This window comes from Clarias gariepinus, chromosome 25 (assembly GCF_024256425.1).
Source record: "Clarias gariepinus isolate MV-2021 ecotype Netherlands chromosome 25, CGAR_prim_01v2, whole genome shotgun sequence".
In the NCBI taxonomy this organism is placed as follows: domain Eukaryota; kingdom Metazoa; phylum Chordata; class Actinopteri; order Siluriformes; family Clariidae; genus Clarias; species Clarias gariepinus.
The window spans coordinates 8,358,799-8,430,887 of NC_071124.1; the positions used below are offsets into that span (position 1 = coordinate 8,358,799).

General features: G+C 36.5%; 4 protein-coding genes across 5 annotated transcripts in view; 1 reads left to right on the plus strand and 3 right to left on the minus strand.

The window, feature by feature from the left end:
- Positions 1–3,853: 3,853 nt before the first annotated feature.
- Positions 3,854–26,890, minus strand: tgfb1a (transforming growth factor, beta 1a). The gene is made up of 8 exons (XM_053486364.1): positions 26,350–26,890; positions 24,794–25,946; positions 11,559–11,834; positions 10,410–10,487; positions 9,660–9,804; positions 9,350–9,500; positions 6,264–6,374; positions 3,854–6,170 (listed from the first exon to the last, which is right to left on the minus strand). The coding sequence occupies exons 2-8, from the start codon at positions 25,122–25,124 to the stop codon at positions 6,123–6,125; spliced, it is 1,140 nt and encodes a 379-aa protein (XP_053342339.1). The 5' UTR covers positions 25,125–25,946; positions 26,350–26,890; the 3' UTR covers positions 3,854–6,122.
- Positions 26,891–32,308: 5,418 nt separating this feature from the next.
- Positions 32,309–43,752, plus strand: LOC128512880 (cyclin-dependent kinase-like 1). 2 transcript variants are annotated; one of them, XM_053486365.1, is made up of 11 exons: positions 32,309–32,371; positions 32,473–32,569; positions 34,785–34,983; positions 35,794–35,915; positions 37,079–37,151; positions 39,034–39,124; positions 39,520–39,720; positions 41,670–41,752; positions 41,855–41,911; positions 42,007–42,159; positions 42,707–43,752. In XM_053486365.1, exons 3-11 carry the CDS (start codon positions 34,816–34,818, stop codon positions 42,806–42,808), a joined length of 1,050 nt encoding a protein of 349 aa, XP_053342340.1. In that variant the 5' UTR covers positions 32,309–32,371; positions 32,473–32,569; positions 34,785–34,815; the 3' UTR covers positions 42,809–43,752. The 2 variants fall into 2 exon arrangements, with proteins under 2 accessions (XP_053342340.1, XP_053342341.1); XM_053486366.1 differs by lacking the exons at positions 32,309–32,371; positions 41,855–41,911 and having other exon boundaries at positions 32,413–32,569.
- A 2,146-nt stretch (positions 43,753–45,898) lies between these two features.
- LOC128512739 (cytochrome P450 2C20-like) lies at positions 45,899–56,028 on the minus strand. Its single transcript, XM_053486138.1, has 9 exons — positions 55,786–56,028; positions 55,294–55,456; positions 53,369–53,518; positions 52,130–52,290; positions 51,765–51,941; positions 51,369–51,510; positions 49,217–49,404; positions 47,563–47,704; positions 45,899–46,288 (listed from the first exon to the last, which is right to left on the minus strand). The coding sequence occupies exons 1-9, from the start codon at positions 55,951–55,953 to the stop codon at positions 46,107–46,109; spliced, it is 1,473 nt and encodes a 490-aa protein (XP_053342113.1). The 5' UTR covers positions 55,954–56,028; the 3' UTR covers positions 45,899–46,106.
- A 10,983-nt stretch (positions 56,029–67,011) lies between these two features.
- Positions 67,012–72,089, minus strand: part of LOC128512738 (cytochrome P450 2C20-like) — a 13,348-nt gene continuing 8,270 nt past the window's right edge. The window contains exons 6-9 of the mRNA XM_053486137.1: positions 71,805–71,946; positions 70,999–71,186; positions 70,180–70,321; positions 67,012–68,768 (exon numbers count right to left, since the gene is read on the minus strand). Of these exons, the coding sequence (XP_053342112.1) occupies positions 68,587–68,768; positions 70,180–70,321; positions 70,999–71,186; positions 71,805–71,946 (654 nt within the window). The 3' untranslated portion in view covers positions 67,012–68,586. The remainder of the gene's footprint in view (positions 68,769–70,179; positions 70,322–70,998; positions 71,187–71,804; positions 71,947–72,089) is intronic.

Genomic DNA, 72,089 nt, shown 5'->3' on the forward strand with positions numbered 1-72,089 from the left:
GTGAAAGATTAATGTGACAGTTAACCATAGTGTCGCTTCATGCTGTCATTAGTGGCCTGGTAAAACAGGTGCAGCTGCTGGGAAGTCATTTGCTCCTTCACACTCCTTGTCTCCCTTTGTTTCTCTTCTCTGCTCCGCCTGGATGAAAACCACATCAAAAGACATGCCAACACGCTAGCTTGCGCCAAGCCAAAGCGTGCTGTGTTTTGTAGTCAGAAAGAGGTTCTGGCTAACACTTACCTTTTAAATGATGAAGTGTTGAATTACACTGTGCTCAGTTTCAGAGAAGCTATCAGAGCTGACATGTTCCAGAGGTCCCAGTGGGGTCTGGACAGTATAAATGTTCAATCTTTGCACACTGTGGTGTGTTTACAGTTTTACACGTGTGATGGTCCATGTGTGTTTGTATATATGAGTTCAAGAAGCGCAGGGCTTTTAAACGGGTCTGGGCCTGTTCATGTGGTAGTAGAAAGACACTAATCCCCCTGTCTTGAGAGCAAGAAGAAAGAGGAGAGTGACAGATAACAAAAAATGAAAAAAAAAAAAAGATTTTTTAGAAAATTTTATTCCGTTAGCACAAATTGTGTGGCATGGCATGGAGGCAACCAGAGTGCAGCACTGCTTAGGCGTAAGTGATGACCAAGGCTCGTATTTACTAACCGTCCTAGAGAAGAAAAATACTGACCAAAAGTTATCAGAGTGATGCATTTTGGGTCCTACATTTAGGAGTAGGACCAAGAGCAATTTATCAACATTTTTAAAATAGGAAATCTATTCTATCTCCACCAAAACTTAGGAAAGCTCCGAAGATGTCCTAACTTGTTGAAGGAAATGGCATTCAGACAGAGACATGCGGGGAGGAGAGACATTTTTTGTAACATTGAGTGACAGGGAGATCATAAAATATATATGTTTTATACTTTTTTTGTGACAGATCATGTGCAGTATGCAACTGCTCCATTAACAAATATTTTGTATGTTGTCTCTGCAGATGACTGTTACTTTATGATTTTTAGAAACAGCGAAGATGCAGCTTTGAAACAGTGATGATTTGGGTTGGTCACAGCCGACAATTAGAAATCGAATTTTGCTTCACAAACCGCAGATCATGTGTAGATTCATACATTTCCCCACCATGCAGCGTGAAATCTACAAAAAACAAATTGCATTCATGCACACATATTAAAATAATCGTCTCAAGCACCAAAGAGGAGGCTTATGTGAACCAAAAACATTATCACTGCATCAAAACTTAAGTGGTTATGGATCCAACATAATCATTGGTTTAATATATACATATACTACTATTTTTAAATGATATATTTTATAATTTTTTTAATATATTTATATAAAATTATTTGACAAGGTACAGAACTGTTTTTAAAACAGCACTTCATCATTTTAACATGGCATGCCACCCTTTTTTTAAACTCCTCGGAGTTATGTGCTGCAACAAACATTCACTTTTATATTATAAGAATAGGGCAAAAATTTCCTTTAATTATTTCTTTACATTTTACTACCCTAACCGCAAAAAAGGGTCACTCCTAGGATTTGCGGGAGTTAGTGACGATTAAAATATTCCTACCTCAGAGTAGGACATAAAAGTAATTTATAAAGCTTGCTACTTTTACCTTCATCAAGGAGTAGGACTGTTCCTAGAACAGCGTGTCCCACTGTTTACAACTCAGAGCCAAAGGTAGGCTGCAAATTATAGTGAGGTGTTTTCATTTTTAATGGGTTTTTCTTGTAGTAGTTTTATTCTAGGCAAAATTTAAATGTTAAATCAGCACCACTTGTAAAAAAAACTTTATGCACATAGACAAAACTAGATACGTGATTCTGCTGTAGGACGTTATCCTAATCAGAATGCTCTAATCACAACGTTTCAAGCCCCTATAATAGAGCAGTGTAGGACAGTCAAAATCTAATCAAAATAATTTTAAAAAGAAAGCAAAAGCATGAGACTGTTTTGCTTGTGGACCAGTTGTATACCGCACCAGTATTCCATTTTGATCGAAAAGTACTGTATCTTTCAATGAGTTCTGAGCCATTTAAGGTTACAAAAATGTCTCTGCTCTTTGCATGTCTCTGCCTAAACGCCATTTTCTCACAATTCCTAACCAGTTACAATAGGACAGCTCCGAAGCTCTAGTTTGGTGGAGGTAGGAGAGATTTTCAATTGTCTTAACAGTATTTTTCACCACTTCGGAGCGAATTTAAGCCATTTAGTAAATAAGCTTGTAACCCCCCCCCCCACACCCCCCTACTCTTTGGGGGTACGTGCAGCTAATTAACAGGTGGTTTGTATAATTTCACAAATTGCTCTCTACTCACTTTTTATCTCTAAAGGTAAGAGTAAAGCAGAATTTTGCTTTAATTATTTATTTATATTTTACGACCTCCTCTGCAAGCAAACCATTCTCATCCTCTCTCCAGTTTGGGTTTCATGATCATTTTGATCAGCTTATGACAATCTTACACAGCTCTATTACTGGGTCTTGAAACAGTTTTGATTGAAGCAGTCTGATTAGGATAACGCTATGCAGCTGCGTCAAGCATCTATAAGTTTTGTCTACAGTATGTGCATAAAGCTTTCACACAATTGGTGCTAATTTCACTATTTCACTTTTTTTACTGTTTAAAACTACAAAAACCTATGATGTCAAAACTACAACACCCACTATGATGTGAAGTCTGCAGCTCTCTGTGTTGTAAACCGTGTCGTCACATGCTTTCCTAGCAGCAGTACTAGTCCTTACTGAAAGTAAGTGTAGGAATCTTCATAATTAACCTTTATGTCCTACTCTGAGCTAGAAATACTTTTAGTCCTACATTAACTTTGAATGCAATTCTTAGAAGCAATTCTAAGAACTTTGAACCACCATTTTTATTCTTTATGACACACTGTTGTCTCTGGTTCAGAAGTGGCTTGATACTAGAAACACAAGAGTGGTAGCCCATTTCCTGAAGACAACTATGCATGGTGGCTCTTGATGCACCGACATCAGCCTCACACTCTCCCACTCGCACTCTCTCCCAGGCTCTTGAGTCAGCTTTGCTTGGAAATCTTTTTAAGGCTGCATTCATATATATGTAGTCAGGCCAACTGCCAGGTCAGATAGCAAACAATGTGAAATGTGTTTGAAGACGTGGGGATGTGGAAAAACTAGCCTCTAAATTCAATAATTATTATGCCTACTGCTAAGCATTCCTATGTCACATAGTGTACTGCTGAATCACTTTTACGCATGGAAAGATCTGATTCAAGTTACATGTAATTACTGATTTCAAAAAGGATTTGTATTGTGTCAGTCAGTAATTTATTATTTATTTTGTTTAAAATCCCATTTAGGATTATGCCTAAGTCAGAGAGAATGAAGGAAAAACCCGGAGGGTTAAGTGGATCATGGATGTCTGTAAATGAAATTATTACACAAGAACCTGTCAGCCGTTGATAGATGCATGATGATCATGTGATGAGTCAAAGACAGAGGAGAAATGAAAAGAGCAGGAGGAGGGGTCTGTCTTTCGGGAACTTCGTGCTTTCGTCACTCATATGTGAAGCCCAACTGTGCCTGGCAGGGAAAAGAGACTCCGGGACAAACAGGTGTGCACTGTTTACCAGTGGGCTTTGCACACACGCACACACACACACACACACACACACACACACACGCACACACACATGCACGCAAGCATGTGCACGCCCACACTCACTTGCCACTGTATTTTTCCATAGCTTTATCTTCTACGTTAACGGCTGTCAAACATGATTGACCTTTTTTGTTTTTAATGTCATGTTACTTATTATAAAGAAAAAAGGAAACCACAGTCTTTAGTCTTTAGTCTGTTTTGCTTGCATCCCTCCAGTAAATCTTTGGTTTATTTCAGCGGTGTGTGAAGATAATGGAACAAAGTTGGTGCAAATATAAACCAGTAGATGATATATAATCACTGTGAAGAATATGAATTATGACCACAAGCTTCTAAAAACTGAAATCAAATGATCTAACACAAGAATTACACAAGAAAAACACCTTTCATACATTACAATACAATGAAAAACGACTCTACAATGAAACAACAACAATAATAATAATATTTAAAAAAAACACTCTAAAACATCCTACACAAATATTATATTTCACCTCTATATGAGGTCAAAAAATCTTTCCGTCCCAGAATGTTGGTTTTTGTAGGAAGTATGTGTATTGATGTAGGATGTGTCACACACCGGACTGTGCTCTTAAAGCAACCCCACAAGCGGCTCTTTTCATTTGGGAACGAGAAAGAAAGCAGACTGCCACTATAAATACTCCTGCTATGTTTGCTATACACATCAACGCATCAAGGCCATATTCAGAGAAAAGAGACGCACTCAAAACTCACTCTCTCCACTGGACAAAGAACAGAGACATGCACATTAAACACAGGTGAAGGACCATGCACAGGCCCTGCTCTGCTTGTGCAAAACAAAATGGCTGGTTTGGGGAAAATAGTTGAAGGGCATCGCTAGGGGTTGTATAGACTAATGAAATTATTGCTGCTGTGAATAAATGTGACATTATGTGACACTGTTTTTTTTTCACTCTTTTTATCAAGTTGTATTATTATTATTATTTTTTTACCGTAACATGTTCCATGAAGTAGAAGATTTTTGGATTAAATTATTAAGAGTTTTTTTATGCAATGTATTTCCATTTCTAGAATTCCATTCTGACCATTGTTAGGTGAAAGAGTGTTTTCAGAGCCACAGATTGCAAGATTTAGAGTCAGTCAGCGATGCATGCTAGCAACTGAGACAGATTCACAGTTGGGGTTTTTGGATGCTACGTTTTGGATGTTTTTTTGGAAATACCTCTCGGACACTTCTGTAGACATTAATATAAATTACCTCCATAAATTACTAAACTTTAATGTTGCTTCCTTTTTTTGCTCTCTTTTCCAGGATTAAGGCGAGCCACCATTTTAGTGTATGACACGATACACAGACTTATAACTCGCACATACCAAGTATGTACAAGTAATTGAATTGTATTAATTTGTTAGTCATGTAGCGTTAAAAGATTTGAGATTGGAAGTGTAATATGGTGTATTGGTTTCAACTGAAATTCAGATTGAAGCACACACATACACACACACACAGACACAAACAGACACACACAGACACAAAAGAAATAGTGATGTCCTGTTGCTTTAACTAACAAAAAAAAACTAATCAAATACCATCTGAATCATTGGTCGACTAGTACAAAAAAACTACTAGTTGTGCACCCTCTAGCCTCCATATGTATCCTGATATGGAGGCTAGATACATTTAAGTGCACACTAGCTAAATAAAATTTTGGACTTTACTTTGAGTAAAAATATACATTATAAAAATCAATCACAGGATGGGTGCTTTCCTGAAATAATAATAATAATAATAATAATAATAATAATAACAGCACAATGAACACTTCAGTCAAGGAAGTAAAAGCCCCTTTTGTTGGTAAGGAGATTTCACACATAGCTGTCCAAAATAATGACTGGAGGTTCCTCTGGGCCACACAAAAGCTCATCAACTGGCCTCCATACAATGAGAAGTAGTTTTTTGAAAATTAAGTTCAACAATCCTTGTGGTCCATCATTGCTGTCCCTTAGGAATTCCGAGTCCACAATTTAGTGCAAACATCTTGGTATTTGCTGGTAAGCACATTCATTTATTTATTTTCCTCACACTCTGGACGGACTGTTCTCCGACGTTTCTTGTCCTTGTCTTTTTGAACAGCACCATATGGATATAGAAATCAGCACTGTACTACTATCTGCCATGTAGTTTACGTGACATGATACAAAGCAACTTGACCTTAGCAACAATAAATTAATAATAATTATAATATAATATTGAAATGAATAGTAAGATGAAATAAAGCATTTCTTTTGCTATGGTACAGAGAAGTCTACTAAGTTGTTTTTGGTGACTAGGATTCAGAAGTTCAAAAGGCCCTCCTTTCTGGTGTCTTTTCATTTCTCTTTGGACACAGTGCTCTTGCACTCTCTCTTTCTGTGTGTGTGTGTGTGTGTGTGTGTGTGTGTGTGTGTGGAAGAGAACTTGAGCTGAAGGAACTTCAAAACCTTTAACTGCACTTGCAGTTTTTCACGATCATGTTGGACAGCTGTTCCACCTGAACAAAACAAAAACACGTTGTTTCATAATAATCATAATTTCCTTTTACAGAATCGACAGAAGTAGTTGAATTAGTATGTTAGATATTTACCTTGTATTGTCTGCCCACATAATACATGATTGGAAGAGGTTCCAGGACTTGAGGTACACAGCATGGCTGAGCCGACGCACCGGGGTTATGATGCTTGTAAAGGGCTAAAATCTGTGAAGCGACAAAACAAAACCCCACAGAGGGCAGTTTAGAGCCTGAAAAAGTGTAGAGTCCTGGCAAAACTGTGTATTTATATCACACACTAAGAGATCAGCAGAAGGTGAAGGATCAGGAAGGAAGTAATAAAGCTGCAACAAGAATGTGTTAACATTGAATCGTTTTATAATAATTTCCTATTCTTTTAACATGGTTTGTCTAATTATAACCATAACTGCCTAACCTTTTAGCATGCATTTTATTTGTTATTATTGTTATTGCCTCTTGCAGTGTGTGGTGCCAGGAGGAATTCATGGTTGTTTTTGTTTTCCTTCATATGAATTTTTGTTTACATCGACATTCACAGTGCCCTTTGCAATTCTAGTCCTGTTTCCAAACCTCCATTTCTGATTGTAATAGCCTCAAAGCCTTCTCATAAGGCTCGTTTTGGCATCCACAACAAATTATTCACTGTTACCAAATGTCTTCAACTGGAAACTATTATTAGTCATGTTTAGATAGTCAAATTGTTCTCCAGTGTGTGTACAAATAGAAATGGATGAAAAAAAAACACTGCTTCTTGTCCTATTTCCATCCTTTTCCTGATCAGCCCGTTAGATTTTCCCCTACTGTGATCTCATACGATGATCCCCTCCCCCAGCTCAGCAGTCGGCGATTTAAGTACATAGGCTCTCATATGGATGAGGGGTGAAAAGGCACATATGGATGAGGGGTGAGATAATGGAAGTTTGAGATATGAAAAATGCAGTGGGGGGTATTTTGGTTGGAGCAATAATTGACAAACTTTGGGTGAACTCTGTGACTGGCGTTAAGTTTTTACAGAAAAGGTAAAATATTTTTTACAAAATATTAATTTTAGTATCCAGAGTGTAGATTCATTCCATATTCCATACCTTATCAGTATGTTAAATACATGAAGTGAACTAAGTAAATTATTTAATCTATTATGTTTTTTTTATGTTTAACCCCAAAATGCCTTTAGAAGACAATCTAAACAATTTGTCCAACCAAAGAAAAAAAAATTAGACAAAAAGTCATATGTCTAAACCAGTGTATAGTAAGCATATTTAAGGAACCAGGACATGACCCTGGTAGATGATTAGAGGTCATGAATGCGATATGGAGATCAAATAAAATGGAGAAAAAGAGTCAATAAACAAAAAGTAAACAAAAAGAAAGAAACCCCACAAAAATTTTACTTCAGTCTGTAGACATGCAAAGCATATCAACACAAACCAGGTTTAAACATTGCATGTTGTTTAAGCAATCCATCAGTCTTCTTTTAACCCCTCACTACACCCATACACTGTACTGTACATGTCATGCTTTTAAAAGCTTTAGAATGAATCCCAGGACCTACAGATTTACAGGATAACATTACTCATTTACTGAATATGCCGAGAATGTCTTGTCTTAAGAGTGTCTTAAGACAAATGCAGTGCTCTAACGCTCTTTTCTCTTCTCACCTCAATCCAGGATTAAGGACGGTGAGGTTATTTATAAGCTTTTTCCTAGAGATGGTGGTGAGGATACAATTCCAAACCCTGTTCCACATTTTGGTTTTATAAGAACATATAAATTTTGCCTTTTTTTCCCCATAAGAATGTAGCTGTTAATTAAAAATGTTTATAGGGAATCATTAAGTAAATATACTTTGCTACAAAACGTTAGTATTAATTTGATTTTAAAGTACATAACTTTTAGAGACTAACTTGCCAATTCTAATTAGATCTTCATGTTACTGATAAGGCATGAACTCATCTACACCAATCAGCCGTACAAATAAAACCAGATGGAATAGTTTATCCCATATGTGCTTGATCAGTTTGAGATCTGGGGAGGTTGGAAGCTAGGTTGGGAATCTAAGGATCCTTATCTGCTAAGCCCTGTGCTCAGTAGGTTGTGGTGCAATGCGTGTTCTGGTGCATTTCTATCATTGCCTGCATTTACTTTTCTGTGGGATCGGATCGGACAGGCTGGCCTTTGTTCCCCTCAGGAATAGGTGAGCCTTGGGTGCCCATGATCCTATCACCAGTTTCTGGTGTATAACTGGTGATCAATGTTTTTCAGTTCACCTGCCGATTTTTATAATGTTTTGGAAGACTGGTGTAGTTTGAACAACCTGCTGATATAAGTTTACCCACTTGCTAACATCAACTGGCTGTAGCATTTAACTAAGTTCAAATCATTTTTTCTTTGCTAATGCTAGGTTAGACTAGCTTTGATTATAGTACCTAAAAACCTAGGTTCAGCTATTTATATAGCTATTTATAGACCATTTCCCCCCAGGGAACCTGGCATAATTGATTTTTGAATCAAGTATCATCAATAGTTTTACATAAATAAGAGTTGGGTTTCCCATAAATTTATTTTTTTTTTTTTATAAAAATTTTATGGTTTGTTTCATTTTTAGACAATTTTTAATAATTTTAAAAGTAGTTAACATTATTTAACTTTAGTACATTTTTGGCTTGATAGTTCTGAAAACCTCTTAAATTGTAATCCATCTCTGAGTTGCTCAGATGGTTTTAAAACAGCACACCAACAAACAGTATTTTTTTTCGACTTTTAAACAGTAAACATTAGAACAAGGATTTTTTTCTAGGATGACCTCAATGTAATGTTCAACAGGAAACTACATCAGGAAATGACCAAGGCAGGAAGAAGGAAAATGCTGGAATGTTGTTCTGGGAAATGCTTGCTCATCAGGCAACAGTATGCAGTTATTTAGTTATTTGCTGTGCCAAAAATCAGGGACTGTATGTACTGTAAGTGTCATTAAAAAAAAAAATATCTGTACATATATTAAACTTATGTATGAACTAAATTTATAAACAATGTGCATGTGTACATATTTTAATTTTGTTGCTGTTGTGGATGTTTCTGTATAGCCGGTTTATAAAATCAATGCTTTCATTCACATGAGATCAAATATAGATGTGGACCCTGGACAGAAAATAACGTTTTACCTGTGAGTATTTGTTCTCAGCATTCCAGATGTAGGCACATGAGCCCATGCAGTAGTTGGCAAAGTATCCTTTAGGCTTATGGATCCATTTCCACCCAAGATCCTTCCGGAAATCAATGTAGAGTTTCCGCATGCAGCAGGTCTCTGTTTTTCTAGCAGAAAAACATAGAGAAAAAAATTGTAATGTCAAATAATGCAATGAATGTGTTATTGTCATTTTACAGTTTTTTTCTGCAACTGTTAGTACTACAATATATGAACAAGGAAATTAAAAAAGCAGACTGGTAATAATGAGACATAAAGTGACTTACTCATCACATGTTGGTTCTGCAGCAGGAGATCGTTTTTTGCGTGATGAGTGGCTATGGCCATCAGAAGGAACAGACATGGCCAAAATGTATGGCTTGGGCATAAAACTGGCTAGAGGACCTGTGTCTCCTCTTCGATCATTTATACCTAAGAAAACACACATACAGTTATATAATGCTTTGCGTAATGTCTTTCTAATTCTAAGCATATGAAATATATTTTTAAAAAAGCCACACTCTTGGAAATATGAAGACTTTCCTATGTTTCCTTAATGCAGGTTTCTTTGGATCCTAAAGTGACTGTATGTTTGACTGTACAGTAACAATGTTTTATTGTAATTATTCTCATGGTTTCAAGTACAGCACACAAAATTCTAGAAAAGTTCGTTTAGAATTAGAAAAAAAGGTTCATCCTTAAAAAATTCCAGGTGTGTAGGAAGGCTTTCTATAGTGGGTAAGCTGGAAAGTTTAGTAGCACATACCTATTTATCATTAGTTATGACATTATACCTGAATGACAGTCAAATATTTTTCCAAGTTTATGCTGTCTTTTCATTTCATGTAACAAAAAAACATAAATGATGGTAAAATGCGTTCCTGTTGGGCTTTGTTAAAAGATCCAACATACTGCATTTATTTATTCATTCATTTTTTAGATTTGCCTTTTTTTAGGTTCGATTTTCCATGAGAATGACATAACAGTATGATATAAAAGCAGTGCAAAGATTTGGCTTTCAAAATAAATGATCAAACCTGATACGGTAAATTTGAATTCAGTCGAAGGCATCCCACATGCACAATACAGCCTCAGCTCAAATGCTTGTTCATTTTCTGTCAAAAGAAAAGGTATTATGGTCTAATGGACTTTATTGCACAGGTTTTTAAATAAAATAGTTATTAAAGAGTAATTTTTTTCTCTTTTCCTAAATGTAGTGTGTATTTGAGGTTTAGAATAATTCCCCTGTAAAGAAGCCTACAGATGTACCATCACCTGATCCCTGTCAATTTAGCCACATATATCTATATAAATAAAAGAAAGGTTTTGTCTGTACATTGGTCTGAACTTACTCTTTCAATGATATTTTTATGTTTTATACATTGAAGGACCAGTGTAAGTTCTCGCATCGTGCAAAACTGGTTGGACAGAATTTATTAAAACTTTTGTAATACATACTGTAGATATCTGTCTAAATTTTACCTTGCACAATAATTGAAATCAAAATGTTGAATAAAAGCAATGTCAACAATCAACAGTTATGTGGCCGATTTAATAATCTAAATTTAAATAAGCTACTAATTTAGCTACTTGCTTAATGTAAACAAACACCTAGACCAATAGTTGTTAATTATAAAAGCTAAACAGGATATTTTTACAGAGATTACTTACTAGTTCTTACCGCTGAACTAACAGCACTAAAGTGGTATAAGTTTTAATGGACTGGAGTCATTTTAAACCAAAACTTAATCTTTATCCGATCTACTTTTTCAATTTCTCATCTGTGATTCAATCTCAGATTACCGAACAGGAAGTACAACAGCGTAAACAAGGTGTTGAAAACTGAACCTTACAAAAATTTGTTTCTTCGTATTAACAAGTACAGAAAGACGGGCAGATATGTACATGGACTTCATTCTGAAATAATAATATCACATTAAAGCTGATCATCTTTTTTTTTTAGCTTAAGCTTTATAGCTTAACTATTTCTAAAAACTCTTTTGCCATCACTGACCGGTACTTACGCTAATAATAAATATGTCACAATGACAGAAGGTAAGCTATTTGGACCGGGCATGTTGTTGGTTGTCTGCATGTTTACTTTAAAGAAACTGAATCAATCAGATTCTTATAGTAAGTTTCATTCAGCATGCATGATATAATTCTTGTGGCGCTAAATCACTTACCGGGTAACTGGAGCCACTCTTTGATTGTAGCTGTCACGTTGAAGGATATCCATTTATTATTTAAATCATTAGTGATTTCATGGAAGTCCAGGTATTTTGCTGCATTGCCCACACCCTTATAGATCTCCAGTCTCTGTGGGGACCCATTTTGGATTGAAGTCTCTTTCACACGTAGCCTGAGCATGGCCTGTGACAGCAGCCTGTAGTCCGGGATACTCTGCTTGATTTCACTGATGTTAAAGTACAACTGCTTTTTACCTGTTCCATTACTCTCCCCTATAAAAACAGAAGTTTCTGTAAATGATTAGGTACTGCAATTTTTGATTATAATTTCAATAACATTATTCATAGGTTCTTTATTAAGTATTATTTAATATCATACAACAATGTGTCTTGGTTTGTTGAACGAGTGAACGCACACTCTAGCATGCTACCTTTCTAACTAGTTTTTTAACCCGAGAAGACATAAATTTATGTAGCTGATATTCTGAAAAGGAATTGTTTGGATGGTTTATTCATCTCACATTTTGGCTATATAGTACCAGTAAGAATTTTAAACTACTTTCACCCTCTTAATTACACTAATCGATTGTCAGTCGAAAATAGGTATGTGTCGGCGGCAAGATAACTGGTTAAATCAAGAAACAAACCATAATCTGTCGATAATAAATAGTGTTTATGGAACTGTTATATAAAAGCAGTATCACATTTGAGGTTGTGCTGTTGTGCTGGATATCTGCATGGCTGTGATATCTTGCTAATGTGCTGTGCTGATAACTATCTCAAAAGCACTCACTCTCATGTCATATTGCTTAATTATAATTTGTGCCAAAATATATGTGATAAATAGCATTTCATATGTGACATAGGTTTAACAGTTCTATGCCACATAGTCAAGAAAATATTGATATTGAGTTGACCTTGTGAAATACACAACCATTACAGTAACAAGTGACATCTGGCATTAAACACGACATGAATGACTATCTAGCATTACATATTTTATGTTAAGTCGGATACTTAAGATCAGTTTTTTGAGATCACCCACCAATAACAATGATATCACAGAGCATCAGTCAAAGCTCCTAAGTCAGCAAGTATGGACTTACACTCTGCTGTAAATAATTAGGAACTTGTGTCTGACTCACTTCTCAGCAACCACAAAAAGCTACTGTGTGGGGTGGAGGGAGCGGACATCCTGCTTCACAGGGCACTCAGGCACCTGTAGCGCGATCTCTGATAGTAGGCTCCCATGCACTTTATTGTCCACACAAGCATCATGCTGAGTGGAGTGTGCAATTTGCGATACCGTTATGTACAACATTGCAGTCGTGGCAAATTGCTGCGCAAATATTACTAGTAAAGCATTATAATTTACTTTTAGGCAGGAAATAAGGAAGGAATCAGCAAGTTCAGGTTAAGTTTGAATAGTGATATGAACATAAAATATGAGATATAATAAAAAAAACATGACAAGACAAAATATGATGGAAACATAATGTATTGTATCTTCTGACTCAGAAGAGTGCAAAATGTTAAAAGGCACCAAAGGAACCAACTCCTTAACTTCAGCAAACTCAAAACACATATATATGTTCCAGCTTGTCTTTCTCTGAAAATATCCGCCCAAAAGTTTAATCACCACCACGTCCCCCCCCCCACCCCAAAAAACTTGACTCCATATACTTGTTCCAGTAGGTTTTCCACATAGGTCTTATTTTTCGACAAGCTGCAATACCAAAATAGTCATGCTACTTGCTAAAGTCACATCATCTTTGTCATCATTTAAGATCAGTTGTGCAATTAGGATGTTGCAATATTGAAAGAGCTCCTTTCAGGAAGATGGACAAAAGCATACACATGATTTTCTCACGCATCATTTTTGCACCCGTTGTACTTTTTCAGCACTAATTTGGATTTGTCAGTGCAGCATTTTTTTAAAAAACAAAACAAAACAAAACACAACCTGTCACCACTTCTGATAGAGAAGGTGATGGGAATTGACTTAGAAAATTAAAATATTGAAATATGAAAGTATTAAAATATTAATTACTTGTGGGAAAAGGGGTATTTACAGAATTGCATAATCTGTTTCCTTTTTTTATAAAAAAAAAAAAAGAAATTTCTTTTAGCGCCTAAGTTGTGCAACAGAAAAATATTTGCCTAATGAGACCTCAGTCACAAGCCCGGATCCTGATGATTTCACAGCTATTCATGGACAGAAGACTCGCAGGAGTTTTTTAAGAGATGCCCAGTGGGATTCTTGCACTCCCATGTCAATCACTGTGACAAAAAACAATCATAGGAGTCTGTGAGCCTCCTCAAGAGAAAGTGGATGGTTAGTTCAATTCTCTGAGCATTCATTCAGGTAGTTTTGCGTTATGTAAACAAACATGGCGACACTCAAGAAGCATGTCGAAATTTAGATAATATTTATCTCCCACCAACTCTTCTGATATGCATATTTGCCACTACACAGCGGTAAAGACACCACACAGAGGTGGAGGTAATTGCGGACCTGGTCGCACACCTGTTCCTCTGTTTATGTGGGTCGTGTGGGTGTGCTGCCTTAATTGCTCAGAACGTGTTCAAGCTATGCACCAAACATAAACAGGATACGCGCGGCAGCCGTCAAGAGTGCCCATAGTTAAAAGTGAGTGTGTTTCTTCCCTAAGACGGGTGGCAACTGGCAATGCATGAAAATTAGGAAAAAAACCAGGAGGGAATAAACAATCAAAGAAATTATTTTCAAGTAAGTCTTTTGTTTAAAACATTTGGAAATAAAATAATTGTTACTGGTTAGTAGTTATAGATAAAATTAGACTTATTAAAAAATAATTCAGATAGAACAACAAAACAAACAGAACCAGCAGTAGGATGTTCAGTCAGGGAAAAAATAACTGAAGCTGAATTGTTACAAAACCAGACATGAAATAGCAACTCTCATAAATGTACCAGTGCAAGGAAGTTTTGGTTGCTTAATCAATTTGTACATTATTCAATTGCAATATCTGGTCTTTGTGTAAGAATTTATTTAGCATCTACACTTCAGAGTGACTTATTGCTGCCAGTTAATATCAAACTGGGACTTTTAATTGTGCAGAACACCGTTATTTCTCTATATAATCTTCTGCTACACTAATGCACTTATCCAAGCGTTTCACTAGTGCTTGGATCAAGGTCGAAGTTTTCTTAAAACGCCAAAATTATGATTAGACTGTCCACGTGCAAAACGCTGGCCTCCCAGGAACTCCTTAAATGGCCCAAACATGTGAAAATGGTTTGGAGTGAGGTTAGGATGTGGCAATAACTCAGTGTGTGTACAGTTCCTATAGACACATGTGTCTCTTTTACAAGTTGGTGAAGTTATCTTCATTTTCAAAGATCAGGTGTTCACTTGCTGAATGTTCACAAAAACGAACAGTGGGGTCCGAGCCACCATAGGATTGCCATTCATCGACATTCAGCTTTAAAAAAAAAAAAATGTTTCCTGTTCAAATGTTTCACTGCATCTAATAATGGTTACACTACCAAACACAAACAAATACAAATGCATGAGTAGCTGCTAGATAAGCTAGTGAAAAAAATACTGAAAAAAAAAAGCAAATGAAAGAGCAGTGCTGCTCTCAACTATTTTAATCAATTTAAGTGACATTGCATTTAAGTGCTCCTTTTGCCACCCGCTTTTTAACAAACATCCTTAAAATGTCCAGCATTCCTCAAAACACCCTAATCAGGGTTCAAAAGTAACGAATCACGATTTCAGAATGGACGTATATATTACATTTAAGACTGAATAAATAAAGCCACAATGAAGCCATCCAGTAATGAAGCCACTTTTCTTCTTCGAAAACAACATTATGAATATGACTCAACGATTTTTCTTTAGCATCCGGCCTTACATGTTTCCTTTTGTGGCAAGATTTACACATTACTTTAGAATTTCAGTTTCATTCTGCCATCATCTTCCTGTGTTATAAATAATTTTTTATCACTGTGCATTACAGGCATTACAGTGCCATATACTGGGATGTGCGGCGTAGCATTTCTAACAATGTTCTAATAAGCAAAAATCTGTAATAGTTATTAAGCAAAAGTATTTTTGATGACGGATGGTGATAATGGACGGTAACACCACTGGGATGTTTAACTATATGTATCACTCTGCATCCCAGGTGTTCTAATAACCGTTAATTGGATTGTCGGTCATAGCATGGGTGAAAGTGGGTCAGTTGAGTCAGAAAGACTTTCAGCAAGAAAACTAGCTTATAACACAAGGCTGAATTTTAAATCACTTTCCAATCCTTGATCAAGGGCACTACTTGGTGTGTGTGACAATGGATTGTACACACCAGCACAGTAAGAATTTAAACTGACACCAACTGTTAGTCATTAACAGTCACAGTTACTTAGTTTTGCCATTTGTGGAGAGATACAGTATGTGTAAAATAATGTAAAAAATGTTGTTTGTTGAACTGTTTTATGAAAACAATATCACACTCGAGGTCATGCTGTTGGACTAGATATCACCATGGGTGATACATCATTCCTTTTTCAGTACAGGGGCTGCGGCATCGTGCCTACAATCGCATCACATCCATGCTGATATTCCAGCACAACAGCACTCCCTCTCATGCGATATTGCTTAATTATAATCATTTATGAATACAGCCTTTTAAAAAGGTTTTTCTGAAAGTCCCTTAAGTATGTTTTTCTAAATTTGGAGTTATCGCATCACTGCGCAGCCTGCCTAATGTCTTAACTCTGAACAAATTCATAGTGGGGATTTCCTTTCAACAAAATAACAAAACTATATGCCAGATTGTCATGAGTAGCAGTGTGGGTGTGAGTAATTACTGCACACACTCAGCACACAGTGATTTATTTCATTAGCTGGCCAGCCACTTACATACATACAACTCCCTCATCCTTCAAAATGCAGTAATTACACAAGAGTCCCTCCCTCATGCATAAAGATTGCCCCAACACGCACAATTCTCCCTACTGGAATCCTCTGTAATTGGTGAATTTATTTAGTGTCTACACTTTAGCATGACTCACTGATGGCTGCCAGCTAACAAAATCCCCACTGAATCCATAATTATCATTATAATGCATAAATAAAGTATATACCATGGCTATTCAAGTCAAACTGGGACTTTTGATTGTGCAGAATAACAGAACATGAGAGCAAAAGTGACCTTTAGTTCTCCATACAATCCCCTGCTACATTAATGCACTTATCCTAGTGTTTACTAGTGTTTGGATACCATTAAGGCAGAAAGTTTTCTCTGTACACTCATTGAGTTATGATCGGACTGCCTACATAAATGGCCCAAACATATGGAAATCACTTGGAGAAAGGTCAGGTGTTGGTTAATGACTATGTGCACAGTTCCCACAGACAGACCACAAGTTGGTGACAAGTTATTTCGATCTTCAAGGATCAGGTGTTCCACTTGCTGACTGTTAATGGGAATGACTGCCCAAGTACATACGTTTTTAAAATGCACCTTTAAAATGTTTTTGCACCATTGAAATGTTTTATTTCAGCTAAGAGTTTCATTACCGTACTGAGCTGTAAATGAAGTCTGTAAATGTCAGTCGGCTACATTCATGAGAAATTTCAGCACAAGTCCCAGTTTGACTTGAAAGACGCGCTTATATAATTTGAATCTTTGTCTGCAATTAATATTCCTACTCGTGTTTCCACACTGAGTCCTTAGGCTCCTGCAGGCCACATATTTTCTTCTTTTCTTTTCCTTCACTCCCACTAAATACCTGGTTCAGGTGTGTTCAGTGTTGGGTAAAAAAAAAAACAAGCAAAAATGTAGATGTGGTATGAAGTGCCCTGAGGACTGGGCTGGGAAACACTGCTCCATACTATTTATCATTTTTTTCCTTTCTTTTTTTTTTTAAATTGGAAAAGCTGTATGTATTTGCAAGGGTGGAAAATTCAGAGAACACAGAGATCCTTTGTTGATGGGAAGGTGGAGGGAGTTTGTATATGTCTATGTGTGTGTGCGTTGTGTGTGTGTGTGTGTGTAGGCACACGTTCAGGTAAGCTCAGGACAGCTGTCCTAACAGGCACAATGGCAGGTCTATCATTACTGACGGGCGCAGCCGCGTTCCAGCAAGCTTAAATACCAGCCTCCAAAGCACACTGCTCCTATCCATCCATTCATCCATCCGACTTGCTCGCTTTCCTGTGGACTCAGTTGCTCCTTGGTGGTGCTCACACCCTTGCTGTACTCAGCAAAATCTTGAAGCGGTAATGACATGACATGGAAGAAAAATCCGAGAGGAGAAATGAAGGACATCTGAACAGCCATGCTTTGAATAGTTTCTCTTACTCGATCGTTGCTTGATATTGAGGGTCGAGTATTTTATTTTCCCTCGTCATGAGCACTGGGATTCCGTTCACTTTACTGCCAACAACTTGTTCAAACCTAATACTTATAAAACTAGTTAAAAGTTGTTTATGGCAGTGGATAGAAGCACATATATATCTTTTATTCCAACACTATTCGACAGTACATTTTTATGCCATTTCAGGAATGGTATTCCAGGCATATGTGGCATTCTCCCCTTCAACATACCAAAATATGGCTTCTATTTTTACACAGAAAGGCATTTAATACTAACACCACTGGCATGTGTGCAGGCTAAAGCAAATGTACTATAACCACTTAAAGGAATAGTTCAAGGAAAATCAAGTGTGGACTAGTCCCAACTAAGAAATACACGTTTGCTTTCTTTTGAAACAATTTTTTGTTGTCTGTATTGGCAACGGTATAATCATTAGTGTCACGTAGTGCTAACATTCTCCCCAGAGATATTATATTATAAATAATCGGCTACATAGTGAGGGTTTGTTGATATTTATAAATAAGAATTTTTGAATTGAGCTTTTTTTTTTTATACCTGCAGTGCAAAACCAAAGAATCAGCCTTGGACACTAAACATGTCTTGGCCAGTGGACTAAAACTGGGCAGGGCAGGCTTGAATAAATGGACTAGCAGGGCTAAGCAAGTAAAAAAAGATGACATATGGTTTCATGTTTGAAGGGAGATATTTTCATGATGCCAAGTGTAATAGCACCGCTAATGGTAGGAAAATACACTGAATGGTATATAAAGGGCACCATGGTGGCATAGTGGTTAGCACTGTGACCTTGTGATTCCCTCCTCGGGTCTATGTGCGTGTTCTCTATGTGTTTGGGTGGGTTTGGGACCCTGCCCTGTATAGGATAAGCAGTAAAGAGAATAAGTGAGTGAGAATGGTATGTAAGGATTTGAGGATACTAAATATATATTGCTAATACTTTCCATAGTATATATTCATGTACAGCATGTCTGAGACATAAAAGAAAAAGAAAAAAATCCCAGCTTTAATACTGAAAACCCATTAGAAACCTTTACAGTGAACTATGAGGGGAAAAAATATTGTAAAATGTTCAATTATTCATATTGCCCAGCACTAAGAGGAAGGACTAATTAATTTCTATTACAGTCTATCAGTTACAGTTTTGTGCTTACACAAATGTCCTCTAGATTCACATGGAGAATGGAATAAATGATCACAATGTAATTAAAAATGAATGGTTATATCTTTATTGTTTTCCATGTTTGGTGTTAGAGGAAGCAAGTCGGGTCAACATGGCAACAAACATTTTTTTTGTGCGTATTTCTTTAAAAAACCTTTCATATGCAGCACCAGGCCTCTTTTAAAGTCTATTAAAGTCCGCCTATTTTTCTCTTTCTTCAACATGTTAATACAGCTCTCAGAGCTCACCCAAAGCATCTCTGTTATTATCACAGCTGAAATACACTGTAGATGATGCATTTCATCCCTTACGTACCTTATCCCTCAACTCAACATTTATTTCACTCCTCCTCCAAATGTGCCATTTCAATGTTTATGTAAATGAGCTACTGCTGAGATACGACCCACCAGAGGATAGCAGAGCTGAGCAACAAGCCAGGGGAGGGGCTCTTCTTATATGAGGTCATAGTAGGGTGAAAATTTGATTAGTTTTTTGTAAGCCCTGGAAAATGGAAAAAGGAAAAAAAGCAGGGAAGGTTGTTTTTCTTCAAATTTTATGGTGTGAGTAGACTCACACTGAAGACTCATCTCAATTTTGAATAATAGGTCCGTTTTAAACAGCACTAGCCTGGATCAAGTGCCACCTCAGCCTCTGTGAAAAAGTGGAAGTAATTTGTAAGCTGCTCTTAGTGAACGTAATAAAGGTTGCCGATTGCAAGACAGTTTGAAAGTAAAGTGCAGATGAAAAGGCTGAAGTAGAATTTGCTTTGCAGCAAAAAGGACCAAAATGAATTGTCTTACGTTTTAAAACATACCACTTAAGGACAGCAGGCAATAAATCAGCTCTGCAGGAGGGAGTTTTGCATTAAATGAGGGAACGATGAAAATGCATTTGGGAGTGAAAGTAGTTATTAAGGGAGCAAGTTTATTCCTCTGGTGAATACTAGGGAAGCGCTGGAATCCTACTAGCTAAAACAATTCTGCTAAACTTAGCGTTGGCAGGCAGATATTCTCATGTGTGTGCATCAATAAATTTCTGTGCAGGGTAGTTAGAGAGAGGGAGAGAGAGAGAGAGAGCACTTATTTGGTAATAGCTATGTATGGAGGTTCACATGTCTTTCCTTCAGTAAAGCTCAAGATGTGAAATTTTCACATCACTCAAAAAAAAAAATGGCACAATTCTTAATACATGGGAAAAGACACACACACGCACGCACGCACACACAAACGCGTACACACGTACACTTGTCCACAGGTCCACCCTAACACATTTGCTCATATACACCTACAGAGAAAGAGCAACTACAATGGCTAGATGATAGTTTTGGCCTAGATAGTGCTTGTCAGCAGGAAATTCATTGCTCCCCCTGGGACTGTTTAATTCTGACTCACACAGCATGCACCACCAGCCTTCCTTCCTGGCAAACAGCTTCGCCACAATCAGAGAGAGAGAGAGAGAGAGAGAGATCCCAATGTGGCTGGTGATCAAATTACAGGAAGTCCTTTCTCTTAGGGGAGAAGGGAAAAAGATAAGACACAAAAAAGAGGGCAGAGGGAATCTTGCATGTCCACCCCATCTTCTCAAAACAACTGTTTTAAAGTTTTCCTCTGTGTCGACTGTTCAGGCCTGAGCTAAGCCCCCTGTCTCCCATGCCTTTGTTCGCCATTGTACATCTGTGATCAAGGGCTTCATGCTAATTGTCACCTTCTTTTGAAGTGGTTAAAGTGGAATTGAGGAGCGGTGATAAAAAGAAGGCGGGTGGCGAGGTTCAAAAACCAACTATTTACCCATCAACAGATGGACCTAAATTGTTAACAGCAGGTTCATGAGTTAGAAGACCATCCTGCAGTGCCCAGAAAAAAATGCAGGCTGCCAAAGCTATTAAACAAGCAGATGCCCAAAGTAAGCTAATGTTTGATGTTTTTTAGAGGCTGGCTAGTGCTAAAAGCCTGTTGAGCCTGTTTGAACATATCCTGATTAGCAATCTGACACATGGGAAGAATAAAACAAACAATACAGCATGCCATTGATACTCTTAGAGTTATGCATAGAAAACAAAACAAATAAACAAACCTATGGTCTGATGTTCTAGTCTTACATATCTAAGTCTTACATATCTGAGGGTATTGTAGAAAAAGAAAAAGAAAAAAGAGGTTCCAGGCCTCCTCATTTGCTACACATTATCTGTGACCTGATGGATCCGATTAAGCTTTTTTAACATGTGGCTACTACATAGAGCATGTGCTTTTTGTGTATATATTATTGTACTGTATTTGTATCATTATGGTATATTAAGAGTCAAACAACTAACAGCAGAATTGAATTTCCCATGAGATTCAAACAAGAAGACATGGTTCTCTGTTTGTTTTCATGTACACCAATCATCTGATCTTTATCAGATTCGGGTATTACCACATTACAGACGTGGTCATGTAACCAGCATACTAGATATCTTAAATCGGATTAAAGCTTTTATTCAAAATACAAGTGTCCTGGAAAGACCCCTAAATTGCACTTAGGCCTAATAATTTGGATATTCATGCCCTATATAGACGTAACCTGATATCTTTCATAATAGGTCTCTTATAAACATACATTAACAAGATAGACAAGAACCGCGCTGTAATCCCTAAACACCACTGAATAGTGACAAAGCAAGTACTGTCCAACACAAATAAAAAAACCACAGAGCCCTAAAGAGACTATATATATATATATATATATATATATATATATATATATATATATATATATATATAAAATTTTATGAGTTCTCGCTAAACCCTGGGTGACTAATATATGCTTCTGGGTCTTTTCCACTTAAATCACTTAAATCATGATTTAAGTGTTGCTTTTGTGCTCTAATTTCTAGCCAATAGCAGATGAGGCAAAATTCTTGTATAAAATCATAAATCAGAAGGAAGAATTTCTAAACTATACAAGAGCCTGCTTTTAGTTTTGATTATTTTGTATTTTTCTTCATAATGGACTAAATAAAAACAGTACTTGATAAACTGGATAAACTCTTTCCACCAAAAGCTATTTTTTCCTTTGTGTCCTGTGTCCTTTAATGGGCTCAGGACAAAAGCACAACAGCAGCAAATTTCTAGTAACTGTTTTCAGCTGAAATAATGTCTACAGTAGTGCAAAAAGCACTTCTTACAAACATGGTGAGCAGAAAAACATCTCAAAATGCTCAACACATCAAACATTTAATAAACATGTGCCACAAACACAGGAGACCACCTTGGATTTTCAATTTATATGTCTCAAAGTGATTAAAAAAAAGTGATTATTTTGTCCTTTTCAAAAAAATTTTTTTGCAAAAGCCTGGTGTCTCTCCATGTTCCATCTAAGTCCCTACTATTTCATTTTATATGTGGCATCCCTTTTCCCACACGTAATGTTGGGCTACGTTCACATTACCAGCCTGAAATTACTCAATTCCAATGCTGCAATTCCAGATCTTTAATGTGACAAAAATCTGATTTTTTTTAGGGCTGTTTGATAGCACAAATCTAAGTTACTTTTGTATATGGTCCTAAGATGGATATGTATCTGATATGTGGTTATGTGGCTTGAGTGAAAACGGGCAGACTGGAATTTATGCGACTTATTGCCACTGCACGTGTGTAGGACGCTCACTAAGGTCAGTCAGCATCAACGGCATGGGGATTTCATAGCAGTAAAAGTGTGTGTGTGTGTGTGTGTGTTTGTGTGTATGTGCTCTTTCAATCCTTTTCCCTAGCACTGCTAAGGGAATTCTTATTTGCTCCCCTGGACATTCTATTTTTCTCTAACATTAAGTATGGGCAATCCCATCATGCCACTTTTTTTGTTTGGACGCACCCTGCAGTATTTCCTAATTAAATTAGTTGACTTAATTTCCTAAATATGAAGGAAGCTAGCACTCTGACCAGGATACAGTAGTTACTGAAGTTCAAACAGTTGTTTTGGGTTTTGACTAATAAGTAAAAAAAATATTTTAAGTATATTATAACCCTTGTGACCGTTACATTTGTATGCATCGACATGAAACTGCAAGAAATTTTGATTATTTTGAGTTAAAAAAGTGGCATATGGTGTCCCATAAGGTTCTATGTTAGGATCATTTTAAATATGTATTTATATTAAGACTTTAAACACAGTACGGTAAAACATTTGGATGGTTCAAATGTTTTAAAGAAGGCCCCAAGTTAGTGAATGACAATTCCAGTAGTCACTTAGGTGACTACAATTCAACTACAGTTGACTTGTGGAAAGTTGCATCTGTCTGTGAGAACTGTACATGCACTCATTTAACTGTCACATATTTAAAAAAAAGACATAAATAGGGCAAATACTTTTCATTGCACTGTATATGTGTGTATGTGACTTGGGAAGTCATGGTGAACACCACAAAAACCTGCACAGCAGGTGGGCAGACGTCTATAAAAGCAGATGTTTTCGCAGTTTGCTGGTCTGGAGCATTCATGTGAGAGTTAACGCTGAAGTTTACATCCCATCTAGCCCAGAGAAGACATTACTGTTGAAATCCCTGCTTAAATCTTTCCCTAACAGATGCACATATATTTCTGCTTCTTATACACACGTATTTATCACCCGTTGTTGTATTTGTTGTATTAGTGATTTAAATTAAATCTGAACAGGCAAGGTTGTTTCTGTTTTGACATTCTGACTATCCATAAATTGCCCCGAATTACTGAATAAAAACACTGTTTTTTCCCCTAATTAACTTCTTACAGGGGGCACATTACAGGAAGTTGTACATTACAGGAACTCCACTGGGAGTTATGGCCACATCCCCATGTGCAGTCCTGACCTGACTCCAAGCCCTGACTACTCGGGCCATTGAAGGAGATCCTGAGAGGCCAAAGGGTCTTAGTTTCTCTTATACTGAACTGTTTTCTGCACAATAAAAAGTCTTAGTTTGCTTTTGTAGTGAATGAGTAATTATACTTACTTACACTTCTATACTGTTTATCTTGTTCAGGGTTGCAAGAGGTCTAGAGCCTATCCCAGGGCACTTGGGGCACAGGGCAAGGAATACATTGGATGGGGTGCCAATCCATCGTAGGGCACACTGGCACATGTTCATTTTGGAAATACCAATTAGCCTATCCTACATAAACAGATTTTTACCAGTCAAATTCTTCCCCTCTTATCCAAAAAAAACCCATACACCTAACAGTAGGATGTACTGTATGTGCAACTTAAGTGTGGGATCCAAAATTACTAAATAACTAAATAAACAAAGTGAGCTGTTAAGAAAAAATATAACAAATACTCTTGTTACATTTAGGACTGGAATTGGACTTCATGAAGTAGTTAGTAGAAGTAGTCTACTTTTAATTGAGTACACTAAGTACTGTAACAGTTCTGTTTTTTTAATTATACCAAATCATATAGAAAATGTACTAGAACTATAGAACTGGTGCCAACTGCTTATAATCGTAGAAATCATGGTGGGGAAGGATGTGGAAGACGCAGCTTGAGATGTCTGATAAATACTGCTCTTTTTCCATTTCATACTTCAATGACTATTTCAAGTGCACTCTTCATATGACAACTTCCACATATTGTGCTTATTAAGAACTACATGTGTTGATGTTCCGTATGCATTGTTAGAAATAAGTGCTACATATCAATTCTTTTCAATTTGCTTCAACCCAAGATTTCAGGTACTCACCCTTAGTCATTTCAAATTTATGCATCTCTTTGCCAAAGTACTCCTCTTCTTCCTGCTGGTATGAGGCGGGAGCCTGTTCGTTTTGCTGATCCCTGGTGGTCTCCACTGTGCTGTTGTAGAGCGAGATGATATTTTCTGGGATGCTCTCTTCTTTGGTGTCCTCTTCAGGTTCAGGCTCCTTAGCCATACGCAGCTTACTTAGGATTTGGCCACGAATGGCCTCGATTCGCTTCCTCTTCGCTACCTCTAGGTCCAAAGTCTTGCAGGTGGACATGGCCCCGATTACAGTTGCCATGCAAACAACAGCTAGTGCTAAACAAAGTTGCCTCATGGTGATGGTGATTTAGTGCTGAAATGTACCCAGCTCAGTTGGAAAGCAACAGGTAAGGCTGACAACTGGTGTGGCAGAGTTGAAACTGTCAGCAGCTGATTGGCAAGGAGATGCTCGGATGTTTCGTGATGTTAATAATGATGACGACAACAAAGCACCTGGTCATGGAAAGCACCTGTAATATTGAAGTCAATAATTGCTGGGATGTATTAGTGGAGGGGAATCCCAGTACACACAGAGTCTGTTTGTCTTCTGGTCCAGACAGTACACATCCGAAGGTGGAGAGTTCCACACTGCAGGTTCTGCCAAATGAACCAATCCGTCCCACGCTTTTTCGCACTGTCTCACCCACACACACTTACTCAGAGGGTGGACGCAACGCAGTGCTCCCCAGGGTCTGAACACATATGATGTCAGGGCCACACTTGAACACAAATAAGCACTAAATACATATGCATTTACTCAAAACGTCAACTGAGCTGGGTAGCTTTCTGTGTTTCTCTAGGTTCTCTAAGCTCGCACACAGAAGCACTTGTTCAATACTGCTGCCTGAAATCACCGTCTTTCTCTCCCAGTCCTGGAGACTTCTTGCTCTCAGGAGAAAGGCTGCTGTGTGGACACAATGACAAGTCTGTTCGCTTGTTAGTGCTTTTTAGACAAACTGTTTTTTTTTTCTTCTTCTTTCCGTGCAGACTTTGACAGGTTGTAGTCAGCAAAGCCTCTCAAAAAAGCCCTCGTTTTTTGCTCCTGCAGTGAATCTCTCGATCTGATCTGATGACCCTGTGATTCCTAGATAGATTACCCCAGTGGTTCTGATACAGCCTGCAGACAAATCAGATGGCAAAAGCAAAAGAAGAAGAGAAGACAAACAGAAATGCTGAGTCGCCAGTCCTGAGCTAGTAATCCTAACACTTTAATGTTACTGTAAGCATGTGAAACTCGAGAGTAAGATCATCGTGCAAGGCTCAACAGAAAGAGATATACTTCACAACCTTAAGAGCATGCTTCAGAACCTGTGGTTACTACCCTGATACCGTGAAAATATAAATTCAGGTCCTACTGAAGAAGTTGTCATTGACTTTTACAAAATAAAACTTGTGCATTCTTTCCTACAGCAATGCATGTTGTTTTAAACACACATGCGCACACACACACACATACACACACACACACACACACACACTTGAGCAGTGAAGAAATGTAAATAAATCCTTTTGGGAAATACCTTGTAGATTCTTTGCTCAGTGGTGTAACAGTCAAACAAATCTCTGTGTCTCTTTGGAGAAACAGACTTTAAAATTGGAAACGAAAGTAAAAAAAAAAAAAAAAAACAGTCCAGAACAATGAGTGTTGGATAAAAACGAAGCGTCAGTAGCAACAGCAGTAGTTGAAGTTATAATGAGGCGAGCATTTTCACTGCCGGCAGTGTGTAAGTCCTGGTATCGGGTTGCAATCCCACTCCCTCTTTTCCTCTTTTTCTTCTCCACCTTCCCTGCTTGGCCACATTTATGCCTCAAGCCGTGATGAACACGCTCTTCACACCTCCTCTTCTGCTCTTTCTCTCTCACTCACTCAACCCTAAACCTCCTTCAGGCTCGACGCTCAATCTTGTTTCAGTCCCCTCTCTCTGGAAAACCAAATGATTAGCTGGTGACAGAATGATTTGTTGAAGCTGTCCCCCTCACTCTCTAACTAACTGCTATCCTTCTCGCTCTCATATCTTCTCTCTTCCTTTTTTTTTCTTGTTCCTGTTACTTCAGTAATACAGCAGAGAGCTCTCCGCCCAGGAAATGAGCATAACGGACTTTACAACATCTGCTTTGTATACATCTCACAGCAAAGTCATGGTCGGATAGATAATATAAAGCAAAAGGCACTACCCCTTTTCACATACACATTAGAAGAACAGGACAGACAGGTAAACAAGCTGAGTGCGACACTGATGTCAGCCGACCTAACCACACATTTAACTGCCAAAGTGACACATCGAAAGTATGATGATGGCAGACGCAGTTCCCCTACAAAGACCTGGCCTGTTCAGCCCTGAAGAACTGCAGCTCCTGCTGAATTTACCTGTGTTCTCTGTGAAAACAAGTTACAACCTGGGAAAACACTCCGCATGATCAGATTTGCACATATAACTAAATGTAAAATACATGATTTCTTGAAATTATATATGTTTCTGTTCTTTTAAACCAGTAGAGAAGACATTCAAAGACACTCCACAACAAAACTTCCACATTTTAAAGACAAAAATATCAAAAATAGGAATAAGAATTGAATCCTTACTGTGATTCTCTGTCTAATCACCAGAGGTAGAAAAACACATTCACGACTACTGAACACAATCCTGATATAATATAATATATCATATTATATTATAATAATATTATTGTATTATAATACTGCTAAAGGCGTAATTGATGTTTTATCTCTTTTGACAAAATTCCTTTTCATAAATATGGCTATTTAGTTGATTAAATCATTTAAACTGATGTACTTAAGATTACAATAAGGCAAAACTCTTGGTTTTATGTCATTTTTGGTTGGTTCCCATAATTCAACTGTAGCCACGTTGAACGGAATTTCCCAGAGCACCTTACATATGCAAAACAGCCAACTGAGCGTATTGTTTCACTTTCATATGAATTTACATTCTGTATTCACAAAGGATTTTGTATTCTACGAATTAGAATAATTAGGTCCTAAAAGCTTTTGCATGTATGCACTGAATGCATGCTTTGGTTTAAACATTTACTGTCAATACTATTATTTTATTAAATAGTTATTATAGGGTAAGGGTAACTTAAACTGTCAGTTATTTTCAACTAACTAATATCGCTAAATGCAAAAATATTTAATACATACTTTAATCTTAATAGGCTAGCCCATTTGTATCTGTATTTGTAATCTGTCTCATTGCTACAAAATATTTTCTCATAGGTAGAACATGAAACTCCGTACACACAGACCAGAGGTGAGATATGTGTACCCAGTGCTGGAGGTGTGAAGAAACAGTGGTAACCACTAATCAGTTGAACTTCAATAGTGGTTTTCTTTTGTCAAATTCTTAAAGTATATTTAAGAGACTATATATATATATATATATATATATATATATATATATATATATATATATATATATATATATATTATATTTAAGGGCTTTTTTTCTGGTTACCATTTCAACACCTAGATGTCAATGCAAATTAGCCTAATCAACATGTCTTTATACTGTGGGAGGAAACTGCAGTACCTGGAGGAAACCCATCAAGCACAGAGAAAACTTGCAAACTCCATGCACACAGACCCAAGATGAGAATCGAAACCTGACCCTGGAGGAGCAAGGCCACAATGCTAACCACTATGCAACCATACTATACCGAAAACTAATTATAAGCAATTTAGAAAGAAAATTCTGCAAAATAGGTGTTCATTTCATCTTTTGAAACACCCTGTACACCGTCTTGGAACACCATTAGTTAAATATTGTTGTGAAAATTGATGGATATATGCTGCCGCCTAGTGGACATAGAGTATATCACAAACTCCAAAATCAAGGTTGATAATACATTGCCGAGAATGCAACAAATACTCAGGTATTACTGACCTAATAAACTGATCATAGGTTTATCATGAACCAGTTGTAACTGTAAAGGCATTTAAATGCTACATATTGTAGGTGAAGAAAGCACTAGAGTTGTTTGTTTGGGGTTGCCAGTGCTGGGCCCTTGGGCAAGGACCTTACCCCTGCGCCCATATATAACAGCTGGCCATTGAGATCAAGGACATTATTGGTGCCAGTCACAAGCCTGGAGTTGGGTTGAGGCAGGAAGAGCATCCAGTGTCAAACCTGTGCCAATAAATCGCAGACCAAATTATCTGATGTGGTGACAACGAGTCAGGCAAAAGACCAAAGGGACAAAACATATATGATAGTTTATAAGAGTTCAGTTTGTCAAAATATGCAAAGATGTATCCCCCATACAGACATAACTGTATGTATTTTTATACAACATTTTATGTTGATATAATTTTATCTATCCACTTGATCACAAAATTATTTCTCCACTTTGTTAGGAACACTGAAATGTAATTTTACTCATTTTTTCTACTAATTTTACTACTGTAATTATTAAAATGGCCAATAATGAAAAATCATAGCAATACATAAAATCAGAAGAATATCGATCAAGAGCTTCCGTTATTATTTAAAACCAACATCAGAACAGGGAAACATATAACCACAGTGATCTTGACTTAATTAGTACTTCGTCTTAAATTGCATTCTATCCTATTAAATTATAAATGCTATGTCAAAACAGTATGCCATTTAAAACTTAAAAAAAGAAGCCTTTGAGTATTTACAAATTATGAACACTTAATTACAATCTGTCTATGGTAATTTAGCATTTTAAAGCTATCTACTGCTTGCAGGGTGAATTGCACTTGCTAGTAAAATGCTGAAATGCCGTACTAATGTATGTTTCCCTTAGCTAAGCTCATCAGCTCTTTTTAAAATATTTAAGCCATGTGAAAGGCCAGAGCTGAGTGACAGAGACCCTTTTCAAGCCTGTAATGAATAAAATAGTGAGAGACTCTGTATGGCAATATTGTAAACCACAGTGCCCTTTAAAAATTAATGAATACTAATAATAACATCAGGGCTTTCTCGACTGCATCACTTCCATGAACGTTTGTGAATTTGCCTTATTTAGCCATGTCCATAGCACAGGTCAAGTGCAAAAACATGGTCAAGCCAAATCAGATGGGATACATTTTTTTTATTCTTCTATACATATAACATGCATACTAGGAATGTCACTTTTACACAGCAAAGTATTCGATATGGATCTTGCAGAATTAACCCTGCAATCATTAACATGATGCTGCAAAGTGTGATGGCTTTCCAACGATTATTCATTCATCCTCAGTAACTAACTGCAGGAGGCTGGTAATAGATATATCACCTAGTTTTTGACTGGTTTGTGGCATGGATAAAGTTGATGGTTTATGTTCCCTATCTGCTTTATGATGCACCTGACTGTCGAGTGGCATTATTATACAGCTATCCTAAGCATGTTCTATGTTTGCTGTGAAATGGGTCTTTTCAGGACTGTTAGGTCAGTGTGGTTTGGGCTTCTATCAAATTCACCAGTTTCGTCTGCTGGTGAGTCCATTTTCACATCAACAGAACCGTGCGAAAGTGTTCAGGGAGTACTTTGGCAAAAAAATCATTTTGCACTTACTTTCTACTTACATCAGATGTTTACATTTTAGCTTCATGTTGAAAGTCTTTTGGTTTTCCCCATAGTGATAGATGACAAGTTTGCAACTTCATATTCGGTCAAAGGTTTTGTGGCGCCTGATGTGGTTGTTATAAGAAAAGATTCTTACGAGAATAGTTCTCATCAGTGGAAAAACACCTTCAGAGTGAAAAATGTGAATAAATGTGAATAAATGTGCACAATATTTATTTGATCAAATCAGTTTTGTCTTTAGTAGCTTCAACTGTGTATTAGTATACAGTATAAAGTAGTATACATAAGTATTTAGCACAACTAACGTGACACTGATGAAAAACTACTTGCATGGGCCAGTTAAAGTGATATCATCTGTTTTCAATTGTCATATTGGAAGACGTCCATAAGATTTGGCACCTTGCTTTGAGGGCATCTCGAAGCAATCTGTATTTTTCCACATGTCTCACGCACATCTCAGTTTTGTGAAAACATCCTGTTATTGTATAGCCTGTGTTTTTAATCAACACCAGTTATAACATTTTGCCCTCCAGACACATTTACAGGCGCAAAGAAACATTTAATTGCTGAACTATCTATTTAACCAGAAATATGCAATAGCTATAGTTTGTAACAAACTGATAACAAAAGAGATATGCTGTAATTTAAAAATGTCACACTGAAAACTTTTAAACATATTAATGCAAAATTTTTTGATGAGTTCATTGCAAACACTATAGTAATATGTGCCTTTTGAAATTTACAGTATACAGTATAGTGTCTGGTGGCATGGTGGTGTCCACAGCGCCTGTGTGTGTGAAGTTTGCATGTTCTTTCACAGTCTGAAGACACACAGATTAGGCTAACTAGCATTTCCAAACTGCCCATAAGTGCGCTTCTAAAGTGCAGTTAATTGGCTCCCTGTCCAGGGTGAACCCTGGCTAGTAACCCGAGTCTCCTGGGATAGGCTCCAGGCCTCCGGTGACCCTGTACAGGGTAAGCGGTATAAAGAATGTGTGTGTGTGTGTGTGTGTGGGAGAGAGAGAGAGACACACATACAAAGACAGAGTATATTGTATGTGTAAAAGTCTACAAAAATGCATAGACTGTAGTCACTTAATATTGTGTACCCACTTCACAAAACAATTAAGTAGCCCTTATTACACAAGGATGAAGCCTTCTTATTCTATGGTCTTTCCTTCCTGACTTTTTTTTTCCTACATTGTCTGTAACGGCTTTCTAACGACTCTAATCTGAGGTGCTGTCAGTTGTTGATTTTTAAAGCTAATAACTCTAAATAACCTTCTCCTCTGCAGCTAAGGTAAGTGTTGGTCTTGCTTTCCTGGAATCCTCTTCATGAGAGCCGTTTCATTGCGGTGCTTAATGGGTTTTACAAATGCACTTGACAATACTGTTCTTTAAAGTACTATTTCAGAAAGACTGACATCCGTGCCTTATAATACCAACTGACTGTTACTGTTGTTGTTACAAAATTACTTAATTCCATATGTTATTTTATACTTTTGAAATTCCCAGTACTTTTATAAATCACTAAACAAAAACAAAGATTTGCAAGTGATCCCAAACTTTTGAGCAACAGTGTATGTTCTATTATATATATTAAAGTAAAACAAACTAAATAAAATAGATACAAAACGCACACAAAATGTAATTCATCTTCGTGTCTGTTGAGGCTGAGGCGCTGAGTGACCCGGATGTGCACTTCTCGCGTTGCCTAGATCCGTTGCTTAGGATACATGAGCGTCAGGTAGCACGCAGTCAGCTAGGGTTAAATTCCAAACACCGCCACAATCCCGTATTAGTTTACTTCATAGCCTGGAAATATAGTGTAAAAAAGCATGGGTTTACCCAGTATTAAATACATATTTGTTTGATTTGGGATACAACCCAGTTAAAGAGGTTAAGTTACTCTATATGTGGCCTGAAGTAAACTGCGGGACTGCAGGAAAAGATTAACTTACACTCACAGGTGTGGACTGAGCTAGGGTAAAATGTGGATTTTTTATTTTTATTTTTTCTTGAGTATTATTTTGAATTTTTAAATATATATACTTTTTCCATAACTGTCATCGACCGTAATAACCAAGGGAGGAACTTTAAGGAATGACGACGCACTGGAAACCAGCAGAACAGTGATCTGAAACATAACGGTTCCGGTACCGAAGACTCGGGGAATAATTAAAGGTGAAACCAAAGTACAGTTTTAAAGTTTTATTTACGCTATAAGTAGCCCCTAGGTGTGAATGAGTGTGTGCATGCATGGTGTTCAGGAATGGCAGCCAATAAAATACATGCAGTGGGTCATACTGTTTCAAATGATCAGCAGCATTTATGTTTTTAGTACAGGGAAGTGAGAAATTATTTGTGACTGCCCTTTATATATCTATAAAAATCCTAAATCTATATAATATAAAGTAGTTAGCACTGTACCTTGCACCTCCACGGTCCAGGTTCAATTCCCGCCTCGGGTCTGGGTACATGGAGTTTGCATGTCCTCCGCGTGCTTGGTGGGTTTCGTCTGGGTACTCTGGTTTCCCCCGACAGTCCTAAGACATACAGACTTGGCATTTCCAAATTGCCAGATTGGCACCATGTCCAGGGTGTACTCCGTGTCGTGCCCTAAGTTTCCTTGGATAGGCTCCAGGCCCCGCAACCCTGTATACAGAATAAAGTTGTATAGAAGATAAGGAAGTGAGTGTCACATGAAAGATACTTTTAAAATAATATTCTAAAAGTTTTTTAAAAAATTAAGCGAATTTGTTGAGGATGAAAATCAGAAAAATCTGATTTTCTTCATTAAACATAAAGCAAAACTTGAAGGGAAGATAACTTCATTGAAAGTCGCATGGGATTCTCTGGAACTACTGAAAAGTAGTTTAAATGGGAATCAACCTTTATAGGAAGCAATAAAAATCAAACAAAAGATTAATTATTATGACATTCATTTTTTTTATGGATATTGTACCTGTATTTTTTTTATATTACAGATACAATAAAAATAGGGATGACATTTTATTCATGTTGTATGCTGAATATAAAAGATAATTTTAGCATGCTTGAGAAAACATAGGTAAAAATGATCTGGTCATCAATTATTCCAAAACATTCTTATCTATGTTTTTCAAGCATGCTAGAATTATCTTTTATATTCATCAGGGTATATTTACACATTATTTTATCCATGATAAGCATGACGGTGGGCCAAGCATAGCTACAAACAAAAAGTTACATGAAAAGTAAGAACAACATTATTTTTTCTAATAAAACTTGACACAAATAAAGAAACAAAACATAATTTTGTTCTTAAGCGACAGTTAAGGTTCTTTGCCAATTTGGAAGTTGAGTTTTTACAGAAGTTTTTCACTAGAAGAATCAGTGGAGACTGTTGATATGTACAGTGTCGTGATTTTTTAAAATAACAGAATAGTTTAAAGTGTATTATTCCATTCACATTCGATAAGATTATGACTAATATTCAGTAGGCCCCCTTTTCCTGCCGAAAAGCATGCATCAAGTATAGCTACTTAATGTACAGCCTAGTACAAGATCAGTAACAATGTTTTGGTAATGAATGGCAGGACTCAAGGTTTCACAGCACCTTGCCTTCTTACCATCCTGTAGTTTACACACACACACACACACACACACACACACACACACACACACAACTACATGATGTAAAAGCAAACATGATTCCTCGGACCAGGCCACCTTCTTCCATTGCTCCGTGGACCAGTTACTGTATAATGCTCAAATAACCATTGTAGGCAGCTTTTGGGTCAGCATGGGCCCCCAGACTGGTCCGTGGCTATGCAGCCCTGTGTGCAACCACACTGTGAAAGAACACACAAGTGTGATGCACTGTGTGTTCTGACACCTTTCTATCAGAACCAGCATCAAGTAATTTGAGCTACAGCAGCCCTTGTATTGGATCGGACTACACAGGTCAGCATTCACCCCCACATGAATCAGTGAGCCCAAAGTGGTCATAATGTTATGGCTGAATGTTGTATACCTCAGCAATTTGCTCACACTTCATTACACTTTGATTTGATTTGATTTAATTTATTAAAGAATAACATATCACACCGAACAGTATTCAGTTGGACTTAATGTTGTGAAAGAGACAAGTTAGTGTGTTCCATCTTTTCTGATTTTACCGAAACAAACTGTCATTTCCATATCAGCTTCCCCTTCTCGCTCCCCTTTGTCCTAAAGAATTTCCTCAGCTTGATTTTTATAAAAATTTGTTTGTTTATTAAATGTCTCTAGAGCCTAATTACTTGCATACTGACTAATCAGATTTGTTTCAACAATGCTGTTGTATTCGCATTTTGGAGTTAATTCAGTACTGAAAATTAAGTCATTAACTGATTTGATGATTAATTATTTTTTAAAGTGTTCATGAGCTCAAGTTCACACGCTGTACCATGGAGAAGTACGAGAAGCTGGCTAAGATTGGCGAGGGCTCCTATGGAGTGGTGTTTAAATGCCGGAACAAGGAAACAGGCCAGATAGTTGCCATCAAGAAGTTTGTGGAATCCGAGGATGATCCAGTCATCAAGAAGATAGCACTAAGGGAAATCAGAATGCTAAAGGTATGTATATTTTTCTTCCCCTATCTTCGTCATTCTGTCTCAATCCTTATTGTCTTAGTCTTTCCAAAGCTTGCACTGCAGGTTTTAACTCACCAACCTAAAATTCCCTTCATGACTTTAACAGTTACAATACATAATTATCCACCTGTAGCACAAAGGTACAAAAGGAAGTAGATTTCTAATATAAGCTGCCTTAGCAACAAGATCAATAACATTATTTTCTTTGTGATTTGTATTGTCTGCTTCTTGAGTTATATTAGGTACTTAAAATAGTAAAGCAATGAAAATATGGATTTAACAAACCAGCAAGTTAAATATTAAGAATTAATGTTTCATTGCTCAGTCATCTGTCAGTAATTGAAAAAATAAATGAATAGCTTTATATTTATGCTTTTATGATAGATAATGTATGCATAAAGAGAATGCAATTAGGAAATATATCTCACTAGCTATCTATGCTCTTTATAGCAACAACTTACCCCTACCTAATCTATATTATATAGGTTTATTTTTTCCTGTTATCATTCAAATTAAATCCCAAGGTTTGCGCTAACTATGTAGGGACATTTTCCAATAATTGAAACTATATTGTTTAAAAAAAACATGTATAAATATTTAAATTTGTGAACTTTAATATTTTAAGTAAATTTAGTGTTTTATTTTATCAGAGAATTTAGTCCACTTCTGCATTTTTTTCCAGATGCCAAATGCAACACCTTGGATGTTTTAAAAACAGTAGTAGAATGTACATTATCTCATTAAAGCCTACCTGAATTCATAATCATTCTGTTCCCCCGGTTCCCCCTGCAGCAACTAAAGCATGTAAACCTGGTCAACCTGCTGGAGGTATTCAGGAGAAAGAGAAGACTTCACTTGGTCTTTGAGTTTTGTGAGCAAACTGTCCTCAACGAACTCGACAAGCACCCCAGAGGGTAAGTCCTTCTGTATTAACTTATGTACTTTTACTTTAGACTTATGGGACTGTTTATTCACATATTTAGATAAAAATAATTATACCCAGACTTCACTGAGGAAGTTTTTGACATATTCAGATTTCTGTTATGTGCAGTGGCAGTGTAAGTTGGTGTTCTTCATGGTCGAGGGGTCAATTCCCTCCTTAGTTTGGAGTTTGTCTGTTCTCCCTCTGCTTTGTAGGCTCCTCCCACAGCAGCAGATTAGGTGACTGGAATTTGTAAATTAACTGTAGTTTTTGTCTGAGCGTCTGCATGCTTGTGGCTTGCAATGGATCGGCACCCTTACCTTAGTGCACACCACCTAGTGCCCCGAGTCCTCTTGGATAGCCTACAGGCCTTCCCCAACCCTGTATAGGACAGAGAGACTATCTATCTAGAGACTAACCCTGTAGAGAGACTATATGAGTGAGTGAGACATTTATTTATACTGTTATATTTATGTATTTAATATTGGACTCAAATTGCATTCCACAATTTCCATTTCATTAAACAAATAAATAAAAATTTAGTATGATATATCGTGGATACATAGATTCTGGTCTGTGCCTATACATGCACAAATAATACATGCATGTTCAGAGTCATGTGTAACTGTATAGTTAACGTTTTGACTAAATAGTGTTTAAATCTTTTATTGCAATTGAGGTGCACAATTTTGCCATGAAATCCGTTTTTTTTTTTTTTATACCTGCAGATTTTAGTCTTGAGGCTTATGTGTATATGTGGGTGTTGCTTTGGAGAATTGTTTATGTTTTTAATTGAATATGTCTTGAATTAAAATATTAAGATTTATGTATTGTTGCAGATGAAGGGGTACATTTTCGTTATCTACCTTTTAGGTCAATGTTCAGATTAGTGCTTCACAGCATTCCTGTATTCAAATAATTAAACTAAATCTTGACAGCTCTGAATTGTGATGAAAAGAACAACATTTAAAAGAATAATACAGACCTGCAGTGAAAACATCAGTATAGTAATTGGCTAAAGGTCACCAGACTAAGCTAGTTTTTTATTTCTTTCCTTTATTTTAGTAGAAGTATTGCAGATATGCAGCATTTTGTAGGCTGATGTCAAAGCATCAGCACCTTTGCTTTTTCCCCCCTTTTTGTATTGTATTGTAGGGTTCCTGAGGTCCAGCTGAAGAGCATGGTCTGGCAGATTCTTCAGGCTGTCAACTTCTGCCACAAACACAATGTCAGTATCCAGCTTTTTGTTGCTTTATAATCTCTCCCTGTTAAATAGTGTTTTCTTTATTATAATACAGGTGAAGTTGTTTTGAAATGTTGGCTTAAAGACTTGTTGAAGATATAAAGCAAAATATTACATACAGGCCCAAAAAGGAACCTAAGACTTACATAGATTATTAATGTGAGTTTAAAGGTCCTGAAACTATAAAAAAAAATAATAATTCGACAAGCCCAAAGACTCTCAACTTCTGAGTAGTGAACATAAATTAATACAGCTGGTAGATTTGTTGTGTGACAAGTGCTTATTGAAAGTCATGTTCAAAGTGCCTCTGAAGTCTCAGGGCAGCCCTGAGCTGTTGCATGTGCTGCTGCCAGTCATTACTGTAAATGTTATGTTATCCAAATATGTGTCTGCATAGTTGATGTGTGGAGGATTGTAGATGCAAGTCAATTTTTTTTTCTTATATTAAATTTTGTTTCTTTTCAGTACACATACCCATACACATACCCATACATGCACAGGGTGCAGTTAGTGGATTTCTGTGCTCTCAGGTCTTCTCTCTTTAAGAACACATAAACACAGGATAAAATAAAATGCATAATGAGCCACTATTGGTAAGCATTACATGGTACCTGTTGGCTATACTAGCCTCCTCCTTCTCTGTAGGCGATGCTCGACCATGCCCCTGCTGATACAGAAGACATCCACAGAGTTAATTTAAATCATTAGCTGAATAATAATAATAATAATAATAATAATAGCTAAAAAAAACATTAATTTTTTAAAGTATCTCTAATAAAAAGGTTTGGGCCATGTAGAGAATTCAGGTCCATGCTAGAAAACTAGCAAATGTAATTGAACACTACCAAATCTCCTACGAAGAGCAAATATCCAACCAGAATTCTGCCAAAACCTGTTCCTGCCAAAACCAATTCTCGATTTTTCTCAACTGTATTTTTTTATGGTGATACCATCCTGGTTTCCTCTATGATGGAACACAAGTCAACAGTAGGAGTAGAATAGCATTCAAATAAAATACTTTACCACACCACTTTTAGAGGGGCGCTGTTTCACTTATTGTAAAATATGTCAGCAACAGCAAAGAAGAGTATACTGTATTATAAAAGCAAAATAGAATATTTTAGAAATGTCAAGTACATTCAAAAAAACAAACAAACATAGGAAGCCTGGCTTTCCTTGCCCTCCAGGAGAACATCTTAGCGGACATTTGATATATTTGCTAATTCTTTTTAGATGCATATGCATACTGTATAAGTTCACTGTGCTATGACAGGGATTTTATTTTCAACGTGATTTACTATGTCCTTTGTATAATAATAAATAATTATTAATAAATAATCAAGTTGAGCATGATAACCACTTCATACTTTGATTATGTGTTATTGCTGAAAAAAAAAAATTATAGATGAAAAATATTTTGGAAATTAAGATTTGTCCATAGTGTTTGAGAATGTGTTTGCATTTATGTAAACTATCTTATTTATTTGGCAAATAGCTGTTTAATTTACAGCAAATAAGAAAAAAAAATCATACTATAGGCCTTATGTACAGGAACACACATGTAGTTTCATCTCATATATCAGATTGCTATAAATGAAACTCAGCAGTAGTTATTCTACCAATTGTTTTGCTGCTCATCCAGAAAAAAAACTGTTACTGGAGATTCTGTCTCAATGGCCAGCATTTTTACCACACGTGATGTGGTGGAAAAGTAAAACGTGAGATCACCCTGTCAGTATATGCTTCTCTTAATGGTGTAATGCAGGCATAAACTTGGCTTCAAATGCATGAACCGGTACAGTTTGCCTGTTACTATTTGTTGTATGTAAGATCTCTAATATTCAGTATCCAACAATGTGTCCAACAGTGCATCCATCGGGATGTGAAGCCAGAAAACATCCTTCTAACCAAGACAGGCATCATTAAGCTGTGTGACTTTGGGTTTGCCCGCATCCTGAGTAGGTTACCTTTTTAGTCATTCCTCTGTCATTCACAAACTCTCTTTCTCTTTATTGGCATGTGCCTATAGTTACTTGTATTCATAAATGGGTTACACACACACACACACACACGCACACACACACGCCAATTAATCTTTGAGGTGTGAGTAACAATGTGGACAGGACAGGATTCAACCAAAACATTTACCTCTATACCTACTCCCCACATTTAATTTGAGATGTTTGCTACTTTTGTCTCTAGTCTTGTGTGAGTAAATTCTAGGCCTCCCAGTCAGTTAGCACTGTCTAAAGCTTAGCTTCTTAGGTTTCATTGTACATATTGTATATTTTATTCCTATAACTTAGCTTTTTGTAACGGAAGGTCAGTATGGAGATGTGTTTGTATGTGACAGCTGGCCCAGGTGATATCTACACTGACTACGTGGCCACACGTTGGTACCGAGCACCGGAGCTTCTGGTGGGAGACACACAGTACGGCCCCCCGGTGGACGTGTGGGCGCTGGGCTGTGTCTTTGCTGAACTCCTTCTTGGAAGTCCACTGTGGCCTGGACGCTCAGATGTAGATCAGCTTTACCTTATCCGCAAGACACTGGGTATGACCTAAACAAGATCAGTAAAAAATAAAAAAGTACTATTGGAGTGCCACTAAATTTACTAATAGAGTTACACTAACCCACTGTTTACAGAGCAAAAGCATTAAGACATTAAACACTTTTACAAATTACTCTAGTCAAAGTTACACCCCATGATTAGTGACAAAATACACAACTGGGCATGCGGTTATTAAAAAACAATCAACAACAGGGTGGTGTGATGGGAAGTGAAGGTAGTGTTATCTCAGAGGATCAAGCTATGGAGGAGTAAATACTCATCAGCCATAACTTTAAAACAAGTATCATTAAAACCACCTAGGTTTTAGGTTCCCCTTGTTTCACCAGGGAATTTCTGGCTGATGTTGGTACAATGTTAATAGAATTAATTTGCCTTATGTCATTGGCCTTATGTCTTTGTGAAGAATTAAGAGGGCATCTGAGGCTTGGTATTGGTTATTGTGGCCTCTGAGTATTAGCATGGATGGGGCTGAGATTAGGGCTGTTATGGAGTGCCCACAGCTCACCTCTCTCCACTTGGTATAGTGCTTCCAGGAAATCATGGAGAATTTTAGCACCTTGGCAGCCGCCTTCAGTGTGTTAAATCAAAAGATCTCAGAAGTCTAGAAATGGACAGGAAAAATCTAAGACCTATTAAGCCTGCAACCTTAGGTCCTCTAATCAGGGCAAACCACCCCTTCACAGCATATCTGGGGGCTATGATGACCTGGGGGTTTAGGCCATTTCTATCGGTCCAGTATGAGCAAGAATGTCTGGTCTTTTGTGACGTTTTCAGCTGGGCTGCTTCACCCTACGTGCATATGGTCCAGGTGCATGGCAAACCCATTGATCTGGAGTCAGACTGTGGACCAAATTTGTTTGTAATTTTTGGAAGGCCTTCTGTTGTCTAATGGGGGCTTCAGCCAGTCTGTTGTCTGTGGTCAGACTGGGAGGATAGCAGAGTCTGTCTAGTGCTGCCCTGGATCTTGAGGATCAACCATTCCTTTGCAACTGGGTTTGCAATTGCCTTGGACATTCTAGATCAAGAGCTTATCCTGGACTTCCATAAGAACTAGACAGCTTGTCCTAGGAGGATGTAATGTAATGCATTAATTGACTTATCTTGCATTCCCAGGGCTAATGAAGAGGACATTACCAGAAGTTGGTAATCCTCTGATGACAGTATATCTATGAATCTTTCAGGCACTTCTGAGCCATTCTACCCTCTGCAAGATTGTTGCATGCATTGAGGAAATTCCAAATAGGGATCTCCTTCTCTAGTCACACAAGCCCTACCCATAACATCATCCATTCTAATTCCCCTACCTGGTTCAACCTCTTTCATGGTTTTTGTGAGGGGAATGGGCTGTGTCTGATGCTTCCCCTTATATCCCTCCCTGATCTCCCTAACAGTTAAAAAAATTGACAAAATCACAGCTCAACTTGACAGAATAAGGGTGCATCTCAGACTTCTGGTAGTATATAGGTATGTATGTGTGTGAGTGAGTGCACGGTTGTCAGCTCTGCTAATTATGTCACATACTTTCTCTTGCTAGTTAAGGGAGTTACTGAAAGTGCATAGACACAAATAAATAGATTGGCAATAACAGGACATAGATTAGAATCATCACATGTTTAACCTTACTCCTTTCTGACCACAGCTGATCCTTTACCATGCCTCTGCAGCCACACCCATATACTACATAAAAGAGTTTCATGTCTGAAGCTTCCATGGTTTTACATAGCCATCCAACTTATATAATTGCCATCCAACTAATATAAAAGCACCCTCAATTTTTCCATATGGATGACTGACCCAGTTTAGAACATTGCTTAGCGGCGAATTCCAATCTTTCCCAAAAGTACAAACACAATCTACTTTGCATCCCTGACTCTGCTCACCCAACATAATAGGGCCCTATAAAGAATGATTTTAATTTGTCTTGCTTCAGGTGACCTGATCCCTCGACACCAGCAGGTGTTTCGCTCCAATGCTTTTTTCAGTGGAGTCAGCATTCCTGAACCAGATACCATGGTAAGATTAAACTCTCTTTCTCTCTCCCTCCCTCTCTCTTTTACACACACACACACTACAAAACTTGCGCTATTGCTAAGCTAATAATCATGGCTTTTGCAGGAGCCCCTTGAGAAGAAGTTCTATGGTGCTTCGCCTCATGCCGTTACTGTGATGAAGGTAATATTCATAAATATGGATGTAATACATATAGAGTAATATAATTTTATATAAACACAGATTGCATTAAATTGTGTGTGTGTTTTTGTGTGTAGTCCTGTCTCATGATGGACCCTGCTGACAGACTGACATGTGAGGAGTTATTAGAGCTGCCATACTTCCAGGATGAGGGTGGACTTGGTTGGGGACGAGAAAGTGATCGACCCATGAGGCGCCATGAGAAAGGTGCTAGACGCAGAGTGCCAGGGGTACGTAGCATCCTATCCAGGCATCTATATTAAGAGGAAGTCTTGTGCAGTAACATACTGTATACTGTAGGCATTTTTCCATGTATCTTATCGTGGTAAATTATTGTATGACCAGCAAGAGTATAGCAAGTACTGTATAGAAAAAGTGCCATCAAAAGTACCATCAATTATTGGTTATGTTAAGCAAGGTTTAAAAACATTAAATTATTCTTTTTTTTACTAAAAGTACAGCAAACCCAACAATACTTGGCCTAATCACTCAGATGAACAATAAAAAAATCATCATAATTAAAACCAAGTTTACATTTAAATACAAAGTATTAAGACCTTTCACGTTTCCTATATTAATTATATTCCAGTCATGAATAGGTCTGTAGTTCCATTAAGACCCATTGTAAGACCTGCCTACTTCCTTTTGATCAACAACTTTGGGCACCTCTATAAAAATGGTTGACAAGGCACATGGCCTTTATAATGTGTTGTTTATCCATCAATTCTCTGAATCATTGAAAATGAGTTTTGATTGAGAAAACATTTTTATTTCTAGGCCCAGTATTTGCCTCAACTTACCAGCAGCACCACCTCCCAGGCATCTGAGCTAAAGAACAAGCACAAGCCTAAGTATGACCACCATTTGCCCAACATTTAACTCTGAAAGAGAAATAAAAATGCTGGCACATTAACAAGGGCATTAGGGGATTTGAATTCAGAATATTTCAACTAAATTTCTATAACCCCTGTACAAATTGTAGTTATGAAGAACATTGCATTAAATGGCACTGCCATAAAGTTTGATGTTGATTTACTTTAAATGGAATTAGATGTGTAATTAAAGCTTTTTCATATATTTTTATCATGTAAAAATCTTGATATACTGTGCAAACATTAAATGGATGTGACTAGTCAATATATACTAATATATCAGTATGTTACTCAGTACATTACCTCATATAATACAGTACATCAGCCAGAAACTTAGCATGTGGCCTTAGTCAAATTATTACTATGCAATATAAATTGTAGCTCATCTACTAGGTGTCTATTTCTAGTCCTAGCTTGCTCAGATTGGTGCCAAATGTACTGTATCAGGGAGTAGCATAATTTCTACTGCTCACATTGCTCTCAGAAAACATAAATCAGTGCATTTTAACATGGATGAAAGTTTGAATTTTACATGTTCTTTTTGGGGATTCAGAGCCTTTTTTTTTAGGTTTTATGTGTAACCTTTCTGAAATCCTTTTTTTTTCAGCATCTGTAATTTTGTCATGTCCCATAGGTTGTGTGTTGCACTTATACAAAATGTTTAGCAGAAGTGGTGAGAAGTCTCTCTAAAACTCCCTGCCGTTTATACATGATGATTATATATGTTATGTAGATCCAAATATTTGACTTATTTAACAATAAACAAAAATGAAGTAAGAAAGAAAGAAAGAAAGAAAGAATGATGACATTCTCAGGAATTTTCACATAAGTCATACAACTTACAACAATGTTACAATATTTTCTAAAACAAGTTTGTTTTTTAATCTGTGGCGTGATCACATGGTATTATAACAATACAAATTAGCATATTCCAGAGTGTATTAACAAAATACTACTACTGTATATGTTTAAAAAAATTTAAACGGATGATGTTTGTTCATGAATGCTAATAAAGCTTGTTATTTTAAAAGTTATAAACAATATTCTGTTACAGGTTTCATTATTTTAGATAAATCAACGTAGCCATGACGACAACATATTAGTCTACTAAGGAAGATATGGCTGTTAATAAACAAAAACGTTAGCTGCAGAATTATTGAGTTGCCCAAAATAAAGGAACTGTGAAAAAAAAAAAAATTATTATACCTTCTAATCTTTTAAAGTAATATGTTAACTACAATAATGAAATTTGATTGTTTCGAAGCTCTTAAAATTTTAAAGCACTGAGCCATGTTCCCACTACATCCTGAAAAAATTGGATGAACAAAGTGGAAACCGGTAAGGATGTAATATTGTCTCCCTCGATGTTGAGTTGCCCAATTTTTTTTAGCCTGGTGAGGACATCGTCGAAGCAAAACACAGAAAATATTTATTGATAAACTATGGACATAACATTTTATTTCATATTTGATAATATTTACTATGGAGTACATAGAGGTACTAACATCAATGTAAGATTTATTAATTTAATCTTAACACCATAAAAGCGGGCGCTGGTGCCTCAGTGGTAGGTGTTTTGCTCGCCATGCGGAAGCCCCGGTTCGATACCCAGCCAGTGCCCGAACCCCCCCAGCCACTGGGTCCCAAGCCCAGATAAAATGTGAGGGTTGCGTTAGGAAGGACATCTGGCATAAAACCTGTGCCAAGTTGTTGTGCGGACTGAATATTCTGCTGTGGCGACCCCTTGCGGGGAGCAGCCGAAAGAACAACAACAACTTTTGACAGTAAAAGTCCAACATATGCTTCCTATGTGTAGTTTTGTAGTTTATTTCAATCGCACTGCAAGGGATGCTGTAATTAAACAAAAAGGTTTTACCCTGAAGAACTGTAGACACTGCCTCTGCTAGCTATTTCCTTCTTTTTTTTTTGGTGGGGGGAGGGCAGATTTTTATTTTTTGCACATTGGGGGACATCTCAGAGTCAGGGAGATTACACCCTGTTTTGGGATATAAACAACATAATTTTAACGTTAGAAACTGTGTTCCAACAAAGCAACAATAAGAAACAAATGATACTTAGAAACAGGTAATATATATAGTAAGGTAATATATAATAACATTCTTATGCATGTGCTGTATAGATGGGGCCTATAACAAAGTCAGTGCTATTACTCCTGAGACCACTGCTTCTAATTACGTACTATGTTCTCATCAGTGTTCAGTATGCATACATGTGCTTAAATTGGGGAGTAATAATAATATGGTAATTTAAATATTCAGGTTCAAAAATGCAATCCATCTTCTTTGAAAATTACTCTTAAACTAATTTCTAGTATTTTTTAATTAATAAATGTAACCGTGTAAATGTACTGTAGCATATTACTACCGCAAATGTAATTATTTTTTCTTTCTAAGTGTTTTATTCACCCTATACCACAGTTGTAAATGTGATCTGCCAACATTTTTTAGCATTTAAAAAACACAGGCACTGTATTTAGTATTTTATATTTATATTTGATACTTTACATTTAAGTTAAGTTACAGTTAAGTTATTGTTATGTTCCCTTAGCAAGCATCTTTTTTTTCTCTACTTACCAAGGTGACAATGCACAAAGTCCCCAGACCTGAAAACTTTCTCTTGTCAGGAACAAGTTACTTTAAACTGCCAAGCACTGACAATGACGATTCATCCATAAATTTTTAATATTTGAAAAGATTTTGTATTTTTATTTTTATTTTATTTTTTACAATTAAATGCCTATACTGTATTTATCAGACACAGAAAATAACAGAATAAGACACTGACCTCTATTGGCTGCGAGGAGTACTTTTGGGGTTGTTGTGACATGCCTCCTAACATAAAAATTAATTTAACCCTAACTGATGCAGTAAAGAGGTTCTAATTTTTTCAACAATTGTTTCGGAAGATGTATTCTATGGTCAAGGAAAACACGCTACCATGTTTCAGAAGTGTTGAATCATTGGCAAACAAAGAAAAAAACTAAGGAGATCACTGAAATTGAAACTGTCCAACATATTATTAAAACTTGGAAAGATTTATGGACTTGGACTGTCAAGTTCATGTAAAATATAAAACATGTTTGGAAAAAATTATGAGCGACCATGACCTCAGAGCACATGTCCACATACTTTCGCCACATACTGTAGTGACCCTTCATTCTCTATAATTATTTTAATTATCATGATCTATTCTCTGCACTAAAAAGGACAGAAAGGGAACATTTTGTTGAGTGTTTGCACTAATGCTAGAAAATCTGCCCTATCAGCCTGCAATAATGTCCTAGTTCAGCGCGGGGTAGCGATAAGCTGGTATTTGCGGGGCAGGTTAGCAAAGCCGCTGATTTCAGGAGTGGCATCAATGCTTTCAGGTCCCTCAGGTGTGGTAAAGGTGAAATGTTGCAGCAGAGTCACCAGGAAAATAAACAGCTCCATACGTGCCAGAGACTCTCCCACACAGGACCTCTTTCCTATGTGAGGGAAGGACAATCCAAGTCAAACGCTGTTATTGAGCTCATCCTGTTGTTGTGTATGTTCTGTACTTGGCTCGCTAAAAATCAGCATTTGGATTCCTGGTCTTATTGTTTTAGTACTGACACTGTATGCACCTACAGGGCCTCTTTTTCTTGTGCAATCCTTTTTCCACAATAGGAACACTGATAGCTCTTTAGCTCTTGTTTTTAAGAATTGGTTGCAAGTTGATAAGCACAATTCAAAACTTGCAAACCTGGAATAAAAGTGTCAATTTGAAAAAGCATGCTTTTTCACTATATATTTACCCTGATTTACCCTGGTTTGGAAAAAATCTCTAACAGATTGATTGTCCTGTGGTTAATAATCAGCCTGAAAATCGGTGAAAACATCAGTGCAAAGCAGTGCAAAGTCTTTAACGTGCATGTGTGTGTGTGTGTGTGTGTGTGTGTGTGTGTGTGTGTGTGTGTATTGTATGTAATTAAAGATTAAAAAAAATAAATCTGGTTATGGAAAACAAAAATAGACATCATAATCAATGCTGATTCATTTTAATGCCTTATGCAGTAAATCTGTGATAAGCAGTTTCTTATGCTACATACTGTATTATTTTGGGTGTTCAGGTCAAAGTGAGACTTTCTTTGTTTATGAAGCAAAACAGAACACAGTTATGAGAGTAACTTTCTATAGTAATTTTCACCTTTTTTACAGTTGATATATATATTTTCAATAACCTGCAAAGTAATGCACTCATCCCAGCATTTCACCAGTTCTTGGATACCATCAAGGTAGCAAATGTTTCCACAGACAGATGCAACTCTTCTGCAAGTTGGTGACAAGCCATTGACAAGACATTCAAATAATCAGACATTTCACTTGCTGAAATTTTCATGGGAACGAGTGGAGTAGGTTCAGAACCACCATGGCTGGAATTGTCATTTGGGGTCTCACCACCTTACTGTGCTAGAAGTCTTCTGTAAATGTCAAATGTTTTATGCCTGTTTCTGTGTCCTGGTTTGACTTGAACTCCCAAATGTACAGTACAGTGTATGTGAATAGAAAACTACTGTAGAAGCTTATAATAAAAACAAATTGATGAGACACCTTAAAAGGGTTTGGGATTTCGATTGTGTCTGTTTGCAGTTTTGATTTGAAAATATATATTTTTTTTGCTAAAGTTAAACCCATATACAGTAAGACCTTATGCATTGAATTACATTAATGACTGTGTTTTCTTGTTAACTATTTACTGATAAATAATGACAGTCCTCACCTGCAGAAAAAGGCAGGAAAGCAGGATTCTTTTTAAAGTTGTCGTTTGTGTCCAAAAAGTGTTTGGGATCAAATGTCCACGGCCTCTCCCAGTGTTCCTCATCCCTCAGAACAGAGTGAAGCAAGGGGAGGATTACTGTGTCCTGCAAGACATTTCCTGAAATGTTAACCAAAACTACTGATTGTAGTTGTGTTAAGTGCATTTAGTTTCATTCTATGTTTGTACAATTTGTCACCATAACCAAAAAATGGAGAATTTCCTGGAGGAAGCCCCATTCTATTCTAGAATATCTGGATGGGAAAAATGAAAAGTAAATACATGTTTTGTGTCTTGTTGGGGATTAAATACGTAGTATTCTGAAGGAAACAATATGATGACAATTTCCTGTGTTTTCACACTTCAATGCACAAGTTTCCAGCAGAATTACAATCTTTTAAGAATTTCTGTCACAGTTAGAACATCAGAGCAGCAATTGTATGAAATTTAAAACAAGTAGTCAGTCATTTTGTCTTTTTCTTTGATGCTTTAAGCTCTTGGGAACATTCACTGGTGAAGCTGTAATAAAACTACATTAAGCATAGTGAAGAAATAAATTATGTACTACATCACTCATTCTCTATATTGCATATCCTGCCTGGTGCCTATGCCAGGGGACTCAACCAGGTGACCCTGAGGAAACCCATGGAGCATAGGCAAACAGACCTGATGTGGGAATCAAACCCTAATCAAGCACAAAACATTATACAACCATGCCACCATCACTGGCGAGCAAATAAAAAATGCTAAATAAAATTAAGTTGCTTTTATTAAATTTAACTTGTTGAATACATTAGTTGAATCAGAATGCTTCTATAATGTAATTTCCTATTCACATCATAGCCTGAGTAAGTGAGCAGGTTAGTGTAATCTGTTTACTGTAAAACAGTTAAATTTTATCTAAAATGTTTTATTATCTAAATGTTTTATTATTATGTTTGATTTCTGCAAACAGGACAGTGGTCTAGGGCTAGGACTGAGAAACACTGATTTATGATATAGGGTGAACATGACTGGAAGTTTTAAATTTATGCTGGTACTACTTAACCAAAAGGCAAAGAGAACAACGTACAGTATAGAGGAAGTAGACTGTCCTTTAAATATCATAAGTCTCTCTTTATGTCTCTACTTATTCTGCCTCAAAATAACCTAAGCTAACTAACAGAAAATGTTTTGAAAATTAATTTTAAAAACCTAAAACAGTTCCAGAATTGAATCCCAAATAGTGTGCAAAGTGCATAACACAACCGAACAGTTCTAAGGCAATTCAGAATTAGTTAGAAGCAGTTACTAAGGAGACAACATGTTATTTAAGAAGAAGAACCTGAAAGTGCTTCCGCAACTGATTTGGAATATGGGTTATCTAGTATTGCAGACCGCCAAAATCTTTTAATGGTATGCAGTACGGACTGTACCAGCCTACCTGAACTAAATGAAGGAATATATTATTGCATGCATACTTAATTGTCCTCTACAGTTACAAAAAAGTAATTGACATTAAAACTGTATGTGTTACAAAAGAATCGATGTCATTAATATTTTGGTCTGTTTTGGTGCAGAAGTGTGGAAGCAAAACATTTTAAATCTCCTTTGTGTGCTTTATGTAGTTTATCATTACCTTTGGAATTGTGTATCCTCTGAATTTAATGTGATGTGTTGTGTAATGAGGAATACCAAGCGGCACAAGATCTATATAGCGTTGCACTTCATGGATTACTGCATCAGTAAAAGGAAGGGACTTCCTGTCTTCCATTAAAGGGCTTCTTCCTTGTCCAATCACAGTGTCAATCTCTTTCTGCATGCGAGCTGCGAAAATGAAGCAACAAATTAGTCATTTATACACAATATACAGTATAATCATGCATTCTGCAGCTCATACTATTCTGTGTAAAAGCAAATCATGCTAGTAAATGATGATTGTCGATGCTATTTTATAAATTGTGCTGTTGTACATGGGATGTTGAACATGGGATATTTAACATTTTACACCTTAGATGGGTAATATACCTGTACAGGTGATTATTGTACACTGATGAACAGAAGAAAGAGGAAATGAGGTTGCTGCCGAGATAGTTAAATAAACAACCAATGTTTAAATTGTATCTTTACTCACTTTTTAGTCTGTCACAGTGAAATATTTATTCCCATGTCTTGAATATACTACTACATAATTTCATTTAAATTAATTTAGATGAAGAATTGAGGGGTGGCTCAAGACTTTTGCACAGTACTGTAAACACACACTATCTGGCCTATAAATATAGTTATATTTTTCTAAAGATCAATAAGGTCAGAATGTATTTCAAATGGTATTTAAAAACAGGGGGAAGATCCACTTACAATATTAAAACCACATTGGGTAGAAGAGGAAAATAGAAGTTTTTTATTATTCTCCATTTACTGAATACAAATCTGATGAGATCAGCCATTTCTAAAGTACTTAAATCAGCATGTCAAAGCCAACAGACAGTCAAAGTTGTAACAATTAAATTTTTCTCCTTTCTGATGTTTGATGTGGACATTTACTGACATAGTGATCCATGACCTATTTCAGGATGAATGTATGCTGCCATATAATTGATGAATTGCATAATATTCTTATACTAAGAATGGTAAGTATAAATGATTTTTACTGTCTTGTTTGATTGTCATTTAAAGTATTTATTAGAAAATAAGAATAATTCACTCTTAGAATTTGTGACAATTTTTTAAACAGTGTGACTCAATTTTTTTGTATATTTTATTTATGTATGTATTTATTTATTTATTTATTTATTTATTCAAAAAAAAAATCATGTAAAACACCAGATGGGAGCATGTACTGTATTGTGGTGTGTGTGTGTGCAGTATATGAGAAAGTGAGATAAAGGCTTAATAGAGTAAAAATCTAGCATAAGGCTATAATCATTGTAAAAATTGGGACCTGTGTCGGGTCCATAAGACCTATTGCTCTTGCTGCAATGAAATGAACACATTTTCAAATTAATACACTTTTCCACATACTGTACTTGCCCAAACCAGGCAATTTCCAGTCAATGATACTAAATTTTCAATACTGTACGTAGTTATTAGATTAAAGTGCAGTATGAGACATTTTTTGTTGTTGCTTTTTTAACGATGTAGACATTCAGTTCACTTAGTTTTTCATGCAAATTCATGATTAAAAGAAAAAAGTTCAGGCTCAGGTGTTGAGGGTGAGAAGAAACCCGATACCTCGTGTCTATAAAGAGCAGACTGTGGCGGCAACTGCTCATCAAGCAGCAAGCAAGCAAGCAAGCAAGCAAGCAAGGGAGCTCACTGTCAGCTTGTCAACATTTGCAGAACTGAGCTCCGAGCACAGCAAGGGGGTACGGCACCACTCCCTCACCCACCTGCCAAATGGGAGGCCGTCTACCTAGTAGTGAGCCTACAGAGTGAGCGAGGAGCGACAACAGCTTGAGGTCCACTGGCGCACACTGTGACAGTCTCAATATCAAGTTCCAGCTTCACCCCTGTGTCAAGTTCCAACTCTGTCTCCATGGACACACCCATTCGAAAGCTTTACAAAAGACTTTTTGTGGGAGGTGTCCATGTCCACGACCACAGCCATGCCTTAGGAGGGATGGTGTAATGTAGATGTTGACTCCAGCGTGTTTTGTTGCATGTTGATTTAAGTGGCATGCCTACATTTTATTGTGGTACCCCTAAATTTTTTCCGTGCCACTAGTTGTAAAAAACGTTAGCAAACTGTTCAATTATTTCAGTACATATATGTTTATGATTGGACTTACTCTGTATTTCAGGATGCTTGATCAGTAACATCAGAGCATATCTTATAGTAGTGCTAGTGCTCTCAGTCCCAGCCAGAAATAAGTTTAAGACACTGGCTATCAAATTTTCATAATGAAACTCTGTATTGGGACTGTCCTTTTCCTGTTAGAAAAATAAAATTGACTGTGAGAAACTGATGTGCAGTATCAGTAAAAGCAGGAGACAATATATAAAAGAGAAATTAAATAAAAACATGTAATGTGAATAAGAAAACAACAAGCATTGATATCAACATATTTTTGTTAATGTGACATTTAATATGCTTTTTGTTTCTTGTCCACATTTATAGGCATTTTGTTTCTGTATGTTCACCTAAATTATCTTATTCTTGCACCTGCATCCACCTCCTTGCTTACTTGGGTGAGACGGATGAGGAAGCAGTCGATGAAGTCTCGTGGGTTGTCAGGGTCCAAACTGTCTTTGTGCTCCTGCACTTTGCGCCTAGAAAACGTCTTGAGTTCATCCACATCATTTATAGTGTTAAGGTGCTTACCAGGAAATCGTTCAACCAGCCAGGGAAATACATTATACAACTGCAAAATAAGACGTATAATGTCTTTAGATGTATAATAATGTTAATCACATTATTGATGTTACTTCACAGTGGAATTTTTTCTATAACTTTCCCAGCTTAGGGGTTATTCCTTATTTTCATGAGAATTAAATGGTCTGCATACTGTAATGGTCTTAAGATCCTGTCTAAAAATCCATGCTGTCTTACCTGTCCCCATGTGCTGCTGCCAAACCGCAGTATTCCAGAGATGATCTGAAGCAGACGTAGGAGGTGGCTATCTTCATAACTGAAGCGTTGGCCAAAAACCAGTGCACAGATGATATTGGACACAGCTCTGCTCAGGTAGAAGGTGGGATCAAACGGAGCAGCTACAGGAAGTAAACACATTTTACAAAGTTTTTTAAGTCATCTAGTTGATGACACTTTAAATGCATTATGAACAAAATGCAGCTTTCTAGGTAGCAATTTGCACAGAATTTGTGCACTATTGATTAAATAACTGCATCATCAAAATTGCTTTTCGGACTTATTTTAGAATAGCATTGCACATAGATAATCTTAGTCTGGCCACCATAAAATTTGAAAAGATTAAAAGTCTATAGACCAATAACAGTATTACAAAAGTGGGTAATTTATTTAATAGCTATTTTACAGCACTGTTGAATTACTGACTCTTTTAACTTTTTTTTTATTCTAACAAAGCCACACCTGTAACAATAGTTTTGACAGCAAAGCAAATTATACATTTAGTTTAGTTTTATCATGAACTGATAGGTGGATGCAATAGCAGATTAACCAACTGTAATTACACACTAGCAAGCTTGACCATGATTTTAGACCATGCAGTGTCTTGTGCATTAAGTCCCAATTAAGTCCCGAAATTGCTGGTTGGTGTTTTGGTCAAAGGCCTTGGCTTCACTGACTTAAGAGTTGATTCCTGATGCTGCTTGTCAAACTTGCAAAATTTTGAAAAAAACAAAACATTTGTGCATAATTTTTTTGCATCCTTATGTCACCCATAAATTTTTGTCCACAGCCATGCATGCTCACCTAGCTCATATACCCATATTTTGGCTATAGTTCCAGTAATGAAAATATTACAAGCAGCTTAGGACATATTATGATAAACAGAATGAGCAGTTCACCTCTCATATCTTCTGGTCCGAATTAGTCGTTTTTTTGAATCTATTGCATTGCATAGCGTCTATGGGAGTCACTTGACAAAAGAACGAACGACTAGGACTAGAAGACTCATTGAAAAGAACAGTTCAATTCTGTTACCTTTCAAGTCCAAAAATAAGTCCAAGCTTGTGTCCAAACCTTTGACTGTTTTTAACTGACACTGGTACTACTAGAAAGTCAAATTTATGCATTTTTTAAAATCCTTAATCAGAGTCATTTAACAACATTTGTTTTGTTAAAAGGGACATGAACAAGGCCACTCACAGTTAGTGTTTTTGATGGTGTCCAGCAAGTGTCTGCTCTCTTCCTGTATCCACCCCTCCATCCTCTTCCGTCCCATTCCGAAATCTCTCAGTGTAGAGAGTGTGAACCTCCTGAGCTGTCGCCACCGATCTCCATTACTGATAGCAATGCCTAGGGGGATGAGGAAAGGGTTATGAATGTGATCCATCGAATTAAACACATTTTGAAATAGACTAATAAATTCTTTAACTTTAGGAGTAATTCTTGGGATGGATAAGGACTGCAGGGTAAAACATAAAGATCTCTGGTTCAACACCCCTGGGCCGAACAAGTGGCAATACAATGCAATATGGTGTCATAAACAAAATATCATAAAACATTAGGTATTGCATATGCCTTCATTAATTTACCATATTTATCTAAATTTATCTGTCTTGAGCCACCTTCATTTTTTAATATTTTACTTTATTGCTTCAAATTTTGCATATTGTATTTTTAATGTAAGCTTGAGGAATAGTTCTTTAGGCTTCCTGACAAACTTTTTTGCCTTATTTCTGGCCAAATTTTTGGCTTTCATTTTCAGTCCCTGATCAGTTTCAGAGCAATGTGTTTTTGTTAGTTTTATCTACTAAGCCATCGGTGTATAGCGGTGATACTGAATGCTGTGTGGTTGAAAAAAAGAGGTAAAATGTTGTTATATATAAAAAAAATTTTTTTAACTGTATCTTTAGGCACTTTGCAGCCTGTGAACATTGCAGTAAAACATTCGTTCCCATTTCTTAATTTAAGCTACATAATTGTATTTTATTTTATATGAAGAAACTAGGGTTAACTCAGGTCTATTGCACAGTACTATACTTCTCTTCAGTAAATTCATTCACTGCCTGGTTAGATTTTGATCAAGTCCTGTAGCTAGCAATATGTTCTAGAATGGAGGTCAAATTCTAGCTAAATGTAAATACAGATCCAGCACAATATTTTCTAATTCATTAAATCATATAATATTTGTTTTGACATGATAATTGTTTTGGCTATGATTTTTAAAGATAATTGATTTTTTTTTTACGCAACTGATTTCCTGTACTTTTCTCACTCCAGTTATCAAATATTTGAGCTTGTAAATAAAACATTAGTGATATCTATTATGTGCTCTATAAAATGGTAATTATCAAGCACAATGTGACAAGCTCTAGGTATGTAATGCCTCTCTTATTTTGTGTGTGAAATGACACACAATGAACAGAAGAGGAATATGACTAAGCAATAGCCTTATGGTGTAAATACTGTATATTAGACATATTTATATGTATAAACAGGTGCAGGACTTTAAGTACTTAGGGTCAACGGTTCAGAGTAATGGTGAGTGTGGAAAGGAGGTGAAGAGGTGGGTACAGGCAGGTTTGAACGGGTGGAGAAAAGTGTCTGGTGTGTTGTGTGATAAAAGAGTACCAGGGAAAATGAAAAGTTTACAGGACAGGGGTGAGACCAGCGATGCTCTACGGCATAGAGACAGTGGCACTGAAGAAAAGACAGGAGGCAGAGTTGGAGGTAGCAGAGCTGAAGATGTTGAGGTTCTCTTTGGGAGTGACAAGGATGGATAGGATCGAGAATAAGTTCATCAGAGGGACAACCCATGTTAGATGTTTTGGAGATAAAGTCAGAGAGGCAAGATTGAGGTGGTTTGGACATGTTCAGAGGAGAGATTGTGAGCATATCGCTAGAAGGATGCTGAGGTTGAAACTGCCAGACAGGAGGTCAAGAGGGGGACCAAAGAGGAGATTTATGGATGTAATGAGAGAGGTCATGGTTAGTTGGTGTGAGAGAAGAGGATGCAGAGGATAGGGTTAGCTGGAGGCAGATGACTCACTGTGGCGACCCCTGAAATGGAAACAGTCAAAAGACAAAGAAGAAGATATGTATAAACATGTCTAAAATTTCTTACTTACCATAGCCTTTCAAAACTCTCTGCATGAACGGAACAGGGGCTCGGCCAACAAAATCATCCGCATTGTCAACAAGGGCTTCTTTTACTGTGTCATAACCCACAAGGACAACAACTCTCCGGAATCCCAAATATACTGTCATGACTGGACCATAAGTCTTACTCCACTGATAAAGATGATAGATTTAATTAGTTTACCATGAACAGATTAGAACAGAGTTGTCACAAAATTAATAAGATCTACATGTTGAATAAACTATATTTGATTCATAAAAGCTAAACAGCATAATAAGTGCCAGAGGCCAGTTTACAAAATTCTGTATGATTTTAAAATTCTTAGTATTGGAACATGCCACGTGCCCATTTTTGCAAATTTTGTTCTGTTGACCTAATATTAATTAAAGAATTAATTAACAATTCGCAGGATAGATTTAACAGCAAGGAGCTTAGAGGACAGTCGTGGAGGACCACGACTCTATGAAGGTTTCATGCCTACCTTTACAAAGGTTTTAAAGGGTGCGCGATTGTCCAAGGTGAGAATATTTCCAAATACAGGAAAAGCTGTAGGTCCTGGAGGAAGATTAACTGGTTTATTTCTCCATCTAAGTATTATCAAAAGAGCCATTACCAAACCTAACAAAAGTAAAGTACTAAGGATGTCCATAGCTCTTGTCAAAAAGAATATTTTCAAACGTTTGAAGTATGAATCTTTAACATGCTTTTGCCTAAAGCACTCTACTGCTTGGTCTAGCTGGGTTTATCAGCTATCAGTAGATGGGAGGGGGTTGTGAACCATGAGACTAAAGTAAACATGAACTCCTAAATGTGTCAACCACACATGGGAAATGAGATGTACAAAGTTTGCATAACATTTGTATTTACATTACCAGTTTTTAGATATTTATGTACTGTAAATGTAAATAATATTCAGTCCACTGTACTGAAACAATGGACCTGCAATGCAAGATAATGAACTTTTACAACATAATTATTGTAGTTGTTTTGTAGTGCCTTGCAAAAGTATTCAAACTCATTCAATAGTTCCATATTTTGTCATGTTGCAACCATAAATGTAAAAGTATTTACATAAAGGGCCCTGAACCAGGACTCTTACATTCAGCATTACAACAGAAGTCAAATAGTAATAGTCAAATAGTAAAAATAAATAAATAAATCAACAGTAAACCATAGCTGTTTAATAGTGAAGGTAAGAGCATTATGCACATATGCACACATGATGATGAGAAATTATAGAATTGGGACTAAAGTATTTTTACATTTATATAAAAAAAAAACTCTTGCGTGAGACTAGTCAGAAAAACAAGCCCCTGGAGGCAGTGTTATGAGATGGGGTTGATTTAGTTATGAAGTTAATAAAATAAAGTCAGCTTATGACCTGAATGTACTGAATGACCAGGTTATTACATCAATGGAGCTTTTGTTTTGGCGGTGCAGGTGTATTTCAGGACTCAAATTGTGAACCAAATTAAGAACTGAAATTGTGTTTCTGGGACCATAAACATGATGAACATGAACACATGAACTGGCCACCACATTGTGTGCTGTAATCAAAGCTAAAAGTGATTGAATGAATCCTAAAGTGTGTGACTTTTTTTTTTGGCCTGGCAAATATAATCACTTGTGTGATTATAGATTCCAGCCTTTCATTTGAAGCACATGTAGATAATATTACAGGGATAGCATTCTTTCACCTCAGAAATATTGCCAAGATAAGAAATATACTGTCGCTAAACGATGCAGAAAAACTAGTTCATGCTTTTATCACCTCTAGGTTGGACTATTGTAATGCCTTACTGTCTGGTTGTTCAGCTAGATGCATAAACAATCTTTAGCTAGTCCAGAATGCAGCAGCGAGAGTCCTCACTAGAACCAGAAGATACGAGCACATCACCCCTATCTTATCCACACTGCATTGGCTCCCCGTGAAATTTCGCATTGATTTTAAAATACTACTTTTGACATATAAAGCATTAAATGGTCTCGCGCCGCAGTATCTGAGTGAACTGCCTTGATCAAAGGATGCAGGCTGCTTGTCAGTACCGCGTATTATGAAAAATACAGCTGGGGGCAGAGCTTTTTCTTACAAAGCCCTAAAGTTATGGAATAGTCTTCCAAATAGTGTTCAGGACTCAAACACAGTCTCAGTGTTTAAGTCCAGGCTAAAAAACTATTTATTTAATTAAGCATTTTTATAAATAGATTTGCCTTAGGTAAAGGAGCAGATCTGGGGGACTCATGGGCGTAGAGTATTACGGTGAACTGGTATGTTTAGATGCTGTCTTCCTCACTCTCATTGATCACTCAGGTTTGTTGACGGTGAGGTAAGTGGTTGCTTCACATCTCAGGGAGCTCTCATGTCTGTGTTTCCTTCTGGCTCTCCCTTTTAGTTATGCTGATATAGTTAGTCCTGCCGGAGTCTCTGCTGGCACTCTACAGTAAATATACATTCACATTATACATTATGTAACTGCGACCATACCTAACGGTTATCTCTCCTCTTCTGCTCTCCCCTCTTCTGTTCTCTCTCCCCCTCTCTCTCTTCCCTCTCTCTGTCGAGCTACACATGTCGTTCCTGAGCTGCCAGTGATCCAGACTCCCTCTGCCCTCCGGACCTGTCTGACCCATCCTGGTGCCCCACTTCTGGTTGGAGATCTCGTCGCATGGATGCCCCGTATGTCTCTTTGGAATAGTTTCACTTTACCATAAAGACGGTTCTGGCCGCAACTGGTGTTGACAGCTGTTTCTCTGAGGACTTGACTTGGCTTCGGTTGCTTAATAGCTCAAGATTGCAATTGTCTCCAATAACTACCTGGACTCCATATTTACAGTACATCAATTAACATCAACTGTTATAGCTGAACTGCCTGCCACCTTACACACTGTATAAATGCAGATCAACTCCTGCTTTTTGTTTTACCCAAATGAGGATGGGTTCCCTGTTGAGTCTGGTTCCTCTCAAGGTGTTTTCCTTTTACCATCTCAGGGAGTTTTTCCTTGCCACTATCGCCCGTGGCTTGCTCACCAGGGACAATCTGCTTATCTTGATTCATGCACACTTATATTCCTTACAGACTTAAATAATTCTTTTGAGTGTGTAAAGCTGCTTTGCGACAATGACAATTGTTCAAAGTGCTATGCAAATAAAATTTAATTGAATTGAATTAATTTCATTCAATGTTTTGGAATATCTCTAAAACAAGTTACTTCCTGTCCTGGTAGCACCTGGGTGTGGACCACTTCTGGTAGTCTGTTGACCCACTTGTGGCACTAGTAAATAATAATAATAGTAATAATAATACTAATAATAATAATAATAATTTAAAGAACACAAATTTTAGATCGGTTTAAAGATGTGCTTGGTTTGAAATTTAAAGAACAGATGTTTTTCTTTTCCTACAAAAGTTCAAGTGTCCAGGTAATAATGTGTATAATAATTTGTGCAATAAAGTGTTTGTTTTTTATGCTGCTGCCCTCATTGATTAATTTCGCATCTATAAATTTCCATTAATTGTTCATGTGTGCCTTGAGCATTTGAAACCAGAAGTGGACTGACTGCTCATGGGCCATCATTCCATCTAGTAGAGCTGGCCCATAATTGGGCCATATTAATTTTGCTAGACAAAAAATACAGAGCCTTAACATGTTACCATCAAAGCAGTACATGTCTAGGAAATTTTACTGACTGTTACAAGGCGCTGACACCCAAGACTGCTTTTTAAAAATTTAAATAAGCATCTCCTTACATTACAATGATTGATTTTTTTTTCAATCCATTTATGTGGAGCATTTGATCTACATCTTCACAAGAGAACTTCAAGTATCTGTGAAAAAGGGGGTACTGATAAACAATAACGCATTCGAATATGTGTAATTTGCTGCTATTATAGAAAAATTTTCAACACTTTTTCATTGACGACATTAAAGAATTTAACAGCACTATAGCACCCAGTTCCTATTAATGGAAATCTTAATGCTACATCCTACAGAAATACCCTACACAAAAGTACACTTTAAATTTTGTGGAACCAGTTTGTGTAAGGTCAAAATTTGAGTGTTAGAATAATGTTTCTGCATACTTTAGGCCACATAGTGTAGTTTTGATTATGTGCAATAGAGAGGACAGGAGAGTAAAATCATGATGAGTTGCACTAATGTTAGAAAATCGGCCTTAGTTCAGCGGGGTGATGCAATAAGCTGAAAACAGTGGGGCATGTTGGCAAAGCCGCTGATTTCAGGAGTGGAGTCAATGCTCTCAGATCCTCCAGGTGTGGTAAAGGTGAAATGTTGCAGCAGAGACAACCAGGAAAATAAACAGCACCATACAGGACCGCTTACCTGTGTAAAGGAAGGACACTGATTGAGTTCATATTTGTTTTGTTGCTGTTTAAACTCTTATTTAGCTACAAATTACATCAAGTCCAGATATGCCTGCTTACCTTATCATCAGCCATAATTATTAAAACAAAAAACATTAAACCCAATGTTGTGTAAGTTCTCCTTGCACCGCCGGAGCAGCTCTGCTCACTCGGGGTGTGGCTGCACAGGGCCACTAGTGGTATGTCTTGGAGTATGTCTTTTTCAAATTAAAAAGCCTGAGATTTTTAGACCTATGGAGAAGGTTGTCACTTAGGATACCTCTTTATTTTTCCTGCATTAATAATGTCCCCCTCAACTGCCTAGTCCCCCAGTCCCAGACGTAACCACAACAGAAAACATTCCCACAGCATGATGCTGCCACCAGCGTATTTGCCTGTAGAATTTTTTATTAATGTGATACATACTGCCTGATTTCCTAATCCCAAATAGTTCAATATTCATGTGATGAGAGACCAGAAAGTTCTTAAGGGGCTTTTTGGCAAACTCCCAGGCGGCTGTCTGTGTCTTTTAGTGAGGAATGGCTTCTGTCTGGCCACTACACCATAGAGACCTGATTGGTAGAGTGCTGCAGTGATGGTTGTCCTTCTGTAAGGCTTTCCCATCTTCACAAGAGAACTATGGCTTCTTGGTTTCCTGTCTGACCAAAGCCCTTATACCAGGGGTGTCAAACTCATTTTAGGGTGAGGGCCGGATGAGAAGAAATGTGACCATGTGTGGGCCAAATTATTATTATTATTATTTTTTTAATCATAGTGCATCAAATTACAACAAATACACTACATTCTGTAAAACTGCAGTTAAGAAGTCCTCAGAAACTGTTCATTAACACTCATTCTTTTTAAGTAAAAAAAAACAAAAACAATGCCAAGTAATGGCAAGCCAAATCCTTTTCTTTAAACATGAATATTACTTGTCAGATACTTTTTAGTAATGATAAAATAAGAAATAAAAAAATGCTGCAGACTGTACAGACAGTTACATTAAATATGAAGCTATAGGCTACAATATAATTTACAAACTAGCAAAACACTTCAGAATTTTAAAAAACTGCCTTTAACAACTCAATAGTTTAGAAAAAAAATCATATACAATGATTTTTGTATATGACAAAATTCTTTATGGTTAATGCAAATGAAAAAAAAAATCATTCACCTTGGATATGAACATTAACTATACACTACAAATGAGAACTTTCCTTTAACAAATAAAAATCTAGATGAGGTTTGACATACGCAAGTATACACACGTACGCATACATGTAATGCTTTTAACTCCGTTAAATGCCGTTTAATGTTGTAGTCTTTTAGCACAGCCACGGCTTGTCAGCAGATTAAACATACCGGCTTGCCGTTGACCTCACAGAAGAAATACTTCTCTTTCCATTTCTCCTGAAACATCCGCCCTTCCAGATTAATTTTTCTTTTTTTGGACATTTTTCTTTAAATCGCGAGTGCTTGCCACACATCTTAAAATAGCCGAAGAAATTTGATTTAGGCGCCAATTTAGAATGCGCATGCGTGTTGGAGGTTTCGGCAAAAGCGCAATAGAAGAGCAGTTAAATGATCAATGATAAAATAAAAATAATAATAAAACCAAACACAATATTGCAGCGAATACCCGGACATAGACTTTATTTAATACTACTACTAACAATAATGATAATAAAAAAGATTTGATATTTAATATTATTGTTCAAATCATCCCGCGTGCCGTACTGGACGCCTTAGCGGGCCGTATTTGGCCTGTGGGCCGTATACTCAGTTTGGCTAGGCTCCAGCTCTGGAAAGATTATTGATTCTTCCAAATCTCTTCCACACACAACATTTATTGTGACATCTTATATAAGCATTTATGTGCCTTTCCTAATTATGTTGGATTAAATAGGCACAGGTGGACTCCAGTCATTCCAGTCCTGTGGTATATTAGGTATATTTTATTTTAAGACAAGTGTGAAACATATCCAAATTTTTAAACTTAAAGCCGTCTTAAAACAACTCCAGACTAAATTTTTCCACTAGTGAATAGATTTGCAGTTTCATACAGGGCATTATTTTTTATCAATAACAAATCAATAACAAATTAATAAAAATGTGTGCACTTGTTAACTGGGTAAAGGTGAGTAGTGACAGTTCTCACCTGCAGAAAAAGGCAGGAAAGCAGGATTCTTTTTAAAGTTGCTGTTTGTGTCAAATGTCCAGGGCTTCTCCCAGTGTTCCTCATCCCTTAGAACAGAGTAAAGCCCGGGGAGGATGAATGCATCCTAAAAAACATTTACAATTACATTTTTTTAATTATTATTATTTTTTTTTAGAAATAGGGCATCCATCTGGTTGCTGGATGTTTTAAAGGTATGTTGAGTACAAGCTTGTTTCCACTTTGTCTGGTTATAACCTTGAGGATCTTAAAGGAAGCAATCTGATCCTTTTGTGCACTGGTTTTAATTAGGATTACAAGATTTTGTCATAATTGTTGCTGCAGAGCACAAGCATTTAACTGCTGAAAAAAAGTTCACAAAATCCAAAGCAAGACAAAATAAGCCCTAACAGAAAATATATGTGATTGGTCATCCAACCATGTCATTCAACATACTTCTTCTTCTAAAGTTATGAGATCTGTAAAAAAATGGTAGTGCCAAAGTTCTAAACTTTGTAAAAATTCAATCATACTTTTGTAGGCTTTAAGTAATTTGCTTATCATTACCTTTGGTATTGTGTATTCTCTGAATTTAATGTCATATGTTGCGTAATGAGGAAGATTGAGCGGCACGAGGTCTATATAGCGTTGCACTTCATGGATCACTGCATCAGTAAATGGGAGGAACTTCCTGTCTTCCATTAAAAGGCTTCTTCCTTTTCCAATCACAGCATTAATCTCTTTCTGCATGCGAGCTGAGACAATAAATAAGCAGTTAGTAGTGTATACAGTACAGAATGAGGCATTCTGCAACTGGATAATTTTTGTACAAAAACAAACTGCACTTACAAATTATGATTATGGCTAAAATTTTATAAATTGCCATGGGATTGTTAACATTTTATGCTTATGTTAATTATGTTAGTTAGCTAACGTTAGTCGAGGAACATTAACACAAGAAAACTAAATGGCCAAATGAAAACTCACAGGTGGGAGTTCTTCTAAGTTGGCCTCAGTCACTATTCAGTCATCATTATCAGGTAATGCTCAGGTCAGGTAATTCTTTAAAGCATGGCTACATGCGTCGACTGTGTTAGGTTACAAAAAGTGTTATGTTTTGGGTCCTAAAGATTTATGTATTTGTGGATCCCTGAATAACCTTTAACGATGTAATTTCTAGGGAATGCTGTGAATAAAAATCTGATTTCAACAGTTTCTAAAATACTCAAATCAGAATGTTGACCCCAGGAACCAACCTACAGCCAATGCCATCAATACAGTCAAAGACTTAATTTTACCTTTTCTGATGTTTGATGTGAATATTAACTGACACTCATGACAGTTTCTGATTGATTTATGCTGTCACATGATTGAAAATTTGCATGAATAAGCATGTGTACAGTGTTCTCAATAAAATAGGTGGTGAGTGTGTATGATTTTAAAATCATAAAAAAAATATTTTCAATATTATATATGACTTATAAAATGTATTGCATTATTTGTTTTTATTATTTAAGGTATTTCTTGGATAATTAGAATTATTTACTATTTATAGTTATTTCAGTACAAATATGCTTCTGATTAGACTTACCCTGTATTTCAGGATGCTTGATCAGTAATATGAGAGCATATCTGATCTGATAGTAGTGCTGGTGGTCTCAGTCCCAGCCAGGTTTAAAACACTGCCTATTAAATTTTCATAGGAAAACTCTGTATTTTCTGTATACTCTGTTTTTCTGTTGGACAAATAAAATTGCCTGTGGTAAATAGATGGATATGCAGGATAATATTTATAATTTTACATAATGACTTCATGAGTATCTGATGGAGAATTCACCATCTGGGCAAATGAAAAGTTTCCCACTCTAAGATTTAATTTGATTGCTTTTGCCTTTGATTATGGTGTGTATAACGTGGAGGGCAATTTATATGAAAAAAAAATCCTTATATTTCTAGCTCAAAGTTATATGCTCAATCATTGAGCAACATTTAATGGGTGGCTCCTGTCCATCACGCATTGTCCCATATTCCTTTGACCTGCAGAAGATGCCCCTGGTGTCACTCTTCCTTTGTCCTCTACTGTGAGCTTTACTATGCCACTTTACTCCACTGTGAACATCACTCTGCCCATCACTCTTACTCCAATTAGGATGAAGCTGAATGAGGATGAGAATGAAGTACTACCTCCCTGCTCAGGTGAGTGTCACTATGCCTTGCTCTGGTGAGGATATTTCCCCTTTTTTCAGTGTACATTGATCACCCCACTGTGTTTTCAGAGGATGTCACTTACCCTCATTTTAAATGAGATGTGAGTTGCCATTATCATATGTAACCTAATTTGATTTGTTGAATCAATATAATAAGCAGAGATTAATAAGATTAAGATTAATCTCTGGTTAAGATGAATCTCCTCCAATCCCCTTGTGCAATATAAACCTGTTTTATACACAATTATATTGATTTATTTATAATGATGTGATGCATGCAAAGTTTTACCTGGATTACCACACAAAACTAATTTTATTGTGACATATTTTGGTTGCATCGAATAGTCTATTGCTCAAGCAAATATTGCGCTAAAAAAATGGGCTTGAGTCAAAGGTCTAAATCATGCTTACTTGTGATTTGCCTCTGTTTGACTTATGAACAATAGTGTGTAGGTTCCCAGGGCATCTCTGGCCCCTCAGGACATGACTCCATAAAACCTTTGGGTTGTGCTGAGGTGTCTGGCATAAGGAGTTTGGCAGCAGAGCCTTGGGTGATGTAGGTTGTGGGGTGGGGTCTTCATGGATTTGATCTGTTTGTCTGGTGAATCCCATGGGTGCTTAATGAGAATGGGATCTGGGGAGTTTGAAAGCCAGGTCAGGTCATCTTCACAAATCTGGTATTAAAACTATTCATTAGCAGTGTGTAACCTTCTATAAGTAACCCTCCAAATGTTGTTGAGCTTTGTAAACAATATGGCCATGACACAGCAATAAATTCAAGGCAAAGCTAGACTTACTCATAAAGAAAAATTTGAATCAAGGATTATAGTGCTGTACAATAAAAATGATATAGCTAGAAAACACAAGTTTCAAGTTAAATCTTGAAAACACAGATTTTTGGAACAAATTAAATTGGAACAAAATAAATCAGCCTTTTTGACCTATTTTATTTATCACAAACATAACAATGACAGCTCAAACATTAAACATTTGGCTTATGCCTAATGAAAATAGCAAGTAAGCATCACTCAGCAAGTTATTTTCATTGCTTAACCTGTCTAGAGTCACAGAAAGCCTGGAGCCTATCCCAGGAAGACCATGGCAAAAAGGCAGGCAACACCTGGGACAGGGTGCCAACCCATCAGAAGGCCCATCAATCAGCCTACATTGCATGTCTTTGGACTTGGGAGAAATCAGCATATCTAGGGGAAACCTACAAAGTCTAGCCCCATGTATACAGCTAAGTAAACACCAACACTGGGCCTACAATGCAGCAGTGCATAAAGTACTCACATATAAGGTCAAGAAGAGGTGGCACATTAAGGAAGAACAAAGCCAAAAAAATTTTTTATCTCAGTAAACATGGCTTAATTTCTTCAATTAACACAAAACTATATAAAAAAAATTCTGTCTCATGCAACATGCAACATTTATTAAAGAAGAACTGACAGAACACAACTCATTGTTATGAGCTCAAGCCCCGGTGCTGATAGTACATTGCAGAGCAGAAGACGATCCATTACCTTGAATTCACAGACAGCAGAAAAGTTTATAGACCTCTGACACATGATTGCATCAAGGTCCAGATCTGGAAGCATTCTTTATTCCTTAGGTAGAAGTCACACTGGCTGTCCAGTAAAACTTAAATTGGATAGTGTTTAGTCAGTGACGTGACCAAAAGCCCAAAAGAACTCCAGAGCAAGGCTTTATTTTAAGTGAAAGTTGTATTTCTGAAAAGTACAGCTCGTTAACACAGCGAGGGTAGTTCAGCAACGTGAATAGACTGTGTGAGTTAGCTAACCCAGCTACATGTGCTTCAGTGGGCCGTTGCTAATCGGGAAATACAGGATATCTTCGTGAATGTGATCAACAGCTGCCACTCGGCGTGTGTACGGAAACCATAGGACCAGCAGGATTTGGTGGATAATCTCTGAACAGGGAATAAGGTACCGCCCGTTTACTTTTGGTTTCTTGCTCTTTGGAGTGAAATGACTGTTGAGTTTTTGGTCTCACCGACCCCAAGCACCTAATCAGGCCTGCAACGTTTTTTGTTTCTATTTATTTCGATAATTTATTTGGACATTAAACTAAGAAAAAAAAGAAAAAACAATTGAGTTATTTTATATGAAAATTTAGTATTTGTTTAGTTTGTTTTATTGTTTATGAATAACAAATACTGTTGACTTTGAAGTGTAAGTGCACATTCTGTTTTATTCTGTACTTATAGTATTGTTATTTAGCATAAGAGGTACATATTGTTATAGTAACCCAAATCTTATAATATTAAAAAAATTGAGTAATCTGAGTTATCATAAATGTAAATTAGACTAAAAGTACTCAGGGCCCCATTTAATGTACATTAAAAGTAGATGGGCTACACATAGTACATTGAAAAGTCACAGAGTTTATATTAAAAGTTAAGCACTCATAAAATGGTCCCTAAATAAATAAAACTGACACAATCAAACTTTGTCTGGCGCATCCCTTGGGTGATCAATGTGCTGACATTGGGTGCTCATGAGCCTGTCACCAGTTTATTGGTATATGATTGATAATTAATGTGAATGTTATATGTCTTAATGTTATGGCTGATCATTGTAAACTTATTCCCCCTTAGTGTTAATTTTAAGATAAAATATTTTGATGCTTGTATCTCAATTCTAAACTCTGATGTTTAAAATTGCATATCACAATAAAATGAAACTGGTTTGAAGCCCTGTTATACCTTTTTTATATGCAGCTCTTTAAAAGATTTTATGTTATACTTTCGTAATAAGGAAGTATAACATTCGTTGAGGAAACTTCAACAAATTCTCATTGCGATATCTTTTTTAGTCTTAACAGAGACCAAATTTATATACATAAAATTTTTACATAGTTGGCTCCTATTTTTGTGGTAAGACAAATTTATTAAGCAATGACATATTGAATTGAATACATTTTAATAAAATAATTCAATGAATCATAAAACAGTCTAAATGATAATCAAAAAATCACACAAGGTACATAATTATACATTTTCTGAAACACCGCACTAAAACAATGGAATTTCATTTTAATTTTTAAATACTATATTTAATACTGCATTAGATAGGCTATGATACAATGTATGAACAAGCATAGTGGTGTATTAATAATCATATGCCTAGTTGTCCGGTATTAACTTTACTTTTATCCAGCAATCAGACTGAATATGATATTGGGTTTGAGGTCAGGTGCATCTACATACATGATCCAGCTAAGCTAAGTTATAGTAGTGCTGCTCAGATTCCAGTGCCATTTCTGGGCTGCTGTTAGGAATGTAGACCTGACCTCAAACCCAATATCATATTTAATCAAGTCTGATTGCTGTATAAAATTAAAATTAACACCAGACAACTAGGCATATGATAATAAATACACCACAATGCATGTTCATACATTGTATTATTATCTATAGCTGCTAACACTTAGATTTGAACAGTCATTCCAATTCCATGGAAAAGCTGCTACTAGAGTATATAAACAATAATGCATTTTAACATGTACATTAATAGAAATCTGTAATTAATTTTGAGGTAGATGGGTAATGGTTTATTGGAAATGATGTCCATCTTTATAAAAGTGTACATTCTATGGATAACAGAATGTGGGTTGATGTGCAATTACACTCATTCGAATCCAGTGAATATTATAAAATAGGCTTTGCCCTATGACAAATTAGGAAAAATATGCCATCAAAAACAAATTCAAATTCTAAAATCCTCAGGACCGACACAGCATACATTTTTGGTACACAATAGACAAGTATAATTCTATATTTAATCATATTACTTTACTACATTACACCCTTCTACATTTTTTCTGGTTATGGATAGTCATAATAAGCATTTCACTGCATGTAAAACTGTTTATGGTTTTGTCATGTGTGACAAATTAATCATTTTAATTTCAATTTTATATTCCTAAGACCCTAACTCTTCTGTTATATATGTGCAATATATATTGCATTTTCGCCTCACTGTTTCTCTTTTTTAGTGTCTGATTACTTTGAAGTCAGTGTTCTCAAAAAAATAAAAGAAGTTTGGCAAAAGAATTATACCTAATGCTCCTTATGTGGGATTCATACAAGGATATTTTTTATAGACAATGTTTTTAAGAAAAACATGACAGGTCCTTGTAGGAGAACAGTCACATCAGAAGAAGGCAGGGTAGGCCTTGCTAAGCTTTGATTTTTACATATTTTCATTATGGGTTTAATGGGACATAGCCCCATAAAAAATTGGGACCATCTGTATTCTAGAAAGGCTTTACACTAGATTCTGGAGTGTGGCTGTGAAAATAGGCTTAAATTATTATTAAGGTCAGAAAATAATGTTTGGCATGGCATCATTCCAGTTCTTCCCAAATGCCTATGTGTGATGGTAAGGGTGCCCATGTACTTTTCATCATATAATGGACCTTATGTTATCTTTATGTGCACTGAAGAGAACAGAGTAATTATTTTTTATAATACTGGCTCTGGCTTGAATGTTTGCCTTAATGCTAGAAAATCTTTGCTATCAGTCTGAAGTCCTAGTTCAGCGAGGGGTAGCGATAAGCTGGTAATTGTGGGGCAGATTAGCAAAGCCGCTGATTTCAGGAGTAATGTCAATGCTCTCACATCCTCCAGGTGTGGTAAAAGTGAAATGTTGCAGCAGAGTCACTAGAAAAATAAACAGCTCCATACGTGCCAGAGACTCCCCTACACAGGACCTTTTACCTGTGTGAAGGAAGGACAATTCAAATGAGTGTGTTGCATAACACTGTTATTGAGTTCATCTTGTTTCTGTTGTTCTGTATTCAGTTAGCTACATATTACAGCCTGTGTGCTTAGCATAGCATAGTTTGGCGATGTTCTTACTCTTATAGAGATGATACTGTACATTTGTATATTCAACATACATGTTGGCTGTAGGGTTAAGGTGAGATTTTTCCTCACTTAAAGTCATTAAATAAAAAAAAAAGTCAAATAATGCATGACTTTCTTGTTGCATACATATAAATATGGATCTAACTTGACCAACCAGTATCTGACAAGATCACACTGAACACATTGGATTGTTGTTGTGGTTAATATTCAGTCTAAAGATCAATTAAAAACATCACAGTTGTGTGTGTATGTGTAGTTTAACAGCACGTTACAAAGTAGTAAACGAAAGCATGTTGCATACACATTCATCCATCCATCCATCCATCCATCTACAATATGTCCCCGACTTATGAACGATTTGTAAGTCTGACAAAGTGATTCTTATATACCTTAGGCTAAAACATACAATGTATAGCATTAAAAAACGTAAACACAGGAACAAACTTCAAATCTGGAAACAGCTTCAGCTACATTGTTTTTATTGTGCACTTGAACAGACGCTATTTTGTCTCGTTTGAGCTGTGTTGGACTATGAACTCTGCCTCGTTAAGAATTTTCCGAAATTAGGATTATTCTCCATTGGGACAGGTTTACAGGACAGCCATTTTCCATTATCACGCTACAGGAGTGATTCATTGAAACTAGTAAAGCCAACTAATTTCTCCTGCACCTCCACACACATACAAAATTTCAGACTTTGGACATTTTATACATTCACTTACTCACTGAAGATATTGTATGCAATTGTAAATATTCGTATCTGGTGCAACGCAGTGTTTTTTTTTTTGTACAATACACATGAGCTACTTCCATGATTTGTTCGCATCTACTAGTGGTCGTTGATCCGCGGTCCGTTCGTATTTTGTAGAAATTTATAACTCAAATGTTCATGAGTTGGGGACTTACTGTATATACAAAGTCCTGCAAAAAATGTATACACACTTCAGGAGAAGAAAAACTTGAGCGCCTTCTGTAGTTGTAGAGGCCAAAGCTAACTTGTCTTTTAATTAATCTCATGATGTCTTAATAAATTTAATATTAAAATATTTCTATAAGTTTTTCTTCTCCTGAAGTGTGTATACATTTTTGGTACCCTGTATATATAAATGTCGATTTGGAACTGTTAGAAAATTGCATTGCATTCACTTATGACAAGCACAAAATGAATCTGCAGTTTTCTAAAATTTGATCCATACAGGAATTGAAGTTTTAAATTAAATTAAGTGTATTCTGTGTATTCATAAATAATGACAGTTCTTACCTGCAGAAAAGGGCAGGAATGCAGGATTCTTTTTAAAGTTGCTGTTTGTGTCCAAAAAGTGTTTTGGATCAAATGTCCAGGGCTTCTCCCAGTGTTCCTCATCCCGCAGAACAGAGTAAAGCAAGGGGAGGATTACTGTGTCCTAAAAAAGATTTTCTGAATTGTTAATCAAAACTACTAACTGCATGTGTTTAGTATAATTTAAAATTTGTTTCAACTTGGGTTTGTACAATACAGATTTTTTTTTTCAAAGGTAAACAGTTTCATAATTTGACATTGAAAGCGCAAAATGACAAGAAATAAGTATTTATAATAATTAGAAATAATAATTAACATTGTTGTAGGAACTCATGCAAAGATTATTTAGCTTATTTCACATTTTTAAGATTTCTGACATATGTTTAAATGGGTACATAATATAGTGGCATAATCTGATCTGATAAACATAATATACTGGCATATTCTGATGTTTTTGGCTTTTGGTTTCAAGCAAAATGACAAACTTTTAAATGCATTTGCCACTATTAATGCTCAACAGCACACTGGTGAAAAAAGTCCATAAAAAAATGGCTTTATGTAAAGGTCCAAATAATAACCTTGCATTTTTACCAATGTCTACCAGAAAATGGCTGTCAAATTGCATGTTTCTTGCATAGTTCTTGGGGAAATTTATTAATGCAGCTGTCAAAAAACTTTATCAGGCTTATCATAGAAATTATTTATGGACTGCGTCACATGGATTGTGGTTTAGTAGTGTGCAGTTCTAAAGTTCAACCCTGCTTTTGTAGGCTTTAAGTTCAGTAATTTGTTTATCAGTACCTTTGGAATTGTGTAGCCTCTGAATTTTACGTCATGGGTCGTGTAATGAGGAACATTAAGTGGCACTAGATCTATATAGCGTTGCACTTCATGAATTACTGCATCAGTGAAAGGGAGAGACTTCCTGTCATCCATTGAGGGGTTCCTCTCTTGTCCAATAACAGCATCAATCTCTTTCTGCATGCGAGCTGAGAAAATGATAGATAGATAGATAGATAGATAGATAGATAGATAGATAGATAGATAGATAGATAGATAGATAGATAGATAGATAGATAGATAGAAAACTTTATTAATTGAAAAGGGAATTTGTACCGTCACAGCAGCTAGTTCACATATTATAAAAGTAGTAAGCATCGAGCTTGAATTGCAGTGAGGAAAAGGCAAAGTAACAAAAGACAATGTCAACAATTTAATGAGGTAAAAATAGTGTTAAATAATATGAATATTTTATTTCTATGTACACATGCATGATAACTGTATGTACAGAGTGGAAGAAAATGCGATCTTTATGACTTTGACTATAGCATGGTTGTTGCTGCCAGGTAGGTTTTGTTTTTAGGAACTCCAGATCTTCTGACATTTTTAAACGCAGCAGTCTGTAAAGTTAACAACATGTGGTGCAGAAAAAAAAATCCAGCACACAAAAAAGTTTTGTTAATGAGTTGAGATACAAACATGGTGAGCAGGTGTTCATAATACAGTGAATCATGAGTGTACTTGACTTCTAGACACTAACAACCATATTTGTAATCATTTATTAGTTTCCTTGTTTCTCATTCAAAGTATGTATTAAAGAATCTTACTCTGTATCTCAGGATGCTTGATCAGTAACAGCAGAGCATATCTGAGAGTTGTGCTGGTGGTCTCAGTCCCAGCCAGGAATAAGTTTAGGACACTGGCAATCAAATTTTCATAATGAAACTCTGTATTGGAATTGTCCTTTTCCTGTTGGAAAAACAAAATTGCCTGTGGTAAATTGTGGAATAAGACTAATAATTTTATATAATCACTTTATTTATCTGACCTTCTGTGGGATCCACTGACTAGCAACAAAACATTGCAAGACCATATTCAGAGTTTGCAAATGA

Bases quoted from the DNA above. Each gene is read 5' to 3' on its own strand.
- tgfb1a (XM_053486364.1), bottom strand. From the start codon at position 25,124: ATGAGGCAACTTTGTTTAGCACTAGCTGTTGTTTGCATGGCAACTGTA. The intron at 11,835-24,793 runs GTGAGTACCTGA...CTGTTTTTATAG, and splicing joins TAAATTTGAAATGACTAAGG to GGGAGAGTAATGGAACAGGT. The intron at 10,488-11,558 runs GTAAGTGATTTA...TTCTTTTGACAG, and splicing joins AGAGTGGCTCCAGTTACCCG to AAAATGAACAAGCATTTGAG.
- LOC128512880 (XM_053486365.1), top strand. From the start codon at position 34,816: ATGGAGAAGTACGAGAAGCTGGCTAAGATTGGCGAGGGCTCCTATGGA. The intron at 39,721-41,669 runs GTATGACCTAAA...GTCTTGCTTCAG, and splicing joins CCTTATCCGCAAGACACTGG to GTGACCTGATCCCTCGACAC. The intron at 41,753-41,854 runs GTAAGATTAAAC...TGGCTTTTGCAG, and splicing joins TTCCTGAACCAGATACCATG to GAGCCCCTTGAGAAGAAGTT.
- LOC128512739 (XM_053486138.1), bottom strand. From the start codon at position 55,953: ATGGACATCCTTAGTACTTTACTTTTGTTAGGTTTGGTAATGGCTCTT. The intron at 53,519-55,293 runs GTAAGTAAGAAA...TCATCCCCCTAG, and splicing joins GAGAGTTTTGAAAGGCTATG to GCATTGCTATCAGTAATGGA. The intron at 49,405-51,368 runs GTAAGTCCAATC...TCATTTTCGCAG, and splicing joins CAAGCATCCTGAAATACAGA to CTCGCATGCAGAAAGAGATT.